The sequence below is a fragment of the Musca vetustissima genome, unplaced genomic scaffold (genome assembly GCF_032173495.1).
Source record: "Musca vetustissima isolate MV318-11 ecotype Yass unplaced genomic scaffold, APGP_CSIRO_Mvet_v1 utg20448, whole genome shotgun sequence".
NCBI lineage: Eukaryota > Metazoa > Arthropoda > Insecta > Diptera > Muscidae > Musca > Musca vetustissima.
The window spans coordinates 26,548-98,636 of NW_026872523.1; the positions used below are offsets into that span (position 1 = coordinate 26,548).

General features: G+C 34.0%; 1 protein-coding gene and 1 long non-coding RNA gene across 2 annotated transcripts; one reads left to right on the forward strand and one right to left on the reverse strand.

Moving 5' to 3' along the window:
* Nucleotides 1-1,575: 1,575 nt before the first annotated feature.
* Nucleotides 1,576-41,136, reverse strand: LOC133327135 (alpha-N-acetylglucosaminidase). The gene is made up of 3 exons (XM_061535738.1): nt 41,056-41,136; nt 39,918-40,315; nt 1,576-3,175 (listed from the first exon to the last, which is right to left on the reverse strand). The coding sequence occupies exons 1-3, from the start codon at nt 41,134-41,136 to the stop codon at nt 1,576-1,578; spliced, it is 2,079 nt and encodes a 692-aa protein (XP_061391722.1).
* On the forward strand, nt 14,500-14,701 carry LOC133327062 (uncharacterized). The gene is made up of 2 exons (XR_009754215.1): nt 14,500-14,595; nt 14,650-14,701. It is a non-coding gene; the product is annotated as an uncharacterized LOC133327062 (long non-coding RNA).
* Nucleotides 41,137-72,089: the final 30,953 nt, after the last annotated feature.

The window sequence follows — 72,089 nt, forward strand, 5'->3', positions numbered from 1 at the left end:
AGCCATACATACATTTTTATCTCCCTTCGATTTTGTTCGTGAGATATTTTGAGAGGAAAACCCCAAATCTAACTTTCTTATGATGCCTACTTTTTCTCTTTCTCCATTTAATTCCGCGCGGAATTTTCTTTACGATTGGGAAAGGAATTATTTTTGACGATTAGGCTGAATAAGAACTAAGAAGGGACCTAATTATAGTATTAAATGAATATTGCAGACAAACATCCATGAATGCCATGCTGGATTTGTTTTACACCCCAAATTGTCCCAACATTAAGTTCCGAAAGCAAAAGTAATATTTTAAACGGATTACGAATTAACAAACGATCATCATATGTGACTTTCAACGCGTTCCATGCCAGAGCAAAACTGCGGTTCGTTAAATTTAAAAACAATTTGCCGAGCTCCACCTACAGTTTTTCGCAACAAATTAAGAAATACTCAATATCATCGATTTAAATTTTTAATATACAACGCGCTAAAAAGAAATCTAAGCTTGGTAACATAAGAAAATCGCCTCGAAGACATCTGTATCAATTGTAGAATTCGGAGAATCAACAATGAAACTAGAATTACATCTATGATTCCCAATACCTGCCATTGGGGGCTATCAGCCTGATTACCTACATTCCTAGCAGTGTGAGTAGACGTTGGCGCAAAAACAATACTCATTAGAATACCAAAACGAAAGTTCAATGTTGTAACATTAAGGAGAGTGCAGTTTTCTAATGAGTATGCAAATCAGTGGCAATGAACATGTCCGTTCAAAGAATGCATTTCCTAATAATACATATAAAAGCGACTCATATCTACACAACGGTTCTATTGTCAGAAATTGATTACAATGGGGCATCACATAATATAATAATTTTTTCAACCACCAATATCAAAACTGCAGCTCCTGTTTTTTCATACAAAATAAGATGAGCGTGCAAAAACTTCCGCTTGTTAAATCATTCGCTTGCGAATGTCCAAAATAAGGATGATAGATTGCTTGTGCATCTACCTTATTAGATGTAACATGCCACAAATATAAAACAAAAAAAAAAACAAAAAATATTGTCGCATTATTTTTAAAATTATTTGAAAATGAATTAAAAAATACAATGGACAGATTGTATGTATATTGGTGTTTTTATTATTTTGTTCAGATGGATAAATTAATGATTACAAATTAGTATAATGAAAGTCGTTACAATTCGTCAAATTTGTAGTGAATAATTGTTACAAATAAATAAATTAAATTATTGAATTTCTCAATATTCATAAGAATTTAACTTGCAGGAAATTAAGTAGAAAACAATTCAATATACCATAAACAGGGTTTCTAAAAATAAAATGTTTGCTTGGATTTTTTAACATAGTAAGGGAAAAATCTATTACAAAGTTTGTCGTAAATTTCATATAATACCGACCAAAAACTACTGCTTGTTATTTCAGTTTCGACACTTATTTCAGCTACGAGAAACGATTGATAGTTTTTGTCAGACATTTCGATGAAGCTCGATACCTGTCTGTCAACATTTTTCCCAACGTGTGTGATCTTGAACGACATGTCAAATAACATAGAATTTATTACCACTTCATAAAAATTTGTTTCGATGCTTGATAGGCATCTCCTCGCGAATCCGTTGGATACATTTTGCGCTGATAATTGAATGGGATTTCAACCAAATTATATATATCGTTGGTAATAATATTTGAGTTGAATGTTTGGTTTTTATATAGGCAGTAACTTAAGTAATCCAAAAACAATTTCCATCGAGGATAAAATAAATCTTGGATTACACCCGACCATTGCTTGGTTGCGTAATCTACTATTTCTCCATGTGGGCCCCATAGAGTTATTTGGTTGCGAGCGTTAAATTCCAGTATATGTTTTTCTTTTGCATTAACTGACCAACTATGAGAACCCTCAATCCACTTTCCGAGTAAAAAAGCTTTATTTGTTGATAAAATATGTTCCACATCCAATAAGATTGATATCATGAGTTTTTTTAAAATGTCAAACGTATCATACTCTTTTCTTTTAAATGCATTTATCATATTGATATATATTTGGGCAAACTTCACCTGAAGAAATTGCCTGGTAATATCGACTAAATCATGTTCATATTCATAGCGATAACCACAAGGAATTGAATAACTGGATTGAAGTAAGTTTGACCATGCATTGTAAATATCTGAAACGTTGTACCACATAGGATCAATAAGATGTAGAGATGGACGCCTAGCAATTAAATATTTGCCATGAAGTTTTTTCTTGCCATTATAGGAGTACACCGAAGTTCTTAAAAGCTGCCATGCTCTTCGCAGATTTTTATTTGCAACGCCATACCTTACATCAGAATAAAGAGTAAACCATGTTGTTAGGTTAAATTCATTCTTTTCCCAAGCTCTTTCCAAAGCGAGAGCGTACATAACATAATTTTGGTTAATGCCCTCTGGTGTTATGCCCACCCCGACCATATTTCCGTTTGCTTCTAAGCGAGCTATACCAATGTTCTTGTTTACTTTTTCAGATGAACCATGCATCCCCAAAGTTCCTCCAAAATTGTGTAACATGCACCAGATAAAAGAGTGTCCATAAAAAAATTCCGTTCTTTCATACTGTGGAAACTGTTCACTTTGTAAGTCCAATACTAGCATACCACCTTTTGGCACTGCCGTTAAAAATGCCTTTGTTTGTGATTTTTCCCAAAATGTATAATTAAGGAACATCCAACTTTGTAGTAGCCAAACCGCACGGCGATCAACAGCACGCATTGAATTGTATATAAATTTAGCTGTCATTTTTAAATAGGCCGGGTCGGAACTTTCGGGCTGCATTTCATTAAATGGGTCGGCAAAATAAATGTGGTCCGTGCCGTAAACAGATATAGTTTTTTTTAAAAATAAATCTGAAATTTTGCGAAATAAAGGATCAAACGATTTAACAAATAAAGAGCAACAGTAATCATTTTTAAACTTATTCCAAGGCGCAGCTCTAACAAACGAAGCATTTGGAAAAATTCGTTTCATTGCTTCAGGAACGTAGCCGGAAAAAGCAGGTATTGCTACTTTCATTCCAAACGCCCTCTGTCTTCTAATAATATTTTGTTGTAAATACATTTGCATTTTGCGGAAGTACGATGGCATTGGTCCTGCCCATCCGTGGATATTACCCATTCGTAACCTAGAAATAAATCGGTTTAAGGATGTAAATATAATTAGATTTTTTACAGATGTAATATATGACAATACACCTAAGTCTGTTTTTACACGGTCTTTTTGTACACGGTTTTGATATAACACGGTTTGAAAATTAAATATATTTTTTAAACGATTTTATTCCATTTAGCACGATTTGAAATTTTATGTACTTAATTTTTTTGTCAAATTTAATTTTGCGAAGTATGTTCATATCACAAAAAAGTATTTATGAAAGAAAAAAGTCTGAAACCATCGATAGTTTGCGAACACTAGCTTAAAGATTTAAGTGAATTCCCCTTTAGCGCGTACAAACAATTTTTACTGGTCAAAGCAAATGTGAATAGCACTAATTTAGGGGAATTCCCTTTATGTATAAGATCAATGTCTTTTTTACACGGCTTCTTCTGGAACCAATCTACCGTGTAAAAACAGACTTAGGTGTATATACTAAACTTCAATTTAATGAATTATTCAAGCGTTTTTATATGTAGAACGATGGGAAATGCTACATGGCTATCACAGCAAGGAACATACGTTCAATCAAATCCAGAATACGAATAAGTGAAAAAACATAGCCCCCATTGTGTGCAAAAAGGTAATGCTTTGAAAACACCTTTTTTGGCGAGGTGAAATCACTATTTTTAAAATGTGCAATAATAGCGAAAGGCATTCCTCTAGAAGAGCGAAAATCATTCCTCAAAACTTGTATTTTAAATCGTCGGCATTCCTTTCCAAAGAATTTATTGAATAAGTGAGTTGTCTAGAAAATGCTAAACGCATATTAACACATATTCATAATTCTGTGAATTTTATTAGTTTTTTGTTTGATGTGCAACAGGCGTTGCATTTTAATACATGCCAGTGCAGGTCTCTGCCAAAAGCAACCACAAAGTGCACTTGCCACTGTCGTCATCATTGACTTTTAATTGACTTTAATTTCACCGACATTGCAACCAACACTGATCCTCGTTTTCCTGAGTACCACCACCGTTGTAGACAGCTTTTGGTGATCGTGGAATAACCACCAGTTGAACACGAACATGTATTTGTTGATGACATATGTGAGAGGTTAAACTTCTACATAGGTGATCTTGTTAATTTCATCCATCTGAAGAATATGAAAATATCCGCCACAAAATCAACAGCCACACTGTTCATCACATGGACGGCCGAAATGAAGCGTCCACTGAACATAATGGTCGATGGAAAACTAATTGCGACCACCAACTACCCCAAGATACTGGGAGTACGCCTTTTCAAGTCGTCTGCCCAAGCCACTGCTTTATGCGATAAGCTGAGAAGTAGGAACAAGGTCATCAAGTCGCAACCCGGCAGAACTTGGGGCGCTGACAAAGAAACCTTGTTGACCTCTTATAAAGCAATAGGCCGGTAAGTGGTAAGCTATGCGGCGCCAGTGTGGTCCAGATCTTCCAGAATGCTGCCCTGAGGACTGCAACAGGGTTTCTCCTCATGACTCCTATGGACCATCTTCATGAGAAACGAAGATCTTACCCGTCCATCGACACAATTACATGTCGATTCAGAGCCTGCTTGGTTGCTATCGTCGGGAACACCCCTGCCATAATCTCATGGACAGAATTCCCCCGCTCAGGTACGTCAGGAAATATCTAGAGAGGGGTCCAAAGGTTTAAGCGTAAACCCCTATATCAAGAAACCTATAAAGCAGGTCTGAATGGTATTCACACGGACGCAGTCGCTCAGGCAGTAGATCAATATCGCGTGAATACCACAATCGGAGACTACCCCATCCATCGTAGCAGAGGAGAAACAACTGCAAAGACAAACACGAGTAGTCTTAGCTATAAGTATGTTAAAAGTAGTTATTCCAGAATTTTACCAATTATAGTAATTTTAAAAATCTTTTAAGAATTAATTGCTATTATTACCCATATAAAATATTGGTATTGGGAACTAATATTTAAGTATTTTTTTATTAATAATTTAAAACGACGAAAATAATGTTCGGCCCAGCCGAGCTTTTTATACCCTCCACAATGAAGATGACATTCAAAATATGTGAAATTAATGTGGCCCCTAAAAGAAAACTGTGATGATAGGACATTGCATATAACGGAAAAGACGTGAGAAAAATATGATTACCTAATAGTGAAATTTGGCTAATGAGAATACAATTACAGCCAATACTGTTGTAAAACGTTTTAAAATTTTCTAAAATGCCGACTTGGGTCAAGTCAAAGATGCGGGGTACCGTTCAATGTGGTTACCAGTGTTGCCAATTTAACACTTTTAGTGCTAGATTTAGCACTTTCCGAACTCATTTAGCACCAGAAAAATCCTTCTAGCATCTAGCACTTTTTTAGATTTTTATTTTTTGCTGGAATTTTTTACAAGTTTCGATATTACATCAACAAAAATTCAGCGAAGTATACAACTCCTAGTGTGATAACAACACTACCAAACTCTGTGGACATTTTAGTATAACTCCTATGCACTAGCAATTTTCCCGCATTAAACATATAATTCATGAAATAACATATTCGCCATCCAGTGTGGTAATAGAAATACTAACAGAGTTTAATTTAGATTTGTATAAAAATAATACTTTTTATTGACCCCTGTTGTGATCTTTAATTATTAGTTAAAATGTATGTGCTACGGTTTATTGCAACCTTGGGTTAGCGCTTTTGACGTTTTAAGCATCAAGGAGTACCATACTGTCATTCGGATAGCCAACACGCATATCGTTGCGCACAGGCATATCGTTGCCAAAGGTAATATTGTTTACCACCAATCAACTAACAATAAACCATTGAATATTACATTGGAAAGTATTGTGTTTTATTATCTTCTTTTATTTTCCGGCACACGGCTTACGTACACCCCCTCCCCTACAGTCCACTGCTCGACGCATTCGGCGTACCGACTCCCATCGGCGGAGCCACTCTGAGCTAAAAAACAGTATTAGATTTTTATTAAATTTTTATGTATAGCTTCACACCGAATACACGTATCAATATGTTTAGTATTCTGAATACACTGTCATCATCTCCGGTCTAAGTTCCTCTGCATTAAATACATATTTTGTTCATAAATGGGACCTCTAGAGTGACTAGAAAATAAAAATAAATGTTTTAAGAAGATTTAAATTTTATCCGATATTTACCAAAATATAGGTGCCTTCGCTGGTCAGAACAGTAGTTTTTCGACAAAATTCTTAAGGGTTGGTCCATAATGTGGCCTGTACTTTGTTTACAAATTTTTAAAATTTTTTGAAACAAAATCTAGCATTTTGGCTCCATACGGTTTTGACAACATTGGTGGCTACACTAAAACTTGGTTCAATACAAATAATTTTTAACAAAAAGATGTGCTATACAATGAGAACCCAAAATACCACACTACAGGCAATTCGGTTGAAAAACATGTCCAAAATTACCTAAATACCGAATATTGGGTAGAACCGTTATATGGAACCGCACTAGCAAATATGAGCAAAATTTCAGAGCTCTATCTTAAATATATTATATAATTTTATTCTGATCAAGAATATATACGGAATGATAAATTTACTATACACTCCACGTTACAATAATTACTGAAATAACTTATTATTAAAATTTAATAATCGATCGAATAAATTACTTTAGTTTTTTTAGAAATTGATTATTATAATAAATAGAATATAATCTATAAAAAAAAATAATTCTGAAATTCTGATAATTTTCAATAATAATTGACATTGATAATTATTAATAAAAAAAACTTTATACCCAAATTTTCTTGTAACAAATCGAAGTACTTAGCTATCCAACTCAGCTATTTATAGCTTCTTTATATAATAAACCCTTTATGCCCAATTTGTTTGCCTATTTCACTCAAACTAATTTTCTTTTATTCCCTTTTGTGCTATTTTCATTTGTTTTCTATTTTGTTCATATTATTGCATAGAAATTTCAAATTCATGTAATTTAGTTGTCTATGTACCTTCAAATAATCTTGTTGATCTAACAACTATCGTTTTATTTTTCGCAACTGTCTGCAAATACTTTCGCAGGCTCAAACAATAACTTAAAATCGATTTTTAATCAAATGAAAAATAATAATTGATACTTATCAAAAATTACAGATTTATTATCAATTATTAAAATGATAGCCGAAAAATTAACTGTCAAAATTGATAACTAAAGTATTATATATATTTTATCCTTGTATAAAAATTATCTTGAGTCCTTGAAAAATATTTTTAGAATTTCAATAAACAAATCTAACGGAATGTTAGTATGTTATTTGATTGTGTCCCATTTGTCCTTTATATTGTTCATTGCCAAATTCAGTCTTTCATCATGGTCAATATGTTGGTTGTTTTTTCTGGATTTAAAATCCACCGCGTAGTTTTAAATATTGTGGATATATATTTCGATAATTCATAAGTTGGTGAATTTATAAGGAAACATATAGGCCGCAATGGTGTTCATTCTTTATGAATTTTTGGTAGTCCGTAAATTTTAGGGGGTACAGACGTTTTATTTGTCATCTTGTTTTTTGAAAGTCAGTAATAATAAGTGCATATAGTTTCAAAATTAATTTCTTCCATTTTTCTTGTATTTTTGATGTTGGGTCCTTGTTTATTCTTTTTAAGATTCACACATCCAAAAGATTTGCATTCATTTTATATTCAAAGTCACATTTTTCTATAGCTATTGTCTTTCCGCCCTTATCAGAATTGAGTATTAAAATGTTTTTATTTTCCCTTAGAAACTATGTTGTTTGTCTCACTGTATTTTATATAAAACGATTTCACTTTCCTGCTTTACTGCTTCTCATGTGATCATTTATGAGAGTAACTAAATTTTCTCTTTCATTTTCCTGTTGTTCCTTATTACCTAATGTCTGGATCAGTGGTCGGCAACATATGCATTTGTTTGGTCACCCAGACACAAAGTGTGCGAGAGTAACTTTCGCTCTCTAGACAAACTTCGTCTGCAATAATATATTACTACGATCAATATCAGAAAAACAAGCGACGGCACAACCACCTTCATCAACAGCTCAAACGAGAATGATTGGTGGTGGTTTACGCTCGAGTTACGTTGGCCACCAACCCCACAGGCTGACACAACATGATTTGAGTCACGTCACTAGCACTTTTTGAGTACTTTGGAGTCTATACGTTTATTTGTCTATGATATATTGTTCACACGCGTTTCACTCAGACATGCTGACACAACACTCTCATACACAACAATTACCGTTCACACGCGTTTCACTCAGACATGCTGACACTACACTTCACACTCATACACAACAATTACCGATCATACGCTGACACAACATAATTGACACACGCCACACCAAAACTATATCTTATTACACAAATCAATAACGTAATTAAAATAACTGTTTGTCTTTTGCATAAAAACATATTTTGTAAATTAATTTTAAGAATTCTGACAATAAACTGAAAAGAGGACAGAAGTCCCAACAAATCAATTTTTTTTAATTAATGTAAACGAACCTTTAACTGGCGCAGTCGGTAGTCCTGCCTAACGCGTATAGGACTCGATAAAAAAGGAAAAGTTATAAAGAAAAAATAAAAACAAAATTAACATTTTGATAAAAAATAAATGAAGAAGTGAAAAAGGATAATTCAAAATCGACAAGACAACCCCCCTCCCCAAATGATTTTTTTTACAGTAAATTTATGTTTGCAACAGCGAATTTTTCCATTTTGTACTACCGTTTTCAACTCTTTGCGTATACCCGACTCTATTAAAGACCTTCCACGATTCGATGGAAATCATCGGCTTCTATATGAATTCATTAATAATGTCGAAGAAATTTTATTACACCTTAGGGATATTGATGGCACACCTTGTGCTAAAATTTTGTTAAGAGCTATAAGAAATAAAATATAAGGAAGAAGCAAACGAAGTACTTAATATGTACGGAACACAATTAGTCTGGGATGAAATAAAAGAACATTTGATCTTACATTATTCGGATAAGAGAACAACTTCTCTTATTAAGGACTTGCATAATCTAAAACAATTCGCGAATGTTGAAAAAATTTACAGTCAAATTGTAGAAATACAATCAACACTCCACAACAATGTATTGATTCATGAAAAAGATAAAAGCAAAAAAAGATGGTGAAATATGTTTGAACACATTCTTCACCGGATTAAAAAAAACATTAGGAGCAACAATTAGAGCAATGAGACCCGACTCATTGCCCTCAGCTTTGGCACTTTGTCTAAAAGAACAAAATATTTTCTATCAAAAAAGAAACAATTTTGGGCGTAGATTCAGGAAAACAGATAATCGTCAACAACCCTATAATAATGGATATTTTAAACAACAAAGGTACTCTTACCCAAATCAAAATTCCAATAATCCAGGAGCTAACTTCCGAAATTATAGACCAAATAATAATTATAATAATATCAATAATTATCAAAATTCAGATTCAAACTCTAGAATGAGTAGATTTTCACATTCAAGTAGACCTGAACCAATGGATGTCGATTCGGGACACACTAACTTCAAAATCCAAAATTCTCTCAGCCGAAAACAAAGAAATACAGGGTAACAATGAAGATATGATAGACGACTCACAAAAATTTTTACATTATCCTCCCAAAATCCCCCGGATACGTAGAAATAAACGAACATGGAAACGCATTACCATATATTAATATACATATCATCTCCGTATGGGAAATCACTAAAATTTTTAATTGATACTGGTGCGTCAGCATCTTTTATAAATCCGGAATATACGGAACAGAAATCATTAATCGATTGCCAACCAATCACTATTACTACAGTTCTAAACAAATATAAAATAACCAAAAAACTATTATTCCCATATTCTAGGAATTTAAAAAATCTGGGAACTTAACGTTTCTAGTATTTAGGTTCCATAATTATTTTGACATACTACTTGCTTTAATACAACTAAAAGCTTACCTAGATTTACACATCTTAACCTTAACAACACCGGAGAATATCTTAGTTCTAAAAATAAAACCTAATTTTACTTCAGACAAACAAATAATTCATCCTAGTTCAAAAGTCATTATTAAACTCCCCGTAGATATCCAAGACGGTGACATATACATAAACTGTACAATGTTAACACCACTCTACTTGTTTCCGAAGGCCTTTATACTTCCAAAAACTGGTTTGGCGAAGTAGAAATCCAAAATAATTCAAACACAGAACAGATATTATTCCTAGACCAACCCACTAAAGTAGCACAATATAAATCGGACGACTTTGTTGAAATAAATAATTGGAATTTGGAGAGTCCTCGAATAAACCAATTAAATTCAGAAGAAGAAAAAATATGAAATTATGCAAACAATATAACGATATTTTTTCAAAGAAGGCCAAACACTATCTTTTACAAATGAAATAAAAAATAGTATCACAACTACAGACAACATACCTATATATACGAAATCCTATAGATATCCGTACGTCCATAAAGAGGAGGTACAAAGTCAAACACAAAAAAATTTGGAAAAATTGCTTCGTCTATCCCGACTATATAATCATTTATTCAACATCTCTCCAAAAACACCTTAATAACTTAAAAGAAATATTCCAAAGATAAGATATGAAATACCAGAAACACCCAAAAAAACACTTGACATAATACACATTGATCTTTATTCTATAAACAATTACCATGTTAAATAAGTTTTCCAAATTTGCCGTCGCATACTCGATTCCAAATAGAACAAGTTTAACAGTAACAAAATCATTACAAACATTCCTCAGACAAAACGGAATTTCTAAAAAAATAATTTATGACCAAGGATCAGAGGTTTCTAGCAGCATCTTTAAGGATTTTTGTAGACAATACAATATAGTATTGCACTCGACTTCTTTTCAACAAACAAGTAGCAATGGCCCAGTTGAAAGACTGCATTCTACTATAACAGAAATATATCGTATAATTAAGTCTAAACGAAGAGAACTTAGACTAGAACAAGATCACGAAGAAACATTATCGGAAGCGTTGATTACATAAAACAACACTTTTCACTCTGCAACTAATCTTACACCTTACGAGCTTTTTCATGGACGAACTTATAAATTTGACAGGGATGCTCAATTCAATAACAAACATGACTACTTACGTAAACTTAACGAGTTTCAGGAAACACTTTACCCTTATATTAAAGAAAAACTAACAATCCTTACTCCTTCAAAAGAACGAAGGACTTATTAATGGACTAGGTACTGTCATAAAATTTATAACCGGAAACATGGAGGCTCAGGACGCACAAGAACTAAATAAACAAATACGGAAATTAGAAACAAATAAAAAAAACATCAAAACCATCATTGAAAACCAGCATAACCTAAATACGCAAATGATTGAACGGTTTCAAAATTTGACATTCAATATTAATACAGAACAAAGAAAAATCGAATCATATTTAGCAAATTTATCACAAGAGACTTCGAACAAAATTCGTAAAGAAGAAATCATCCTACACAAAATGCAATATTTAGAAGAAATAAATTACAATATCGATTTGCTTAGCGACCATTTAACTAACCTAGCCGAAGCTATAGTTTTAGCCAAATTAAATGTCATTTCTAAATTGATTCTTGACAAAAATGAAATAAAATTCATTTACGTAAATACATCGTAAATGCAGTCTATTGAGATTATCTCAGACGAACATGTCTATGAACTACTTGGGCTTCAAGCTTATTACAATCATAGCAGCATAATATTCAACGTTAGAATACCTGTCCTTTCGGAAATGACATACCAATTCAGTCATATTATTCCTTTAGCAATTAACTTTACCAAAATAATCGTAACACAACCATACATAGCCCACAACGAAAAGAGTGTTCAATACTTTACAAAAACCTGTCCCAGGATTGAAAGCACCTTTTATTGTCGCTCTCCGCTGTATAAAGAAGACGTAAACAACTCATCTTGTGTTGGAAACGATGTGGATACATTATATACTTTTTATTAATATTAAACATGCACTAATAAAATCTACTTGTAGTAAAAACCCCCATGAAGTAAAAGGAATCGCACTCCTGCGATACAAGTCCTGCGAAGTCGTCATCAATGGAACTCCTTACTCGGACAACTATAGTATGTTCCGGGAACACACCCACATAGCACCTCCAACATACTCCCAAATTGAAGAAGAGGGGACAATAGAAACCTTAAACTTGAAGAAGCTGGAAGAATTTTATGTCGAAAATAAGGAAGCTCTCCTAACTCTGGAAAACGAAACGGAAGACACTATGAAATTTACCCACTTGGCCCTATTAATCCAGGCAGTCATGATAATAATTCTATTCTTCTCAAGGAGAACAACACAAGCAACACCGAATGTCATCGTTCCGGCCATACCAACCTCCAGTCCTTTATGGCCATCACTCTACTCTAAGGGGGGAAAAGTTACATTGGCCACCAACCCCACACGCTTTTCACTCAGACATGCTGACACTACACTTCACACTCATACACAGCAATTATGCGCCCAAACGAAAAAAATCTAAGAGAACAAATGAGAAACCGCCATATCAAATGACTTACTAAAAGAGAACGCAGAGAACGAACTTTTTTATACATGTAAACAAGGGCACCAGTTCCCATGGTTGAACAGGGCTAGTCTGGATACACTCTTTTTGTTGTTGGTAGAGCAAATTTTAGCCAAGCGAGAGCAACCATTCTATGTTAGTTGGTATGTCCGTCTCGGTTTTGTATACAAACCACTCTTTGTTGTGTTGTATGTTAAGCTCTGATCGTTGTTCGCGCTTAAGTTTGTTCAATTTATTGATGTGTGTCTCTTTTTGTTTATTACTCTCTGTTCGGAGAATAACATTGTCAATCTCCATGAGTAAGTTTAGATCTTCACTATCTAAGAGATTGCTTAGTCGATTATTTATACTGATCAGCATCTATTTTTTCTTTTTTGTTTGTGTTTTTCTTGTATTAGTTGCTTTAAGATTTTTACGTGGAAATTGTATATGAGTGTGTCTAGTGACGTCCGCTTTTTAATTTGTTGAGGGTATTTTTGGTGGTGTTAGAAATAAAGTTTGCTATTGTACCTGTTTGCTTATATTTTATGAGAAGTGTTGTCGTGACGTTAATTAATTAAGGGCTCAAGTATCCATGTATCATCTGGGGTACCCTCAACAACAACCTTGGACATCTCTATACTATTTGTGTCACTTGTATGTTTTTTTATTTTTAATTGTACATGGGCAAGTGTGGACGACAAAAACAATCGCAACAACAGCTGAGTATGGCAAAACTTAATAATTCACACCCGCCGGTCGATGTAACAAAATGGCGCCCAAGGTAGAATCAAATTTTGAATTTTATTGTCATCGGATTAATTTTTGAGACCAGAGGTATAATTTTTCTGGAATTTGAGTTTAGACGTTACTAACACAGAGTCATTAGTGGCTGATATGTATGTCGAGCTACTAATGCCCGTTATTAGATATGTGTTCGTGGTATTTTAATACAAACAGAATTAGTTATGCAAACATTTTATCATTATATAAGTTAAGAACATAAATGTTTAATTATTGTTCTCACAACATATTCACTTGCAACACGAGCAAATCAACCCAATACCATAACAGCAGATCCAGTTACAACACGAGCAAACCAACATAACATGCGCAACTCGAAATAATAACACTTTTCTACAATCATCAAATATCAGTGGCGTGATCGTGGGAATTAGAAACTCAGCATAAAAAATAATAATTCCGTAGGTGACATTTAGAGATAAGTTAGTTAAGTTAATTAGTTACAAATTTGATTTCATGATAAACAAGCGGTGTAACAACCGCTCCGGCCTTTTTAAAAAATAAAATTTATTAAATAATTGTTTAATTGGCGCCCAACCTGGGACTCCCTCTTAAATTGTAAAGGATAAGACCCCACAATAAAAAGATCGGGATTTGTATACTAAAATAAAAAAATCCAAGGAAACGTCGCGCACAAGTAGCATTATAGCAGCAGCTTTGGTACGCGAATTCGAATTTAGTTTTAGAAATAAATTAAAAAAGATATAAATAAGTGGAAATAATAAGTGGAAAAAATAAATTGAAATAAATATTGAAAAAAAGGAAATGAAATAATTTGAGTTCATAATTAATAAGAAAATAAAAAATAGAAATTAAAGTGAAATTAAATGAAAAGCAATGAAAAAAATAAACTGGAAATGAATAAATTGAAATAAATTTTAAAAGAAAAAGAAAAAATAATATTGACAATAAATAAAGAAAATAAAAGGAACCAAGTTAAAATTTAAGTTAAATTTCGATGAATAGTTATGAAACAAAAAAATACATGAAATATACATTTAGAATAAATGGACAAATAAAATATTATTGAACTGTGACGATCAATTAAAGGTAATGAAATAAAATTCAGTGTAAATTAAAAATATTAATTAAAGATCGTTTAAGGAAAAAATTGTATGTGAACATTAATTAAATACAAAAAGTGTAAAAGAAAAAATCATGAATAATGAAACTATTATCAAAATAAAAACTGAGGAACTATAGACATTTACAAACAAGTCTACAAAACTTAACATAATATAAAGCTGCATACGGCGAATAATCATCAACAGAACGAGCCAGCATACACCGAAGCAAAACGAAATGAATATGTTAACGTTATTAAAGTAAGCTTATACAGTATTTTTAGGTTAATTGCACATCAAAATTTGCACAAATTTTCTTTCAATTAACCGAGGAACCAATTATCCGAACACGCTTAATTGAATAGTTTGTTCAAATTCAGTAATCACGTATAATTGGAACTACTAATGATTTAAACAAAATCCAATACAAATTACTCTTTCTCGAAGTTTTTCCTTAGCAATAAACATATTTTTTGAATTAATAGAGATGCCACCTAGTCTTTTTCACAAATTATGTTAAATATGTATGTAAACAAATGGCAGATAATTTTTTAATTATTATTATGCAATTAAACGGGAAAAGTAAAGGAAAATTTATTTTTGATGACATGAATTTTGAACCAAATAAGCGGGAAAATCAAATAACAGGGTTTAATTATCCGAGAAAATTTACATGTATTTTCCTATGAAATATTTTTTGCTCCATCATTTGGTTCAATTAAGCATGGAAACCAATTAACCGTAGGGTCAATTAACCGAAAAATACTGTAGTATAATATTGCTGTTAAATTTTAGTACTTATTAAAATTAAATTTATTTCAACAACTAATCCCCTCATTCCTACTAACATCCATATTAAATCTACCAAAATGACGGAAGTAGACAACATAGCCGAAAGATTAAGAAAAGGGTTAGACTTAGGAACGTCTTCAACTTGTTTAAGATTAACTCAAACACAAAAAGATGATGTGATTAAAATTATGAAAAGTTTCTTTCCACTAGACAGCACAGAGGAAATTGGCGATCAACATATAACACAAGTCAATATTAAGGAATTGGACTCGATTCCAGATATAGTTAAAAGCTTGAGAGAATTCAGTGGTAGAACAGGAGAGTTTAATTCATAACGTAAGTCAGTCGACAGAATATTAGAACTTTTTAATTCTATAAAAGGTATTAGTAGGTATTTTGCCATCATACATACCATTAAATCGAAAGTTATTGGTGACGCTGATACCGCACTGGAATCTTACAGAACTCCTTTAAACTGGGAAAAAATCAAAAAGTGTCTCATGATGCATTATTCCGATAGGCGAGACATAGGTACACTAGAATTCCAAATGAGTTTCTTGAGACAAAACAGTATGACGGTTACTGAGTTTTATCGTGCTGTGTACCAGCACCTTTCTTTAATACTAGACAAAATAGCATGCCTAGATAATGACGACAAAAGTCTTGCAAATATGACGAAGGCATACAGAGATAAAGCTTTAAACACATTTGTTAGAGGGCTTAGGGGTGAATTACCAAAATTATTAACAATTTCCGCTTCCAATTCACTGCCTCAAGCATTGAATGTCTGCCTCAAATTGGATAATATGAACATATGAACCAACCATGTCTTTGGTCAGAGGAGAATGGCTACTAATTTCGGAAACTATGCAACACCTAAACAAGGATTCTATCCAGAACTTGTTAATTTTGAGGGACAGAACAAATTCCAAGCGAGACCTCCACTTCCGCCTCGGACTCAAAAACCATCATGGTTTAAGCACCACAAGCCTCCAATAATAATCATGCTTTTAGACAACATTTTAATAATAATCGTTCTCAATTAAATCCGGTTCAACATTACCAATATGATACAACATATAATAAGCCTCAACCCATGGGAGTAGATCAATCCATGCAAACGAGACACGTTAGCTATGCAAATAGACCCCAAATTAAAAATTTTCCATTCAAAAGGCCAGCAACCGCAAGCTTTCAAACACCAGTCAATAAAGTTCAACTCAACTTTCACTTAAAGACAACGGATACACCAAATTCAGTAAATACAGAGGTTAAGATTAATCTGGTAACTCTCGTAGTGAATAGACGTGATTTTCTTACTGCTTTCAATCAGTGAAATTAATTATTAAATTTACTACAGTTCTAGTGTTTATTTTAAAAATATTTTACTCTGTTGTGAAATCGTGAAAAAATGCAAGTGTGAATTGTGAAATCTCTGATTAAACAGTAAAATAAAGATAGGTAAAAATTTGTAAAACTTTTGTTTATTTACTTGAGTTTCTTTCTATTTTTTCTATTTTTGACGTTTTGTGTTGTTATTTCTTTTTCCGTTTTCTTATAGTGTTTCTACGTACACTTATCTAAATCAAATTCCTAGCATACTTTTAGGCAGTACCAATTAACTGTAACGTATTACTTTGAAAATTAATAATGGCATGTTTATACGATGTTTATGTTGTACTATCACAAACACAAATGAGCGTCTTATAACTTGCTGGTTATGTGATAAGCATGCCCATTTCAAGTGTGCTGGTTTTAATGGTAGACATTTTGACAAAGTTACTGATCGTAACAATGGTTTGCGCTGGGCATGCGTTGAGTGTAGAACCTTAGAAATTTAAGGAAGCTAAACTTGAAATGGTTGCCTTGAAGAGGGGTGTCGATTCGGTTTACTCACGCCTAGAAAATTTTGAAAAAATGTTTAATAAATTTGAGTTTGCAGATGGTTCACCGAAAAGGAAAAAATCGTTAGTAGTTGCTCAAGGTGATAACTTAATTACACTAAACTCACCAGTTGTGGCTCCGCCACGCATCAATACTAATAAAAATATTTCAGCATGTAATCATCTGGCGCTTCCAGCGCTTCATTCAAATTTATCGCCTTACAAAACCGCACCCAAAAAGTATCATTTAATGAAAACCGTTCCAAAAGTATTAAAGTTTCCTCTGGTGTACCACAAGGCAGTCATTTAGGACCTTTATTGTTTGTTCTGTATCTAAACGACCTTCCATCAGCTATAGAGCGACCAAAGTACTGATGTTTGCTGACGATGTCAAACTTTTTGTAAATTTAAATTCTATAAATCAATGTAAATATTTGCAAAACGATCTGTACTCCCTTGCAAATTGGTGTAGCATTACTGGTATGACACTGAATCTTAAGAAATTCAAAAAATTATCATTTTTCAGAACCAAACATATTCCCTGTGATTATTCTATAGGGACTTATAAAGCAGAAAATGTTGACTCGTTTGTCGATTTGGTTGTTATCCTAGATAATTGACTACATTTTCATTTACATATTGATTCTTGTGTTAATAAAGCTAAATCATTGCTGGGCTTTTTAAAACGGTGGTCAAAAGGGTTTGATGATCCTAACGTGACCAAACGGTTCTTTGTCACTCTAGTTAGACCTACTTTGGAATATGGTTGTGTACTTTGGAGCCCGTTCTATAAATGTTATTCCGATAAAATAGAATCTGTTCAATACAATTTCTCCTATTAGCTCTTAGGCGTTTACCATGGAATGTTAACTTAGCACTCCCCCCCTATGAAAATAGATTAAAACTCATAGATTTTCCAACACTCGAGAGAAGACGTTTAATGCTTAGAGCTATATTCATTACAAAGCTGTTAAGGGCCAAATAGACTCAAGTTATTTGGTTGGTGAAATAAAAATAAATGTACCATCGCGTAATACACGGAACTATATTCCACTTAATTTTACGTTAAAAAATCTAATTATGAATTAAGCAATCCATTTCGTTCGATTTGTGATGTCTATAATAAACTGTATAATCATATTCCTTTCGATGAAACTATAGAAATAATAAAAAATATATTTTACATATGTAGTTTGTTACTATTTGTGTATTTTTCGTTATTGTACAAAATGCTTGTTTATAACTGTTGTTTGTCTTTAGAAAGTGTATTTTAGTATTACCGGCTGAATTTATTGTAACCGGTAGTTCCCTACCCTTACAACTCTCCATAGTCCGGACTATGGAGTTTACGTGCTCCTTACGTCAAGAGGAGGTGGCCCCCTCGGTCGGCAGGGGCGGGTAAGAGTGGGGTGGGAACGATCGAAGAAAAAAAAAGGATTTGCCAGAATGTAGTTCATCCACAGCAACATCGGACGCTGCTGACTATAATGAAGATTAAGAAAAAATTGTCAACCAAAACGATGTAGAAGATTATCATAATCCATGCGATTATAGGAATAGGATAGAGGAACATGATAAATCGGAGAGTTATTCCTTACAAGAACTCAATGACGATATGAATTTTTTTGGTTAAATAGTTCCTAGTTGCCATATTTCAATATAAAAACGAGGGACGGAAAAGAACTCAAAATTTGAATAGACACTGGTAGTAATAAGAACTATATTAAATCAGAGCACGTACAAGATCCAAACCGAATCTGGAAATTTTTTCTTCCAATGCAATATCGGGCAATGTTTTAGTCATTCACCATATCCTAGTTGAAGTATTCGGTAAAGAAATTGGAGCAATACAATTTTACATATTGCCAGGCTTACGTACATTTGCCGCTATTTTGGGAAATGACACACTTGTGGAATTATCTGCTGTGATTTACTCATCTAAAAATTACTTTACAATTCACAATCAAGTAAAAATACCCATATACCAATATTTGATTCAAAATGTTAATAACATAGAAATGAGAATGGGACAAATGACTCCAAATCAAAAGGTACAACTTTCACGGATGGTTGATACTTTTAGGAACCATTTTGCTGACCCAGACGAGCGTTTGACTTATACCACTCGAACCGACATACTCCAGAAATTAGCCATATCCAACAGCACTGAAAGGTATAGTAGGATGGAATAATAACACCTTCTCGTTCACCCTATAATTCGCCTATTTGGGTAGTTCCAAAAAAGGAAGATGCATCAGGGCAAAAAAAAAAAATATCGTGTGGTGGTAGACTTTAGGAAGTTTAACTCAATATCAAGTTTTGTCAAAGCTTGGGGGACATAAGTTCTTTTCAGTTATTGACCCTTAAGAGAGGAAGATATCGAGAAAACCGCGTTCTGTCAATAACGGCAAATATGAATTTACAAGGTTGCCATTCGGATTAAAGAATGCGCCCTCCATATTCCAACGGGCACTCGACGATATATTGAGGGATTATATTGGTAAGATCTGCTATGTCTACATCGACGACGTGATTATTTTTAGCGAAGACGAACAGGCGCATTTAAAAAATTTGGAAGAAATCTTTTGGATCATTTTTAGGACTATGTAATTACTATCGACGATTCGTACATGGATTTGCAGATATCGCAAAACCTCTCACATCTATGTTTTGAGGACCTTATGGTAACATACCTAGGGCGGAATCAAGCAAAATAAAAATTGTTCTGGGAGAGAATGAGAAAAAAGCGATAGACAATCTTAAAAATGTCTTGGTATCTAGAGATGTAATGCTATATTACCCCGACTATAAGAAAGAGTTTCATTTGAATACAGACGCTTCCAACAGTGCATTAGGTGCAGTTCTTAGCCAAGAAGATAGACCAATAACATTTATATCCAGAGTACTTTCAGTAACTGAAAAAAGCTATGCTACCAATGAAAGGGAAATGTTGGCAATAATATGGGCTTTAGATACTTTGAGGAATTACAAATATGGAACAGATAAAATAAGTAATTTTTACCGATCACCAACCCCTCACCTATGCATTTAGTAAAAAAAATAACAACCCCAAGATGAAAAGACGCTCTTCTAGGACAAAAACGTCCAATATCAATTCTCTTACAGGAACTGTTCACAGTCACGAAAGATCCGCAGAAAATTTAATTCATAGTACAGAAATTCCAATAAACGTATTTAAGAAACAAATTTGATTCTCTATATATGATGAGCCATCCTACCAATTTAAAATTATATTCCCAGGTTACCACAGGCATATTATTAACGAACGACAATTCACTCAGAAATGGTATAAAAGCACCAGAATGTATTATGGGCAAAATTTAGGAAATATACCCCATTCATTTTCGAAATTACAAAGTTTTATTTTCCCAGAATGTTGTTGGCGATGTTACATCTGAAAATGACAAAGAAAATATTATAATAGACACCCATAAAAGGGCACATCGTAATGCCGAGGAAAATAAAATACAGATGTTAGAAAAATAATACTTCCCCGGAATGCTAGGCAAGACAAAAAGGATTGTGAAATAAATACGAAAGGCACCCTAACAACCCAAAACCTAATGAAACACCTATCCCCACCTATCCAGGACAAATCCTTCATTTGGATATCTTTTCAACGGACAAAAAATTAGTGCGACTACGTTTTAATTTACATATTGATTCTTGTGTTAATAAGGCTAAATCATTGCTGGGCTTTTTAAAACGGTGGTCAAAAGGGTTTGATGATCCTAACGTGACCAAACGGTTCTTTGTCACTCTAGTTAGACCTACTTTGGAATATGGTTGTGTACTTTGGAGCCCGTTCTATAAATGTTATTCCGATAAAATAGAATCTGTTCAAGTACAATTTCTCCTATTAGCTCTTAGGTGTTTACCATGGAATGTTAACTTAGCACTCCCCCCCTATGAAAATAGATTAAAACTCATAGATCTTCCAACACTCGAGAGAAGACGTTTAATGCTTAGAGCTATATTCATTACAAAGCTGTTAAGGGCCAAATAGACTCAAGTTATTTGGTTGGTGAAATAAAAATAAATGTACCATCGCGTAATACACGGAACTATATTCCACTTAAACTTACGTTAAAAATCTAATTATGAATTAAGCAATCCATTTCGTTCGATTTGTGATGTCTATAATAAACTGTATAATCATATTCCTTTCGATGAAACTATAGAAATAATAAAAAATATATTTTACATATGTAGATTGTTACTATTTGTTTATTTTTCGTTATTGTACAAAATGCTTGTTTATAACTGTTGTTTGTCTTTAGAAAGTGTATTTTAGTATTACCGGCTGAATTTATTGTAACCGGTAGTTCCCTACCCTTACAACTCTCCATAGTCCGGACTATGCTGACTATAATGAAGATTACGAAAAAATTGTCAACCAAAACGATGTAGAAGATTATCATAATCCATGCGATTATAGGAATAGGATAGAGGAACATGATAAATCGGAGAGTTATTCCTTACAAGAACTCAATGACGATATGAATTTTTTTGGTTAAATAGTTCCTAGTTGCCATATTTCAATATAAAAACGAGGGACGGAAAAGAACTCAAAATTTGAATAGACACTGGTAGTAATAAGAACTATATAAAATCAGAGCACGTACAAGATCCAAACCGAATCTGGAAATTTTTTCTTCCAATGCAATATCGGGCAATGTTTTAGTCATTCACCATATCCTAGTTGAAGTATTCGGTAAAGAAATTGGAGCAATACAATTTTACATATTGCCAGGCTTACGTACATTTGCCGCTATTGTGGGAAATGACACACTTGTGGAATTATCTGCTGTGATTTACTCATCTAAAAATTACTTTACAATTCACAATCAAGTAAAAATACCCATATACCAATATTTGATTCAAAATGTTAATAACATAGAAATGAGAATGGGACAAATGACTCCAAATCAAAAGGTACAACTTTCACGGATGGTTGATACTTTTAGGAACCATTTTGCTGACCCAGACGAGCGTTTGACTTATACCACTCGAACCGACATACTCCAGAAATTAGCCATATCCAACAGCACTGAAAGGTATAGTAGGATGGAATAATAACACCTTCTCGTTCACCCTATAATTCGCCTATTTGGGTAGTTCCAAAAAAGGAAGATGCATCAGGGCAAAAAAAAAAAAATATCGTGTGGTGGTAGACTTTAGGAAGTTTAACTCAATATCAAGTTTTGTCAAAGCTTGGGGGACATAAGTTCTTTTCAGTTATTGACCCTTAAGAGAGGAAGATATCGAGAAAACCGCGTTCTGTCAATAACGGCAAATATGAATTTACAAGGTTGCCATTCGGATTAAAGAATGCGCCCTCCATATTCCAACGGGCACTCGACGATATATTGAGGGATTATATTGGTAAGATCTGCTATGTCTACATCGACGACGTGATTATTTTTAGCGAAGACGAACAGGCGCATTTAAAAAATTTGGAAGAAATCTTTTGGATCATTTTTAGGACTATGTAATTACTATCGACGATTCGTACATGGATTTGCAGATATCGCAAAACCTCTCACATCTATGTTTTGAGGACCTTATGGTAACATACCTAGGGCGGAATCAAGCAAAATAAAAATTGTTCTGGGAGAGAATGAGAAAAAAGCGATAGACAATCTTAAAAATGTCTTGGTATCTAGAGATGTAATGCTATATCACCCCGACTATAAGAAAGAGTTTCATTTGAATACAGACGCTTCCAACAGTGCATTAGGCGCAGTTCTTAGCCAAGAAGATAGACCAATAACATTTATATCCAGAGTACTTTCAGTAACTGAAAAAAGCTATGCTACCAATGAAAGGGAAATGTTGGCAATAATATGGGCTTTAGATACTTTGAGGAATTACAAATATGGAACAGATAAAATAAGTAATTTTTACCGATCACCAACCCCTCACCTATGCATTTAGTAAAAAAAATAACAACCCCAAGATGAAAAGACGCTCTTCTAGGACAAAAACGTCCAATATCAATTCTCTTACAGGAACTGTTCACAGTCACGAAAGATCCGCAGAAAATTTAATTCATAGTACAGAAATTCCAATAAACGTATTTAAGAAACAAATTTGATTCTCTATATATGATGAGCCATCCTACCAATTTAAAATTATATTCCCAGGTTACCACAGGCATATTATTAACGAACGACAATTCACTCAGAAATGGTATAAAAGCACCAGAATGTATTATGGGCAAAATTTAGGAAATATACCCCATTCATTTTCGAAATTACAATGTTTTATTTTCCCAGAATGTTGTTGGCGATGTTACATCTGAAACTGACAAAGAAAATATTATAATAGACACCCATAAAAGGGCACATCGTAATGCCGAGGAAAATAAAATACAGATGTTAGAAAAATAATACTTCCCCGGAATGCTAGGCAAGACAAAAAGGATTGTGAAATAAATACGAAAGGCACCCTAACAACCCAAAACTTAATGAAACACCTATCCCCACCTATCCAGGACAAATCCTTCATTTGGATATCTTTTCAACGGACAAAAAATTAGTGCGACTACGTTTTAATTTACATATTGATTCTTGTGTTAATAAGGCTAAATCATTGCTGGGCTTTTTAAAACGGTGGTCAAAAGGGTTTGATGATCCTAACGTGACCAAACGGTTCTTTGTCACTCTAGTTAGACCTACTTTGGAATATGGTTGTGTACTTTGGAGCCCGTTCTATAAATGTTATTCCGACAAAATAGAATCTGTTCAAGTACAATTTCTCCTATTTGCTCTTAGGTGTTTACCATGGAATGTTAACTTAGCACTCCCCCCTATGAAAATAGATTAAAACTCATAGATCTTCCAACACTCGAGAGAAGACGTTTAATGCTTAGAGCTATATTCATTACAAAGCTGTTAAGGGCCAAATAGACTCAAGTTATTTGGTTGGTGAAATAAAAATAAATGTACCATCGCGTAATACACGGAACTATATTCCACTTAAACTTACGTTAAAAAACCTAATTATGAATTAAGCAATCCATTTCGTTCGATTTGTGATGTCTATAATAAACTGTATAATCATATTCCTTTCGATGAAACTATAGAAATAATAAAAAATATATTTTACATATGTAGATTGTTACTATTTGTTTATTTTTCGTTATTGTACAAAATGCTTGTTTATAACTGTTGTTTGTCTTTAGAAAGTGTATTTTAGTATTACCGGCTGAATTTATTGTAACCGGTAGTTCCCTACCCTTACAACTCTCCATAGTCCGGACTATGCTGACTATAATGAAGATTACGAAAAAATTGTCAACCAAAACGATGTAGAAGATTATCATAATCCATGCGATTATAGGAATAGGATAGAGGAACATGATAAATCGGAGAGTTATTCCTTACAAGAACTCAATGACGATATGAATTTTTTTGGTTAAATAGTTCCTAGTTGCCATATTTCAATATAAAAACGAGGGACGGAAAAGAACTCAAAATTTGAATAGACACTGGTAGTAATAAGAACTATATTAAATCAGAGCACGTACAAGATCCAAACCGAATCTGGAAATTTTTTCTTCCAATGCAATATCGGGCAATGTTTTAGTCATTCACCATATCCTAGTTGAAGTATTCGGTAAAGAAATTGGAGCAATACAATTTTACATATTGCCAGGCTTACGTACATTTGCCGCTATTTTGGGAAATGACACACTTGTGGAATTATCTGCTGTGATTTACTCATCTAAAAATTACTTTACAATTCACAATCAAGTAAAAATACCCATATACCAATATTTGATTCAAAATGTTAATAACATAGAAATGAGAATGGGACAAATGACTCCAAATCAAAAGGTACAACTTTCACGGATGGTTGATACTTTTAGGAACCATTTTGCTGACCCAGACGAGCGTTTGACTTATACCACTCGAACCGATATACTCCAGAAATTAGCCATATCCAACAGCACTGAAAGGTATAGTAGGATGGAATAATAACACCTTCTCGTTCACCCTATAATTCGCCTATTTGGGTAGTTCCAAAAAAGGAAGATGCATCAGGGCAAAAAAAAAATATGGTGTGGTGGTAGACTTTAGGAAGTTTAACTCAATATCAAGTTTTGTCAAAGCTTGGGGGAAATAAGTTCTTTTCAGTTATTGACCCTTAAGAGAGGAAGATATCGAGAAAACCGCGTTCTGTCAATAACGGCAAATATGAATTTACAAGGTTGCCATTCGGATTAAAGAATGCGCCCTCCATATTCCAACGGGCACTCGACGATATATTGAGGGATTATATTGGTAAGATCTGCTATGTCTACATCGACGACGTGATTATTTTTAGCGAAGACGAACAGGCGCATTTAAAAAATTTGGAAGAAATCTTTTGGATCATTTTTAGGGCTATGTAATTACTATCGACGATTCGTACATGGATTTGCAGATATCGCAAAACCTCTCACATCTATGTTTTGAGGACCTTATTGTAACATACCTAGGGCGGAATCAAGCAAAATAAAAATTGTTCTGGGAGAGAATGAGAAAAAAGCGATAGACAATCTTAAAAATGTCTTGGTATCTAGAGATGTAATGCTATATTACCCCGACTATAAGAAAGAGTTTCATTTGAATACAGACACTTCCAACAGTGCATTAGGTGCAGTTCTTAGCCAAGAAGATAGACCAATAACATTTATATCCAGAGTACTTTCAGTAACTGAAAAAAGCTATGCTACCAATGAAAGGGAAATGTTGGCAATAATATGGGCTTTAGATACTTTGAGGAATTACAAATATGGAACAGCTAAATTAGTAATTTTTACCGATCACCAACCCCTCACCTATGCATTTAGTAAAAAAAATAACAACCCCAAGATGAAAAGACGCTCTTCTAGGACAAAAACGTCCAATATCAATTCTCTTACAGGAACTGTTCACAGTCACGAAAGATCCGCAGAAAATTTAATACATAGTACAGAAATTCCAATAAACGTATTTAAGAAACAAATTTGATTCTCTATATATGATGAGCCATCCTACCAATTTAAAATTATATTCCCAGGTTACCACAGGCATATTATTAACGAACGACAATTCACTCAGAAATGGTATAAAAGCACCAGAATGTATTATGGGCAAAATTTAGGAAATATACCCCATTCATTTTCGAAATTACAAAGTTTTATTTTCCCAGAATGTTGTTGGCGATGTTACATCTGAAACTGACAAAGAAAATATTATAATAGACACCCATAAAAGGGCACATCGTAATGCCGAGGAAAATAAAATACAGATGTTAGAAAAATAATACTTCCCCGGAATGCTAGGCAAGACAAAAAGGATTGTGAAATAAATACGAAAGGCACCCTAACAACCCAAAACTTAATGAAACATTTATCCCCACCTATCCACGACAAATCCTTCATTTGGATATCTTTTCAACGGACAAAAAATTAGTGCTAACATCCATAGACAAATTTTCAAAATATGCTCAAGCCCGTATACTTAAAGGAAAATCTACGGAAGATGTAAGGAGACCTCTTAGAGATCTCTTATTCTTTTATGGGGTACCAAAAACGGTGGTAATAGACAATGAAAGAACGTTGAATTTTTCATCAATAATGTTTATGATGAAAGATAAATTAGGGACTGACGTATTTACTTGCCCACCTTACAGCAGCGAAGTTAATGGACAAATTGAAAGGTTCCACTCAACACTGGCCGAACAATTGAGATGCATTAAGTCTGAAGGAGTATGCCGTGATTTTGAAGAACTTTTAGAAAAGGCCGTTAACGAATAGAACCACTCCATTCATTCAACGATAGGAAAAAACGGTTGATTTTTTTTCGGACGAACTGTAGATTTTTCACCCGGTAGTTACGACCGTACAAGACTCTCAAACGATGACAAACTGCAGAAAAAAACAGGCACATGACATAAGATATCACAACAAAAATAGAACCGATGTTAAGGAATATTTACCAGGCCAAAACATCTACGTTAAGATAAATAAGCGGCTAGGGACAAAATTGTCAGAAAGGCATAAAGAAGAAATAGTAAAGGAAAATAGAAATTCAACCAAGAGTGGACGAGTAGTCCACAAAAACCACATAAAAATTAACTAAATGCACTTAATATATTGCAGAGTACCACTACATTAACTAAATTATGCAGAGCAGATTCCCAAATATTGGACTATTCCAATTCTAAATTAATGACAATATATGCAGGACTAGCAAAAATTGAAACCGGATCATTTAAAATTATTCATAACATCGATTTGCAGAATTATGAAAATATAATACGTACATTTGAAGAAGAAATTTTTATAAACACCAGCCATCATCCCTTAACCACATACATATCCTTCACCTTATCCAAAATAAAATCCCATATTGCTAGAATTAAACCTAGTATAAGATCCAAAAGGTCGCTAGATTTTCTCGGTACAGCATGGAAATGGTTGGCTGGTAGCCCAGACCGCCACGATTTTGAAATAATTTCAAAGAAAATTGAACCCTTTCAGTGTCAAAAAAAATTTTTGTCGGAATATAAAGGCACAGAGTTTAGAAAAAAATAATTTTTATTTTAACCCTCGGACAGTTTTGTCTGTCTTTCAGCAAAAACAAAAACATCAATTGTAACGGTACATGGGATAACCGAAAAATCACAAAGAAAGAGACATTTAGAGATAAGTTAGTTAAGTTAATTAGTTACAAATTTGATTTTATAATAAACAAGCGGTGTAAAAACCGCTCCGGTCTTTAAAAAAAATTATTACATAATTGTTTAATTTATACATAATATTTTATTTCAACATATTAAACTAAAAGGTGTATGGATTTTGAATCATATATTCAAATAAAACATTTTTTTCTATAAATGGTATCAGATTAAAATGGGGCTTGATTATATCGCTATTTGTGGCATGTTTAGAAATTTCCTCAGAAAAGTTAATTCTATGGGAAATTTTAGCAAGTATTGATAATGCTTTGTTGAGTTCACAAAGAGTCATGGATTTTTAGTTTTACATTTTTAAACTCTCCAATTTTCGTATATTATATCGAGCAAGTTTCACTCTTTACTCGAATTCGAGCGAGCATTTCGGAGCTCTGCTCACAGCTGATCTGTACAAAAGTAACAAAATGCAGATATACACACAAACACATATTCAAAGATAACATTTATAAATTTATTTCATCATAGATTTTGTTTTATGATTTAATATTCTGCAATTTGGAGCATACATTTTAGTTAATATTACACTTGTAATATAAATCATTATTGTTTTTCAATTTTATATTTATTAATCTAGATAGCGTTTAGTTAGGGTGATGATTTTCTGAAGTGATAGTTTTTCAGTTTTTTCATTTGTAATTGTTGTAAATTCACAAATCAATTTCAATCATATTTATTTGAAATCGTTATCCAATGTTTTGATTTTTTCATACCTATATTTTAGTGTTTGGTTTTCTAGGCTTTAAAATTATCCGAAACTATAGTAAGCCAGGTAAGACTATAGTTTCGGATCTCCCCTCTGATCCTCATCAGTTCCATGAATTTCCTTAGCAAAGTGACGACACTTATGTAACAGGCATAGGTGATGAGCCATATTTCATCATTAAAAATCGCCAGCTACGAGTTTTAAATTTATTTATACATGCGGGCAATGTCATACCTTTCCCATTAATAAATAGTTGTTTTTATAAAAACAAACAAAGTGAGATTTAGTCTGAATAACTAAAATGTTATATTTTTGTTCAGATGTAAAATATACTGTTAATCTCTCGGCTGTCAAAAAAGCACGAGTCAACATCTTTGTTAGCCAAAAAAATTGTCATTGCAAAAATAATATGCATAAAACATATGTTTTACTTTATTGCAATTATATACTTTTATTTTCATACTTAAGATCATGGACTACCTAAGTATAGCATAATAAGAATGCAATGATCTTGCATTATGAGTGTTTGGTTGGTTTGCTATTACTAGACCTCGGATTTTGCATATTTTTTAATAATGAAGATATCGAAATTCTGATTGGACACAAATTCATTTCAAAGGATTTAAAATTATTTGATGGGTTCATATTAGGTTCATATTATTACCACAAAAACCATCTGGACACTCCGCAACAACAGAACCTGGCATAACTCAGCCTTTTCCTTTTCGCATGGCGAATTATATGCAGACGCGTGAACGTATTTTCAACTAGGAATTAATGGTAAGCCTTTTTGGCAGTATTCTATAGGGGAGCCACAGTGACATACTTGGGGAAAAATTCTATTTCTTTGATTGAAAAACTAAATTTTAAAATTACTCCTGTATACAAGTATAGTGTAGGCACTACTAATGAACAGAATGTCTTTTGTGCTAGAAAAATTAGTTAGACCTTACATTCGATGAAAAGACGAAGACCGTGGATGTATATGTTATTCCCGGTCTCGAAAACTCAATGTACAGGCGTCAATTTCTGAAAGCATTTAATATTGCTCCGAAGCTCATTAGCAGTTTCGAGATCAATCCGAAAGTTGAAGATTCTGATTTGCATTTACTAAGTTTTTCGTGATTTTGACAAAAATGATATAAAAAACCTCATTTAGAGGATCACGTCATCGATACAGGTGATGCGGTTCCGCTTAAACAATCCTTATTATAATTAACCATGTGGAACTGCGTTTTAAGTTCCGGTATACTACATTATAAATTCACTGTCATGCCGTTCGGGATTTGTAGTACAACTCCACAATTATGTCGGTTGATGTACAGAATGAAGTTTGTGTCTGCGGAACAAGGCTTTCGTATACCTTGATGACCTTTTGGTTTGTTTCGCCAGATTTGGATACTTATGTCGATATGTTGCGCAAGGTAGGAGAGATGTTGTCCAGAGCAAACCTGACCATTAACTTGATGAAATCAAAGTTTTGTTGTCGAGGTGCGGTATCTAGCATACATTGTTGCATACTCGGATACAGGATCATGATCTAGGAAATACTAAACTCATATCGACACACATTCACAATTGTGTACATTTTTTAGGTTTTTTTGTTTGAGGTGCAACAAGCGTTGCACTTTAACACTTATCGATAAAAACACCCCCACCGTTGCACTATAGGTCGAACCATTTTACTGGTCAAAGTCGAATTTCCACATTGTCTTATCACTTCTTTTGTGTTAGAATCTAGTAAGGAACACTTGAAAACAAATAAAAATGTAAAGATTATAAGTGGAAATAAAATAAAAGTATAACTATAAGTAAAGAATTATTAAGAAAGTATTCGATATTTTGTTATCATAAAATGTATCTATACGTATGGGTATGTGTAAAAATAGTATTAAACAAGCGTAACTTTAGACTGATCACAGAAAGTTTAAAACGTTGACGTTATGGAAGCATTAAATCTTTTGGCAACGTTTGGCAATTAAAATAAAAATTGATATTTGTTTATTGAACCGCCCTTATTCTGAATAAACTAATTTGGTTTTGCGGATTTGCGCGTTTCTTTCAATTATAAACATTTTTGTATGTTAGACCATTTACCGAAATAATGATTAATTTGAATCTGAAATAACTGGAGTAGACGTAAATCTTATATTCTGCCTCAAAAGTTATTTCCATTAGATTTAAACCTATTTCGAAATTATCATTATTAAAATAAGGTGCTAATTCTTTCGACGCAGATAATGGAACATTTTGTACTTCCATTAGAAGTTCTTGGAGAAGATGCTGTTGAAGCTAAGCATAAATTGCATAAGGCCGACATGTTACATCACGCTCGTAAGATCACCCGAATGAATAACGTCTTAGATATATTTACTAGAACCTTGGATACATCAGACGATTCAATATCATCGATGAGCTTAAGCAAGCGCATGCAGCAGCGAAAAAGTTAAGAGCTTCCACGGAATTGAAATGTTAGAATGTCAAAATCCTATTGATGAATTGGAATCTCGAACACAGTCGAATTTAAATCAAACTATTGAAGATGAAGACAGATCACACGATGAGTTCAATGAAGATGAACTACAAACGTATATAAATACCCTTAATGACATAGATTAAATATTTTGATGTCTCATTCAGCATCTAAAGTGTGCCGCCTGATGCATTTTAATAAGAAAAACACGTAAAATGGATAAATATCACGCAACGTGCATATGATTTTGATGCGCATCCGATTTCAATAATCTCAAATGAAAATACACAAAAGTACACCTATTTTAAAAGAATTGATTACGAACTGCCAATGCGCCTCGCAAACAATTTTGGATAAAATACGCATATTATTCGCGTATCGATGTATTTTTGACCTATTTTCACACAGATTCGCGAATATAATAAGACAAGCATGAATGTATGTAAAATCAATTCGACGGAAATCGCGATTATATACGCGAATATTGCAATATTCCTACATTCAGCCCGGATATAGGGGCTGGGATCATTAGATTCGGCACGTTAAACAACTAAAATCACGCTGTGTTCTACGGCATTTGATGGACCTTTTCTAGACTCAGAAAAATAGGGCTTTTTATAAAAAATTACGCACCAAATTTTTGTCTTTGGAATACAATTGCAAAGAAGCTACGGTTGGCACATTCATGAGATATACACTAAACGTAGCAAAACCACGAGTTTGACAATCCTATAATGATTTTAGCCCATTAACCAGATAATGAAGGGCGTCTTAATTATAAGAAAAATTCAAAAAACACCGAAAATCCGGCTCCAAAATGTTAGCATCCGTTATGGTTTGATACAGTGATTATATCGAAAAAACATACTTTAGAACATGTGCGTTGTGTAGTTTAGCCACAAATCAGGAAAGAACACAAAATACTTGTTGGCTTCAACACATTTTCACCAATTTTTTTACATTACTACCATCACAGCTTCCACGCAACTTATTGCGTATTACCGATATTTAAAGGTTTTGAAAGGAAAACTTCATTATGTAGAAATTCTTTTAATTCCACTCTTGTCGAGTATACTTTTTTTGTTATTATTATTTTTTTGATACCGTTGTTCCATTTGATGTTGTTTGTGTTCTTTGTTTGTTTTGTGATGTTTGGTTTGTAACTTGTCACATGTGTATTGATGTATATGATCTTTCTCCCCACATCACACAAAAGATCAACAACATTAACAGTTTGCTACTACGCACAAACAACCAAAAAATCAAATTTAATTGTCCATTCGATTTCACTCTTAGAGTGAACTCTTTTTCTCTTATTCTTCTATAAGGAGTACTCGCGAGCACTCCCAAACAAAATAAAAGAGTGAAGAGTATACTCCTTAAAAAACTCGTACTCTTCTCGTACTCCCACTCGGGAGTATTTTTCACTCGCGAGTAAAATCGAGCAAATCGGAGCTCTGCCTAGCATTACTAAACACCCTAGGAGTACTAGCAACGTCTGTGGAAAATGTCAGAAGTCTATCTTAAATATTGCGATCTCCATCATGATTTCAACAGACGGGCGGACATGCATAAAACCACATAAAATTTTATTCTGATCAAGAATATATATACATAATGGGGTTTCCGTTGAATATTTCGAGGTGTTGGCAAACGGAATGGCAAATTTAAAAAACATTCTACATTCAGGATATAAAAAAAATAAAAATCTCAACATTCTCTTAAATTGGGATCTGTCTTGTTAACATCATAGCTTCTATTGTCCCTTTATATCATGTATCTATGTACTTCCGAAAAATATTGTAAACAAATGATATTTTTTCTTCCTAAACACAGACAAACAATTGTTTTGTAAATGCAGAAACTCTCGTCACACAGACAAACAATTGTTTTGAAACAAAAACATGTTTTGTAAATACAGAAACTCTAGCCTATCAGGAGTAGATATTAATTCAAATAAAATTTTTTAAATGCAAATTAAGGCTGTCATCTGTCTACGGTATTAGAAAACTTGCTTATACTTTTTTAAAATGTTCGCCATAAGAAAATGAATTACGCACAATAAATTGAAAAAGGCGAAATCATCTTTGAACGCAATTTCAACTAAAAAGAAACCTGTGGGCTTTAACTTGATTTACTTTAGTTACGTGTATTGATTTTACACCTTAGTGTTTTTTGTGCAATCTACATTAAAATATTTATCAAGGCTCAGACAATCAAAAATAAACATATTTATTTTTTTTAATATTTAATTAGGTAATCATTAGTGTAATGGCAACTTTCCTCACACAAAACAAATATGGGTTAAGCGTTATGATTTACGTAGTCTTATCTTCATTGGGATCCTCCTATAATATGTTTGTGTTCTTTCCAGTACCATTTTTGCTCAAACGAATTTTGTGGGTTGTAAAACAGACGTGTTGCACTATAATAGCCTTGCAGTTTTATCAACCGATTTATAGCAAACTTTATATATATATATATTGTCGGAGATATGTCATATATCTTTATTCAAACCGAATGAGTTTTTTGTGTCTTCGTTTTGTTAGCCCCTCTTTCATAATCTGTTGGAATTTCTCGGTAATTATCAAAAAATTGAAATTTGTCGCACAGTGTATTTATAAGAAAAAATTGGTAAAGAATAATACCTGGTTGCAACAATATGCGAGGTAGCGCCCGGAAGTCACAACATCTATCCAGCGGGTCGCAGATTAATTACCATTGGTTGATTCGGACCTTGAATTTGAGGGCGACTCCTCCGAATGAGGTGTGGCACCCGGAGCTGCAAATGGACCCGAATTCGGTTCGCGAATTTGCTATTAGGAGAATATGTGCAGGGACCGGAGCCACAGATTAACCCACAGATATGGATTCGGACTCGGTTTGCATGGGTATAACCGCGAGGGCCGCAGATGAATCCATAAGCAATGGACTCGGACCCAGACGCGACCTAATTTCCATGAAGTCGGAAATCATGATGAACACTACGAGGTCGTCTATAGTAATTTCGTGTTCTGAAAATTTCCACTTATATCTCATGTGTAAGGGTTTTAAATATTCTTATTTCCACCTGAAACTAAAATGGTGGCCCAAGGCCTGAACTTTCCTAAACTGATTAACTGAACTTAACTTTCTCCGTGATGAGAGGTTCAGGTGTAAAGGCCGACATTGGACATAACACGCTTTAATTCTAGCAAAAACGGTCGATAATTTTTTATACGTGAATTTCGAGCTTGCTTTCGAAAATGCATTTTAATGCTCTTGACTCCACCTTGCCATAACTCTCCCATGTGAGGGGCACCAGAAGGAATAAAATGCCACGTAAGGCAATGATATCACAACGAAGGGGTTACTGAATCGACACTTTCTCGTAGGAAAAAAGAAATTAGCAGTCGATAAATATGACACAGCTTCCAAATGGATTGTTTTTGTAGAGAAACAAACATACGAAGCCTTTTGTAATACGACAAGACCGGTCTATATCATTAAAATGTATATTCTACCAAACGTAGAGCAAACGTACTGCGATAGGGAACAGTTATAGGATTTCGATATCAGCGAGAATATCGATGTATCTTTACCTAGCCAACTAGGTCCGTGCCACCATAGCACTGTAGGTCAAATTACCACTTTTTCTGTGCAAAATTCATAGCGGCAAAACTCATTCGTCATGAAATTGGGTCAAGGCGGTTCAGATTTAGATATAGCTCCCATCATATATATGTTCTATCCGATTTCACGTCTAAGTAGCTCCAAACCCATAAAATAAATCCGATCATCGTAAAATGTATGCGATTTATAGGCTTGTAAGTTCCATCCGATTTCACGTTTAAACCACGCCAAAATTACAATATACACCCGATCATAACGAAAATCAAAAATGCCTCTGCCAAGTATGATTCAAATCAGATCTAATTTAGATATATATCTCATATATGCTCTATATTTATATATATATATATATCGTAAATTTATTATTTTGTGGTTTGTGCTCTATTACAAATAATGAAATTAAACCATTAGAATTCAAATAATAACTTGTTTTATTATCTCTATCTCTATATCTCTATATATATATATATATAAAAATTAGGTGTATGTTCGTGATCGCTAAACTCAAAAACTACTGCACCGATTTTTACCAAATTTTATGTACAGGCTCTATTGGGCGTGATGAGTGTTTCTATGTTGTTTGAAGTTCATCCGAAAGATGGCGCAACATTTAGTTTTTTTGCACCGTAACTCAAGAACCACTGCACCGATTTTGACCAAACTTTATGTATATGCTCTATGGGGCGTGAGGAGTGTTTCTGTTTAATTTTAAGTTCGTCCGACAGATTACGCTCTATATAGATTCTTTTCGTTTTGCCCGATTAGAGATTGGGTGTTTAATCGGCGTTAAGTATTCCGACACCAATTCGTGCATAACCTGTTTGTTGAATAGAGCGTGGGGTCAAACGAAAAAAAACTTATCAAATTGAAGTAAAATTAATTTAAATCTACTTATAAAAATTATGTAAAAAACTTAAAGTAACTCATCAATTTGAGAACGGAGGGACCGATTTGACTAAAAATGTCTTTCAGTTATCTTTAATTGAAGTGGAAAGGAATTTATGAAAGAAATTTTTGAGAATAATACGCGAAAATCTTGAAAACACACGGCTTGACCGATTTTCTTACAATTATGTGCGTCATATACTATAAAGTGTTACTAAAACGACAATTTACAGAAAAGTACTAAAAATTTCTTTCAGTTATCTGCTCTAGGTGTCTAACTTATATGATCAAATATATTTTCATTGAGAACGACTGCCCCAATTTGACTCACAGTTTTTTTAATCGAAGAAAATTTTGAATGTTGTGTTATTTACACCTTTTATAATTCAAGAACGCCTGCACCAATTTTGATGATTTCATTGCGATCAAAATAGGAATAGTACGCCATCCATACTAAATTATCTCTTGTGGTAAGAGTAGTTAGATAAAAACTTGACATGAGTAGTTAGATCAAAACTTGACCTTTCATGAATTCGTTAATTTTTACCAAACCTAAATTGATGCAATTCTGATACGGCAAAACAACGTTTGCCGGGTATTATATTGCTATACCTAGTATTATATACAATGTAATTATTAATAGCTTAAATCTAATTATTTTGCAAATTTAAATCAAAAACTTCATCCATTTCATCAATTTCGTCTTGATTGCTAAGATCAAAATTGTCCATAAGCTCGCTGCAACATAACAATTCAAGGGCTTCAAGAGGAAGTGTGGATGGTTTTCGCATTTGTATGCGTCTATTTAAAAATGCTAAGGAAATGGATGAAAAGTATCGATAGCGCTATTCAATATGCCTAATAGCTTATTCATGATTTTTTTCTTTGAAAACTTTCATCTTTCTGTGACATTTTTCCCAATTTTGTACTAATTTTAAGCAAAATAAATGTACTATTTCCTTTAAAAATTTCTCTCTTTCATCGGAAAATGTTTGTCAACATGAATTTTGTTCACTACATGCTTGAAAACAGCACCACATTTTTTCTTTTTGTTACCTTCTTTTCGCCATATTTCAAAAAGGTCGATTTTTTATACGGAGGAACTTGAAATAAATTTAAATTAACTCATTACTTATCACTTAATTTATGTGCAAAATTTCAATGAGGTCATATTGGGTCATTTTTTTAGTAGCTTACTGAAAGTCAATCTATCAAATTACTTTAACTCTTTAAAGTCTTCATAGGCTAAAAGGGTTATTTTCAAGTATAGTGTCGCAAACATAAAAATTTTTTGATTTAATATAAATATCCATACTTGTATCTATATTTTCCATTTTACACTAATTAATTATTGTAAACACAATCGAAATAATACACACTCAAATTTGACTAAGCACCATAGAAATATATGTATATTTTTAGAATAAATTGTATTGAGCGACTTGCACGGCCAGATGTGTAACGGTACTTTATATTTAGCACTAATAAATATCACGCGTCTCTATTTTAGAGTGTTCTAAATACAAAAACAACAACAACTCGAGAAGAACGACACTTTGATTTTTTCTATTTTGCACAGAAAAAACGGTCATTTGGCCTATAGTGTATAGGCGTGAGGCAGACAATTCTGGAGATATTCCTCGACCATCTAAGTCGGCGGAATTTTCCTCAGATTTCACATAGTACCAATTATGATTGTCAATGTCTTTCCGACAAACACGATTTGCAACATATGTGGAATCTGTCAAACAATAAATTTTCATGAATTCAATATATATTTCCCGAATTATAGTTTTTAAAAGATGTAAAGCTAAAACTGCTTCACAAAGCTCTGTTACATCTATAGTGGTGGCAAATAACTTAATTGGGGCTCCAGGGACAGGACCCATAACATGCCAAATACAGAAGTTTGAGCAAGTAAAGCTCCAGATAAAATCGGACGACACCCACCGAACTGAATTTGGGGATAGAGATCAGCTCCTAGTAGCAGATCGACCGGACGAGAATTCAAAAAATTAACATCTGCCAATCGAAGATCCGGAATTTGTGAAGACAGAATTGACTACAAACGACGGTAAATTTCCTGAAATACATAACATATCTTTCTAATCCCAAGGAAAGATTGAAGGACGGTTCTGAAATAAACGAAGACTCAGAATACATTCGATTTTTCCGAAGGTCGCTTAACAACATTATTTACCAATAAACAAAGTAAATCAATTTATTCTTTGGCATTTTGTGCAACTATTTTGAAGAAATAAAATCCAAACGATGTGGAGGATATAAGTTTCGAGGGACGAAAAACGGCGGATGAAGCTGACAACGATTTTGAAGAGCTTGACGAAGCCCCTGGAGCTTCAACCGAATTATTTGGTCTTGTAGACTCGCGATGTAATAAGGTGTCATATCGTTGACCACATTTCCAATAACTTATTTTACTAAACAATTTACTAGTTTATGTCCCTTTACTAAAGAATTTAGACAACGATTTTGTCGCTTTAGCAATGCAAATGAATTTGCGGAGGGTAATTCTTTAAATTTGCGTCACAATTTTTTATTTGATGGAGAGCACAATATTTTTGAATTGGGCTTACTACCTGTATTCAGATTTCGATTTATCCAAAATAATGAATGTGTTTCTGTAACTTTCCAAACACACGAGCGTGTTTATGCTTTGCGAAAGAAAGCTGTCTAAATTTTTCACGAAGAAAGAACCGATTTTTTCACACTTTCTTCCCATAATTCCAGAGTAAGTTTCGGCAAACGTTGTTGAAAAACGAATACATAGGATCCCATTGATCCGTTGTAAGTCAACATTGACGATATGCAACTGTTGATTCCGTATCGAATCTCTTTTAAACCAGTGATTGTTTCTTTATCGAAAATCGGAATATTAAATACAATATTGCAGTTTTAGCTTTATACAGTAAAACATGGGTAGAAAAGTAGTTTCTCAACGCCAACAACAACGTTTGAAGAGAATTTCAAGGGAACGATATGTTAAATATGTTTACTTGTTTTATAAAAACCAAACAAACAGAAGAAAAGCAACGATTTTTGCGACAATAATATTTTCGATGTTTGTTTTATTATTATGCTGCCGAATGCAAGCATCCAATTAGAAGCCAACGATAGGCGGGAAACAAACGAAGCCGGGGTTATGCGATGTTACAAAACGACCTTAGAACAAAACAAAACCGAACCTTTGACAATTTGTGAAAGGTTGACTGTATAAATTTGGACTGTATAAATTTGTGATGCGAGTTTTCAATTGATGGATCAATCTGAATCTCGAATTGACCAAAGGTTTAGCTCAATTCGTCACTCGTTGAAATATGAAATATATAAGTAGTTATGGGGTGGCTTAGTGCAGTGGATAGTGTATCAGACTGCAAACCCGGTTTCAAATTCCAGCAGAGGAGAAAATATGCTTACATCCACTCCCGATGATTTGTGATATGGGAAGCATTAACCCTTTCAGTGTCAAAAAAAAATTTTGTCGGAATAAAAATCTAAAATATTGTTTTTAAACTCATATAAAGGCATAGAGTTTAGAAAAAAAAAGCAATTTTCATTTTAACCCTCGGACAATTTTGTCTGTTTTTTCGGCAAAAACAAAAACATCAATGTTAACGGTACATAGGATAACCGAAAAATCGCAAAGAAAGAGAGAATTTTTAAATGTCGAATATATTCGACAAAAACACTGAAAGGGTTAAACAAAAAGGAAGTAACCCAGAAACTAATCTGATTAACAACAAGGGGTGGTGCAGAAAAGGACCTAATGAGGACGCTAAACTGGGAGACAACATAATTTGGGGGAAGCATGTATAAAATTGATTCTGATGTACGGTGGTGAAACAGTGTCTAACACCATCGTGCAGAAGCTGCAGTTATTGTGTACAAGAATACCTCAGGATAATATGCAGATATATCGGGTTCTCCACCTTAAGATAAAATACCCATAGCATAATCAGAATGGCGCTTGAATAGAAATCCAAAGATCACGATATCGAGGTCGACCAAGAAACACCTGGCGCCGAACAATAGCACAAGAACTAAAACATGGGAAGGTGCAAAATGTTTTGTGGAAGCCCTGTGCTCCAAAGAGGAGCAACAGGAAAATATTTGTTTACAGATTGTTTAGTAAATATACAATATATTATATTAATCTGTAATGTGTAAATTTTATTCATTTTTAGTGCACTTACCATGGTAAAAAGGCCGGCCCTGAGAAATGTTTGTTGATCTCGTCTTCAGTCAGTCCCATTTCCATATACGTGTTATACCAAATGTCCTCTTGTATGGGTGCTATTGATAGACTTATGCCCATCATTACCATCCAGTCTATATGTTTTACCCATGTTGTCCAATTCCACCATACATAACTGTAGCCCCATGCACACACATTCTGATAATAAATATACGAACTTTCACATTTTGATGATATGTTGACATTTGGTTTAATTATGAGATTGTTCATTTTTATGGGTTCATTATACCAATATATACTTCTATTTTGCCAGTGTTTAAGGTAATAGTGAAATCCTTTAGCAGCCGATATGCCATCAAATGCTCGAATGTAGACTTTTTGATTCGTTGTTGTGATCTATAAAGATTTTATGGCAAACGGTGTTCAAAAAGGTTAAATATATTAAGCTTTATTTTTATGATAATAAGTCTGTCAGCGTACTCGATATTTTGTAGGAATTTGTATAAAATACATTTAAAAGTTGTCTCTAAAATAGTGTAAATTTTTTTATTACTGAGTATTTAAAGATTCTGCTGTTTTTTATAAGCAGAAACAGTGGATATAAATGTCAGCTAATATTTTTTTAACAAGTTTATAATGTTTTAATAAAAATTATTTTTACGTTTTGTAATTTTATTGTTTGCAGAATATCTTCCTTGCTCTCGCAAAAGAACTTACTGAGTAATTATTACTGGAAAAGTACGCAGACAAACCAAATGTTATATGCTGAAATTGTTATCAATAACCCATTAATTTTCGACAAATTTACTAAAATTTTTATTTTTTTTTATTGCAAAATACTTGGGCGCAATCCCAGTTTGTTGATAACGTAAGTACTTCGATTTGTTTTTTTTTAATATTCTTCCCAGAACAACAAAAACATTTCATACCCAAATGTCACTTGTATCTTTGGGTATGAAATGTTTTTGTTGTTCTGGGAAGAATATTAAAAAAAGAAAAAACTGGGGGAACTGATGATTATCAGTGACGAGATCTGAAACTATAGACTTCACCAGCGTTCGAAAATAAACATTATGGTTCCACAGTGTTCTGTACCGTACCCGGGTGGATAGGTGCACTAAAATAACTTACTGTACCGGTACACAAACACTAAAAATATTTTTAACGTTACTGTTCCGAAAATCGTAGTTTGCTGACTGCGTTACATTAAAAATCATGGTGTTCCACGGGTCGGAACACTAAAAATCTCAGTTTTCCACTTGCAGGAATACTTAAAATCGTGGTGTTCCACTGGTCGGTACACTAAAAGTCGAAGTGTTCCAATGGTCCATTTGACAAAATTATACAGCTATGGATACAATTTTCATTAATTTACACAACTAACATGTTTTCCCCCATAATATTGGGAGATCTCCTTGTAAAATGTTAGTATGAAAAATTTTTTGTTAAAGGGTAAAATGCAGAAATCACAAATAAAAAAAATAAACCTACATCCATCTATGATTCATACCTTTAGGAAATTTTAGCGAAAAATATTCATAATTTGGTGATTGTTACACAATCAACATAATTATTACCTGTTTTTTATGGAAAGAACATATTACGCGGATATGCGAAAAAAAAATTGTTATAAAATTTTGGGATAAATATTACAAAACCACATAAAAAATGGTTTCATATATCCATTATTTGAATATTCTTTCTTTTTATGATTTTTGTACAGGTAGACTTATGCAATACATTTTTCCGATCAGTGCAATCGATTATCAGGCAATGGAATTTTCAGTTACGAGTTGGCATCAGATTGAATTTTCACTAGACGACATTTTTTAGTTATAAAATATTTATTATGTTAAACTGTTGATGCTAATATAATATTACTAATTCTTTATAACATATAAACAAATACAAATTTAAAAAGTGTGTATCTTTTAAAAGTAGGCAATGTCGAACAAAATAATTCATTTTCAGATCCCAAACCATTTTTGTCAGAAAAGTGAAGTAAAAAATAAAAAAATAATAACAAGTTAATTATATTTCTGTAATAATTTTTATACTTATTACTTATATTAAAACTTTATTGAAAAACAATAAAAATATAAAACTAAATAAATAAAATATGGTAATAAATACATCTTTTTGTGTTCCGACCAGTGTTGCCGAAAGTGCCCAAAAGTGGACATAAAAAATGTAAAATTTAGGGCTTGGGCGGATTTTGGGCATTTTTTTCCGGCACAAATACATTTTTTCTATATTTGTTTACTGTACACAACCATGTAGTGAGGAATATTATAGTCCCAAGAGTTAGTAAAACAGCGAAATGTTGCTTCAAGACCACCGATATATTTCGACTAGCTGATACGATTTAGACATTCTTCTCCGCCCGTATGTCCACTATATTTTGTAGTTTTGGACCAATCGCCCTTTGTATGTGAATTCGGTTCTGCCCAAAGTCGACACCTATAGGTTCAAATGGACCTAAAACTTTTTCGAGTTTTGTTTTTTATGCCTTTGTCTGTTATTCTGGTCGCCCTAGGGATCAGAATTATGACCCGAACAAGACTAAATTTTACACGGGGAAGGGTATCTGCTCAGGAAATAGCATGGATGTTTTGATGAATATACTTTAATATTTGCCCTGTTACATTAACTGAGACTTTTGTGTAAAAAATGACAAAATGTACTCCAGAAAAATTTAGATCGCGGAAGGTTACAGTTTATATATGATTAGTGATTGATCTTTAAATTTATACAAAGAATATTGAAGTATATACTGGAATGTGGGAATTAATCTCCAACTTTTTTTCTCGTTATCAAATATCGCGCCAAACGTTACAAAATATTTTATGTTCCTGGTGGAACCTATAGTTTTCTGTATTAATCGGATAATATTTATTGTATAAAATGGACCAACATCTTTGTCTGATTCTAATTGCTCTATAGACCGTATGTATGATCCGAACACGATGTAATTTAACCGGGAAATGGATCTGGACAACGAATAAAATGACATTCTATGGTTGTTGCGGGAGAAAGATATTAGACTGTTGTTCTTGAAAGTCAATTCCATTCTGATTTTATTGTTTAAAATTATTCCTTAAGAACTACCTAAACTAATCTAACTTAGCCTAATACACATAAGAGATAACATTGGCCCTATAGATAAGTGTGTTCATTTGTTTAGATTACCCAAATGGGCACACCAACATCTTTGTCTGTGGGCTGCTATCAATTCTTCGTTGTCAGCTCACACACTCATAAAACCACAATGTGGTGATCTCTATTTACTCACCCGCTGCGCGCATTTGTGTGGAGATATCCTTTATTAGCTATGCGTCTTCAGCAGCGTTGAGTGTTATCATCCCTTATGCGCATATATGCCCACACCGATAGAATTTATGTGAGTTTACATATTATGTCTAACACTTAAGTATTATTTATGACAAGTACCAATGCCCAAAAATCTTAAACTAATACCAGTTTCATGTTCATATTTTTATGAACATTCTCCGGGGCGGCAAAATAACTTATTTAGATATCCTGTCCCCGGGGAAATTGAATTTCTGATATGCCTATCAATTCCACATTTTCCTTCTTCAACTGTTTGATTTATTCATGATGATTGACCAGTACATTTCCTAGTGGTTTTATGCTCTCCTTCTCCGTTGGACTCACTATTTGGTTTCTTAGTTGTTGTCATTTGTTTTTTTGCAATTTTCTTTCTTGATTGCGGTATAGATGTAGCAGTTTTGTGGTAGATTTTGAGTTGATATGTTTTTGAAATTAATTTCCTTTCATCGATTTTTATATGTTTTGCTGTTTTCCGGTCACCGTTTGTTGTTGTTACAAAGTGTTGCAATTATTTAGCCATATGTTTTATGCGCTGCTTGCGCATTGGTTAACGTTATGCTGTTGATTGTTTTGTCCTACGCCGTTGTTGGGTTTTCTGTTATTTGGACGACCTGAACGATTCTTGCGTCGGGGACCTATTTGTCCACCTTGGCCTTGACCATCGCCATGGTGTATTGCGATTGCGACGCTGTTTATCGGCAGCAAATTGGCTACCACGTACAGGTTCGCCGAAGAGGCCGGTTACATTTGCAGCCTCACTGCCCTTTTCGCCGATGACAACGTCGAATTCGACAATTTCGCCATCGCCAACTGAGCGTACGGCTTTTTTGGGATTATTTTTGATGATAGCACTCTGATGGACAAACACATCTTCTTTAGTGTCGTCCCGAATGATAAAACCATAGCCGCGTTTGACATTGAACCATTTAACGGTACCGGTCACCTTGGTAGCAATAACTTTCGTTAGAAGCGACGGCTGTCTTTGTTGTTGAGCAGCATCACTTTGTGGCGAGTCGTGAGGCTCTACTTCTATTCTTCCTCCAACATGAGGATCTGCCGGCGGGATTATATACGCATATTTGCTAGTAGTCCCAGGCTTCATTGTGTTCTGCCCCACGATCGTTTCCTCATGCCGAACTCCCTTTTCCAATATTTGTGGGAATATGTCAGCCCCAATTACCAGATATATTCTTTCTGAATTGTTGAAATTTGGATCGGCCAGATTTACGTTCCTCCATCGTTGAATGTTGTACTGGAAGCTGTTATCAGGATAAGCTGATGGTAATTTCGGCAGAACTAGGGCTTCGGCTACAATTTTTATGTCACTTACAAATCTTGGCCGAATTTCTATCGCCACTTTTGCTTTTGCCACACCAACTACCGTCTCACCTAGGCCTTGTAACATGATTTCGGTTTTCTTCTTTGGTAATTGCAACAGTTGAGCCACATCCTCTGATATTGAAGTTATTTGTGACCCTTGATCTATTAGTGCTCTTACTGTCACAAATTCTCCTTGCAATGATTTTACTCGTACTTGTGCCGTTGCCAGTAGAACATTGGCTGCTGCATTGGTATTCATTACTTTCGTGTTGCCCTTTTTCTCTCTATGCATTAATGTGTTGTGGTTTCCTCCACATTTTTGACATGTGCTTCCATTATAACATTTCATGTCTCTTCCATGTTCGAGACATTTAACACATACCTGCGCTGACCCAATCGTCCCTTTCTTGCAGAGGAAATGACGAAAATTTTCTGCAATATGGAACATTGCATTGCCTTCTCTCCGCTCCTGCTGGTTTTTCCGTTTGCCTGCTTGCACCCTTGTTAAAATTTGTTCTTCCTGCTGAAGCTTCTAAGGCCTGATATTGTTGCTCCAAGAAATTCATCACATCTGCTAGTTTCTGTATGTCTTTTGATTTCTTCACGTTCTGCTCGTAGAGAATAAGGCCGTCTCTATCAAGTTTCCGTATAATTATTCTTGCTATTATCGGGTCCGCTTGCTCACTTTCGTTGACGTTATCCAACAAATTCCTTATATTTGGTGCTGAATGGCTGCTAATATTTGGATGGTCCGGAATTCTATCGACCAATTTTGTGAATAGAACTCTTTTGTTGCCATATCTATTCTCCAACAATTCCCAGGCAGCTTTATAATTTGCTTCCGTTATTTGCGGATGTTGTACTATACGAAACGTTTCTCCTCTTAGATTCGTTTTGAGGTAATATAGCTTTTGTAACTCCGATAGCTTGGAGTTCCCATCAATCATTTCTTTAAATAGGTTCTGGAAGGAACTTCATTCTTCGACTTTTCCACCGAAGCATGGGACCTGAATTGATTTCAATTCTACTGGCATCGTTTCTTCTTTACTTCGCCCATTCTCATTATAATTTCGTACATCCTTGCTTCATATTTTTCTTCGATTTCTTCCAAATCCATTTCTGTATCTTCGCTGCCATGTACCATTGAGAGCTCTAGTTTTTGAATTTCATCAAATTGTTTCTCCAGTGATGAATTCATGTGCTCCAGCGCGTATTTGTTAACTGCCATCAATTCGCCCTCAACTGCTTCATTGAGCTTATTAATCTTCCTTCTGTATTGGGATAAGGTTAACCGATATCTGTTGGTTTCTGTTTGCTCTAGTTTTTCTGCTTGTTCGAGTGGTTTAGCTTTGTCTCGTAAATTCGTCTCTGTTTCATTTTCATTCCTCTCGGATGTTGACGGTAATTGATTCGATTGCTCTTTACTTGATCTTAGCATTTCCTCCTGACATTCTTGCATTGCTTGCATTTGTTTTAGGACGATCTTAAATTGATGGCCCGATAAGCTCCCAGGCTGTTCGGGCTCCAACTCTTCCAGTTTAAGATCTTCCGTCATTTGTGCGCTCTCTTGTTGTCTTTCCTATTCCTGCATTTTTAGGACAGTTTCTGTCTCTGCCATTACACCTTCTACTGCCTTCTTAGCTCTCTCGTATTGAGCCTGTATATGTTCCCACACCTTATCTTGGAAATAGAAATCGTTGTTTACACCATGTGCGATTAACTTCTGGTGGTTCGCTATAGCTTCCTGTATTTTATTTTCCAGGGAACGCAATGTTTCGTCCACAGCTGCCCTTCTCACAAAGCCTACTTGCACCTTATCACAAATCCCCATTACTTCTCTAAGGATTTGGTTCTGTGTCTTATATAGATTCAGTCTGGACGCCATCCTTTTTCCTACGTTACTCTTGTTTCTTGTCCAAAAGGTCTTTATTTTTTTTTAATGTTGCCCAAAGGGTCTTTTCTAATAATATTATTGTTGTTTTTTTTAATATTGCCCAAGGGTCTTTTCTAATAATATTATTGTTGTTTTTTTTTAATATTGCCCAAAGGGTCTTTTCTAATAATATTATTATTTTTTTAATATTGCCCAAAGGGTCTTTAATTTTTTGCCACTGGGGTCTTTAGTTTTTTTTTTCCACAAGGGTCTTTAAATTGCCGCTGGGGTCTTTAAATTGTAAACTTGCCGCAGTGGTCTTTAAATTGCCGCTGGGGTCTTTAAACATTTTTTTATTTTAAATATTTATTGAAAATATATATATTTTTTCCGGCCGATGATTCGTTTTATCGAAGGACCATTGTTGCGGGAGAAAGATATTAGACTGTTGCTCTTGAAAGTCAATTCTATTCTGATGGTATTGTTTAAAATTATTCCTTAAGAACTAACTAAACTAATCTAACTTAGCCTAATACACATAAGAGAAAACATTGTCCCTATAGATAAGTGTGTTCATTTGTTTACATTACCCAAATGGGCACACCAACATCTTTGTGTGTGGGCTGCTATCAATTCTTTGTAGTCAGCTCACACACTCATAAAACCAAAATGTGGTGATCTCTATTTACTCACCCGCTACGCGCATTTGTGTGGAGATATCCTTTATTAGCTATGCGTCTTCAGCAGCGTTGAGTATTATCATCCCTTATGCGCATATATGCCCACACCGATAGAATTTATGTGAGTTTACATATTATGTCTAACAATTAAGTATTATTTATGACAAGTACCAATGCCCAAAAATCTTAAACTAATACCAGTTTCATGTTCATATTTTTATGAACAATGGTGGACATGTTTTCTCCACGAAGAGTCTAGAGAATTTGGCAACATATGAAATAAAATCATTTGTATGCGGTCGGATATATTAAAATGTTCATATAAATTATTCTGTATATTCTAATTGCGTTTAGTATTATTAGAGGTGCACATATGGGCAACTGTCAGGAAAAATGTATGTCCAGTCGTATTTGTGTAGGGTATCGTATGTTCAGCCCGTCCGAATATTCTGCTCCGATCACTGGTTTTATTTTAGGTCATTCAGTCGGTTTGCCGGCATATATGTATACCCTCAACCTACGATTAACTGTGGTCTACGGAATTACTCTCGAGTGCCACGGTGGAACTTTGTATTATATTGTGATCGGTAACTGCCCTAAATCTATATTAAGTAAAAGTACTTAGCATTTACCATTCGCTTTATATATGGTATATATTTTTATCAAAAAGTTGACCATTTATTAAGAAGAATACAGGTTTGGTGAAATATTGCGATGTGCAATCAATGTATCAAATTAATATTTACATTTTTTTTAAATGTTGACCCTGAAGGAATGACCCGTGGATTACCATCTTTGAACTTGATCTAGGTATGGGAAAAGTATATGCAAAGCATGAACCAGACATTCCATTCAACTGATATTGGATAAACAAAATTTCAACACTTTGTGGAGATGTACCAGGTGGAGTGGTTCGATATTCTCCATCTCTGAACTTTATTTACGTTTGGAAGAAACATTACGATATGCTAAGTTTGGATAAAATCGGCTACTTCTTTCGAAATGTATCGTGCGCACCAGTCAAACAAATGGTAATTTGTAAATGGACGCCAAATTGTCGAATCGGATTTGGTCCAAAGACACATGGGGCCCAAACGAATATTTCGATGACGGATATTTTGCTGCAGCAATGTAAAATTTAAAAAAAAGGCATTATAAAACTATTTAAAAATAAAAATCAATTTGGTTATTACTTTTCCAACATTTGAAAACATGTAGAAGAAAACTATTTTTGGGCATAAATTGTTGATTTTGGGCACTTTTTATGGGATTTTTTTTTCAAACGGCAACACTGGTTCCGACAAATGGAGCACTACGATTTTTAATGTTCCGCCAAATGGAACACTACGATTTTTAGTGCTGCGACAGGGCTACACTACGATTTTTAGTGCTCCGACAGCGGTACATTACGAATTTTGTTGTGCTCCGGAACAGTAACACTGAAATATTTTTTAATGTTTGTGTATCGAAACACTAATGCTAAACATTTTTTAGTGTTTGTGTTCCTTTTTTTTGTGCGAACACTGCTACTCACAGCAGGATTACAGCAGCGTACAATGTAAGTTCATGAATTGTTATTGTTCTTTCCTTTATAGAACGTTTTGTCTGGGCTTTGGTTGTAAGCCCTTTTTAAATTCTCGTATGTTACTCTTTTTACATAGATAAAATCAGTAGGTTTGTTTGTGATACCATTCGTATTTTTTATTGAGAAATAGTCAGGCGCCATCCCAGTTTGTTGTTTTTATAATGATGCGAGCATATAAAAAACAGGTGCCTAATTTTTTTATTGGGTGGCGTAGGGGATGGGGTCGCGTAGAGGATGATAGATACCAAACAACGGCTCTGATTGGCTTTAAAATTGCGATGTCCAGGCTTATCTTGGTCTCTCTTTCATTTCAATTGTGGACACTGGCATACCTGGGGTACCTATTTTCATCACCCGATGAAATAGTGAGCTAATATGTGCCGCGAGTTCACCCATAAGAACTATAAAAAAATCCAAACTACTATGAAAAAGCAAAGAAAAAGAAAACCAAACCCACCTAATGTTGACGACCCCCGCAAACGTATAAAGTACCATGATCTGCGGATTTACTCTAGAAGTACAAAGCCGATATTATTGCCTCACAGGAAATGCGATGGAAAGGGAATGCCGTAAGTAAATCAGAAGATTACGCCCTGTATTATAGCTGTCATGATACGAGACGCGAATTTGGCTGCGGATTTATGGTTAACAGGAGAAGAGAAGACCTCGTCTCTAGATTCACTCCAGTAGATGAACGAATTGCTATAATCCGTATAAAAGCTAAGTTCTTCTACATCAGTCTCATTTGCGCCCATGCTCCGACCAAAGATAAAGATGAACAGACCAAAGACATATTTTACGAGCGCCTAGAAAAAGCATATGACCGTTGCCCTGGCCATGACATTAAAATTCTGCTAGGAGATTTTAATGCAAAAATAGGTAGGCAAAATATCTTTGGCCCCACCGTCGGAAAATTCAGCCTGCATGAAGAAACATCAGACAACGGCATGAGGTTGATTGACTTCGCGGCAGCAAAAAACATGGTAGTTAGCAGCAACAGATTCAAGCATCTCGATATACACAAGGCCACTTGGATTTCTCCCGATCGAACAACGAGAAATCAAATTGATCATGTGATAGACCGAAGGCATTCATCCAGTGTTTTAGACATCCGATCCATCCGAGGAGCGAATATCGATCAACTCAACTTACCCAACTGCTTGGAGAAAGCACCCTTTGCCCCGATAATAATATAGAAGCGCAGTGGCAGAGAATTGCCCACTCCCTACAAACTACAGCAAAATAAACACTTGGATACCAAAGACCACCATCAAGAAATCCGTGGTGCGATCAGGAGTTCGTAATGCTACTGATATGAAAAACGCCGCGTATAGGGCAACTTTGCGTACAGTTACAACACGTAATACGATGAAGAACTAACTGGAGAAAAGGAGAGAGCATATTGGTTGTACTTCAATTGAAATTCAGTCTTCAGAGACTCATGTTCCATAAACTACTAAAAGTGCAGCCAATAGTCCCTCCATCTATAATAGTCACTGAAACTTCTCCTCCTTTTATTTTATTTATTTTAAGACTTCATTGTACTACTACAGTGGAGAATATTATTAATTACATACAATATAAAAAACCAAAATATAAGTAATACTGACTATAAAACTTTTACGTGGAATATTCTCTTTTAAAATGGTTAAAGATTTATTAAATAGATAACTTTGGCCTGATTGTGTATTGGCAAAAGAATTAGTATGTAGGGAACGACATAACCCTGTAAATCTAGAGGCTATTTTCCCTGTGTCGTCTATCTCAAACAAACTAATTAAACCTTTATCTATACTCTACCAAAGTGTTAGAGGTCTTAACACTAAGCTTAAAATGTTTACCTGAAGTATTTTGGTTGTGATTACAAAATTCTTGTTTTCACTGAAACCTGGCTAAAACCAAATATTGGTGATGCAGAAATGACTGATTAAATAAGGTGAAGGAGTTCTTATTGTTATACGCAACTCCATTTCCTCATTGTTATAGACAATTGCAACATAGGATTTGTTTGAGTTAAATAAAATTGCTTATTAAATAACCTAATTTTAACATGTTCACATATTGCTCCAAATTCTGATATAGACATTTATTTAATACTTTCTGCATTGCGTTCATACAACACTATTCTTAATTCATGTCATTAAAGTTTTTTTATTTCAAACTTTTTATTTCTAGTTTTACACCAAAATGTTAACATATTTGCGTGAATCACATATATTTCTCCTGACTATAGTATGAACCTTTATCTATTTACTTTTAATTCATGTTTTCCATTTTTTCCGAAAATATTGCTGCTATGAATAAATTTTTATATTTTCTCCATTCAAATGTAACATATAAAAAATTGGAGAATTTTTGTTTGGGTTTCCCAACATTTGTTTCTCGTTTTGTACGCTAATTAGAACAAAAGGGAAAGAAATGCATATTGCATTATGTAGATTACAAAATTTACTTCCTTCTGCATATATAAAAACTAGACAATTTGTTACTTTTCATTCATCTTTTTCAATTTTACTAAAAAAGTTTCAAAATTTCATAAATATTTTCAAACTGTCAAAATTCATTTATTTTCGATAAATACTCTCAAATGTTAGGGATGGGACAAAATTCTTGGTTATTCAGAGAGTGATTCGAATTGAACAACGTACAAAAGTCGGTGTTCGCTCAGAAAATTTTGTATGGGGAACAAGTAATTACTTCATAATTAGGGGTCGAACAACGAATGAGGGAGCGAACGACGCTCGTCTGAACATGGCATTATCCCGATTAGTTATTAGGTCAAACTATTTGCCGTTATAACCAGCACATTTGAAATATGCATATTTTTCACATAGACAACAAGTTATAAGACGTTCAGTTAGTTTTGTAACATTACTACAAAACTTACTTTAAAAAAATAAACGTAACGCATTTTGCGAAGCGAAAACGATCCGCCATTTCACTAACACTTGCATATTTTTTCATATAAAAATAAGAAAAAATTAATTCTGTGTAAAACGCTTCGCAAAAGTGCCGTGCGTAATGGAAACTCGAAAGCAGGTAGTTTACGTGCCGCTTTTGCGTCACGAAAACGAACTGATTTTTCATAATGGGTGCGGACTGCATAACTGGTTTTTCTTATTGGGACGCCATGATAAAACTTGAATTGTTTTTGTTTATTATCTTTGAAGAGTGCTTGTTTACAGAAAATCAGCTTTTAAAAATTAAACATCTTAATACAATTTCTAAGTTAAAAAGGGACAAAGAATGAATGATACGAAGGCTATTTGCACCAGCAACGGCAAAAGCTAGGTCCAACTTTTCCTTCATATTCCACTATCTACAGCAGAGTCTTTTCTAGAACGGGAGGGACAAGCCAAGATAGAAGACAGTGAAAATGCTTTGGTATTAAAATGTCAGAATCAGAAGACCAAGCTGATGGTATCAACGCGCAAGACGTCCAGTAGACTCGGACCAACTGTGGAATTTGGGAACTACAGCTTCGAGGTAGTCAAAGATTTTATATACCTTGGTACCCCCATAAACAAAACGAATGACATCAGTTTTGAAATTCGGAGAAGGATAGTGATGGCCAATAATGCTACTATTGTCTGAGCAAACAACTCAAAAGCAAGACCACCTCCCGCTAGACCGAACTCACACTCTACAAAAACTGATTTTTCATAATGGGTGCGGACTGCATAACTGGTTTTTCTTATTGGGACGCCATGATAAAACTTGAATTGATTTTGTTTATTATCTTTGAAGTGTGCTTGTTTTCGCAAAATCAGCTTTTAAAAATTAAACATCTTAATACAATTTCTAAGTTAAAAAGGGACAAAGAAAGAATGATACGAAGGCTATTTGCACCAGCAACGGCAAAATCTAGGTCTAACTTTTCCATCATATTCCACTATCTACAGCAGAGTCTTTTCTAGAACGGGAGGAACAAGCCAAGATAGAAGGCTTTGGTATTAAAATACCAGAATCTTTTAAGAGTCAAAACAACAAATTGTCTTAACTTATATTATTTATCGGACACATCCTTAGAAAAATATTATAAATAGATGTCCACTTTTTACGGTAGCCCCAATAGAACGGTACCTCCTAATATTCAGTATTTTGGGAGTTTTAATCGTATTTTTCCACCGAATTGGCTGTATGAAGGAATTGAGATAGGGTGCTGAAATTTTGCACAGGTTTGTCTGTTGTCTGCAGGCAGATCAAGTTCGAAGATGGGGTTTGGGGTTTTCATTAACCGGCTTGGAGAATTATCGGTATGGGTTCACTTTTTGGTATGTTCCCTATATTTTCATTTCAAGTAGCTGTCAGTATACCTATGATGTCAGTATACCTATCCAAAGTTCGGCCCGGCCGAACTTAACGCTTTCTCGCTAGGTTGAAGTAAAATTCTGCCATTTTTTTAGTTTTTAAGTTTACAACACATATGCTAAATACAATCCCTGATATAATGAAATAATCAATTTAAAATTTCTTACTATAATTATGTCATTATTGAAATAATATTACTTATTTGCTTAAAAAACATCTAACTATTACAAGTGCAACCTTATCGTGATATACGTACCTATCTCTTCTTTTTAATAGTCAAAGAATTCTTTGACAATAAATGTAACAATAACCACACTCAGAAAACCATCCTACTATGAAAAAGCAACGACGAAAGCACTCCTTCTTCCAGTAATAGTATAGAAGCACAATGGCAATCCTGCAGACAGTAGCAACAAGTAATGCGCTGGAGATTTATCGGGAGAAAAGGAGAGAGGAGAAACGTATTTTCAGAAAAAATAAGTCAGAAAATTTTAGTGCAGGCTTTCGGCACATTCCATCTATTTGTCGACTATAAAGCCACATTCGACAGCCCTATCCGTTCAGCCATGTCTACGTTTGGCATTCCTGCAAAATGAATACGGGTATGCAAGATAACTTTAACTGGTACAAGGTCAACAGTTAATGTCGGAAAGGACCTCTCGGGACCCTTCAATACCGCACATATGCTTATTATATACTAAATACAATCTCTGATAGAATGAAATAATCAATTTAAAATTTCTTTCTATAATTATGTCATTATTGAAATAATATTAATTATTTATAAGCTTAAAAAACATCAAACTATTTACAAGTGCAACCTTATCGTGATATACGTACCTATCTCTTCTTTTTAATAGTCAAAGAATTCTTTGACAATAAATGTAATAATAATAATTCAGTATAAAAAAGTTTATTGGGTGACCACACTCGGAAAACCCTCCTACTATGAAAAAGCAACGACGAAAGCACTCAATCTCCCAATAATAGTATGGCAAAGAATTGCTCACTCCCTACAAACTGCAGCAAAAGCAACACTTGGGTACCAAGTGTCCTTATGCTACTAAGGCGAAAAACGCAGGGCAATCCTGCAGACAGTAGCAACAAGTAATATGCTGGAGATTTATCGGGAGAAAAGGAGAGAGGAGAAACGTATTTTCAGAAAAAAATAAGTCAGAAAATTTTACCAACGAGTAAAACACCAAACCGAAGGCTTTGGTGCAGGCTTTCAGCACATTCCATCTATTTGTCGACTATAAAGCCACATTCGGCAGCCCTATTCGTTCAGTCATGTCTGCGTTTGTCATTCCTGCAAAATGAATACGGGTATGCAAGATAACTTTAACTGGTACAAGGCCAACAGTTAATGTCGGAAAAGACCTCTCGGAGCCCTTCAATACCGAACGAGGATTGAGACAAGGTGACAGTTTGTCGTGTAACCTGCTTAAAATCCTCCTGGAAAAGGTCATACGAGATGGAAATGTGAACAGAAATGGCACTCTGTACACCAAACAGCATATTGCGAGCGGTAACAGCCGCCTTTGAACGAATTGAGAAGGAGTCTGCCAAAGTGGATCAAGTAGAAGACAACATCTCGGAAAATGGTCCTTTAAACTGGATGAGATGCGCACAAGATCGACGCGCTTGAAAACCTTTTTTAAGCTCGAACTGTGGAACAACCTTTCTGTAAGCCAGCTGAGTAAGTATAAACGTTTATATTATTTCAATAGGAAAATTCAGAACAAAAACTGCACGTTTTGGTGATACAAAAACGTACCGCGATACGTATATGTTAGGTCAACGCATATTTGTCGTCATTGCATTTAATTTATACTTAATTTATTAATTCATATTATTAAAATCGTCAATATTATTACTATTTACATTTTTGCATGTTTATCGCTATCCTCTGTATCTTTTTTCGCTTTATTAATATTTCTTTCGGTGCTTTCGTTGACCGTAAGCATAACTAAGTGAATAATCGAAAACGAATATTTATATTGAGTTACTTTGCTGTTCTTTCTAATGATAGTTAGAAATACAATCAGTATATACATTTCACTATTGCAAATACATACATTATTGTATGTTGATGCATTTGTTTGTATTCTTCTTTACCCCTTTGTAATTATGTTAAGCGTATCTGTCCAGTTTTTAGAAATAATAACAAACACAGAAAAAGAGTTGGAGCTGCGCATTTTTTAATTTTTTGATATACTAGGAATAACCCTCAGCATAAAGGTTCATTTTTTAGGTTGAAAATTAAATTTATGCTACTCCAGGAAAACGCTCCTGGATTAAAGATTGGCGAATGTGACAAGACAGTGTACATCTATCGTTCGTTAGTAAACCACTGATTTGCCGCGCTTTTCGTACATACCATTACATATCGCAACATTGTCGTTGTTAATCATAACTTTGGAAGAACTAAAACAACTGTGCACAATAATCAAGAAAAATATTTCTCGCATAAAAACGGTAATTGATGCCAGTGTCAAGAGAGAAAATCCCGTTTCTTCTGCTGATTTGAAGTGTCGTCTTGGAATTCTGGATTCATACTTAAACAAGTTGTATCTATTCAAAGTAAAATTAAAAATTTGGATCCAGAAGATAATGGTCGTGCAGATATTGGAGACTCATACTGCTACCTCAATTCCCAATTTCAACAACTTGCAGAAGATGGACATAATGCAACCATTACCGACATTATTTGACGAATATAAAATCTCAGCTAACCGATTTTGAAGCCCAATTTTTATTTTGTATTTCACAAAACATTTCGTACCAACCAGATTCGGAGCTTGATGTTTCATCTTGGAATCTACCTTCCAATACCCACTTGGCTGATGAAACATTTTACAATTCAAATAAAATTGACTTGTTGATTGACACAGAAATGTTCTTCGATATACTGTCCGTTGGTCAAATTAGACTCGGTCCAGACCTTCCGAAGTTACAAAACACATTACTGGGTTGGATAGTTACTGGGAGGTAAAACGCATCAAGATCTACCAGGAACGACTTTGAAAAAATCGAACAATTGGATAAAAATGACAAAAAATGTCGCCGGAACAAATTGAATGTGATAATTTTTTTATAAACAATGTAGCGCGTGAAGCATGTGGTAGAATTGTTGTTAAACTGCCTTTTAAGGAATCCCCTTCATCCCTTGGTCAATCTCGCAATATTGCTCTTCGACGCTTCACTGCTCAAGAACGAGGGTTGGTAAGTAAATCCGAGTATGTAAGTTTTATAATACATAAAAGAACTTAGTATTAAGTGAGTGATTGAGTGACTGACAGATCATCGCCCAGACGAAACGGCTGAAGCTAGGTGTGGGCGTGAGATAAGGCTGGGTTTTTGGAAACTCGAACTAGAAGGGTACGAAAAGTACTAAAACGTACCAAATGTGGTACCCTTTGTATTAGGCGAACGGGAAGAGCTAAATGGAAATAGAGGTTGGGAATTGGTGTTGATGTACGGAATTTGGTTGAAGACATTCGTACTTATATGTATAAAACCTACAAAATGGTAATAAATTTGGTATTATTTGCATTTAGTTGAGTGTATTGGGATGGAATGCTGGAAATAGGAATTGGGATTACCATTGGAGTACATGATTGTTTGGGGTAGAACATCGTACTATGTGTACGAAAAGTACTAAATGGTACTAAATTTGGTGCAAGTTGGATTTAGGTGAACGGATAGAGCTGGAGTCTTCAAATTGAGAATTAAAATGACAGTTGGAGCGTAGGATTGAGATAGTCTAAGAAATTCGTACTTACTGGTACGAAAAGTTCTATATGGTACTAAATTTAGTACAATTTGGATTTTGCTTGAAAGGATAGAGCTGAAAACCTGAAATTTGGAATTAGGATTACTGTTGAAGATTGAGCTATAGACACACCTTTGGAAATTGTGTACAAAAAGTACCAAACGGCACTAAATTTGGTACAATTTGGATTTGGGTGAATGGAGAGATCTGGAAACCTAAAATTTGGAATAATGGTTGCTGTTGGAATATAGAATTGATATACGAAAGCATAGTACTTATGTGTACAAAATGGTAATATATTTGGTACAACTTTATTATGTGTGAACGGATAGAGCTGGACTCCAGAATTATATTTATTACTGTTGGAGTATAGGAAAAAAGTACTAACTGGTACCAAATGAATTACAAATTGTTTTTGTGTGAAAGGATAGGGCTGAGATCCTGAAATTTTGAATTTATATAACAGTTTGAGTGCAGAATTGAGATATGTCGGTAGTTTTGAAAAATCGTAATACGTGTACTAAATGGTACTAAGTTTGGTACAATTTAGATTTGAGGGAACGGATAGATATGGAAAACTTAAATTTGGAATGAATAATTACAGAATTAACGTAGTATTGGAATTACGTACTTATTGATACGAGAAGCACTAAATATGGTACAATTCGTTTTGTGTGAGCGGGAATTAAAATTAAGGATTGGATTGTAGGATGAGACATGGAGTTAGTTTTAAAAATGCGTAATTATGTGTACTAAATGGTACTAAGTTTAGTACAATTTAGATTTGAGTAAAAGGATATAAATGGAAAACGTAGATTTGAAAATAAAATTACTGTTAGAGTACAGGATTGAGACAGTGTTGGAAATTTGAACTCAAAAGTACGAAAAGTACTAAATATGGTACAATTTGGATCTATGTGAACGGATAGGGCAGGGATCCTGAAATTTGTCATTAAAAATAGTTTTGGAGTGTGAAATTGAGAATTTTTAGAAACTCGTACTAACGTCTATGAAAAGTAATATATAGTACTAAATTTGATACAATTTGGATGTAGGTGAACTGATAGAGCTGGGATCCTTAAATGAGCACTTAAGGTTATTATTGGAGTGCATGGCTGAGGTAGTTTTGGGAATTCGCACTTATGGGTACGAAATGCACACAATTTGGTTCAATTTGGACTTTGGTGAACGGTTAGAACTCGAATTCTGAAAGTTGACACTTAGGTTACTGTGGGAGTGTAGGAAAAGTACAGAATGGTACCAAATCTGGTACAATTTGGACAACAGACAGAGCTGAAATTCTTAAATTTGAACTTACAATTGCTATTTGAAATGGTACTAAATTTGGATTTGGTTGAACCCAGAGATTTGGAATTTAGATTATTGTTAAAGTATAGTATTGAGTTATTGTGACAACTTTAGAAAATCAAATTTATGTGTACGAATAGTAAATAGAATAGAAAATGCAGAAAATTTGGATTTGGATAACGGAGAGAGCAGAAAACCTAAAATTTAGAATGTGGGTCACTGACGGAGAGTTAGAAATAAGTACCAAGGGAGTTTTGGAACTGGTACTAATCTTAGTGGTGGTGATGGTATGGAGATAGTCTTAAAAATGTGTACTTATGTGATAAGTGCTAAATGAAACTAAATGTGGAACCTGTACGTATTTGCAAAAACCTGATCTATTGTTAATCTGTGTAACAAGAAGAGCTAGAATTCTGAAATTTGGCATGTGGGTCACTGATGGAAAGATAGAAAGATGTACAAAAGGGTTTTTGGAAATTCGACCTTTAAGTGTACTAAAAGTACTAAACTTTACTAAATTCAGTTCTAATTGTATATAGATATATGTAGTAGAATCTTGAAATTTTATATGGAATACAGGTTGGGAAGTGGTGTTGATGTAAAATTACTGTTGGATTGTAGAATTGGTGTAGTTTAGGAAATTCGTACTTATTGTAACGAAAATTACTAAATGACACTAAATTTAGTACAATTTGGATTTTGCTTGAATTTATAGAGCTGAAAACCTGAAATTTGGAATTAAGATTACTGTTGAAGATTGAGCTATAGAGACATCTATCGAAATTCGTATTTATGTGTACGAAAAGTACTAAACGACACTAGATTTCGTACAATTAGGACTTGAGTAAACGGAGAGAGCTAGAATAATGGTTGATTTTGAAATATAGAATTGAGATATGGAAGCATAGTACTTATGTGTACTAAATGGTACTATATTTGGTACAACTTGATTATGTGTGAATGGATAGAGCTGGACTCCAGAATTTTGGAATTAAAATTACTGTTGGAGTGTATGATTGGCGTAGTTTAGGAAAATCTTAATATATAAAGAAAAAGTATTACATGGCACTAATAGTTTACAAATTATTTTTACGGTATTAAGTTTAGTACAATTTAGATTTGAATGAAGGGTAGAGGTGGAAAATTTATATTTGAAAATAAAATTACTGTTAGAGTACAGGATTGAGACAGTGTTGGAAATTCGAACTCATAAGTACTAAATATGTAGAATTGAGAAATTTTTAAAAACACGTGCTAACGTCTACGAAAAGTTATAACTTGTACTAAATTTGGAAAAATTTTGATGTTTGTGAACGGATAGAGCTGGAACTCTTAAATGTGGACTTAAGGTTATTATTGGACTGCATGAATGAGGTAGTTTTGGAAATTCGTATTTATGGGTACAATAACTCTCACTGACGGAGAGTTAGAAAGAAGTACCAAAGAATTTTGGGTACTAAATTTAGTGGTGGTGGTATGGAGGTAGTCTTGAAAATGTGTACTTATGTGTTCGAAAAGTGTTAAATGGAACTAAATGTGTAACCTGTTCGTAAATTTAGAATTGGAATTTCGACCTATTTTTAATCAGTGTAAGGAAAATAAGAAAGAGATTTCGGAAAATAGTGCTTATGTGTATGAAGAGTACTAAATGGTAATACAAATGATATTATATGTAGGAATAGAGGTGGAAATCAGAACTACAGTACAATAAATTCTACAGTATTCACGACTTCCATATGTTTTTTTATTCCATTTCCGCATTTTACTAGTAAGAGAATATGAGAACTTTGGGGATATGACTCTTGTTAAAATTTGATGAACCTTATTATTATATTCCCCACCACTGTGTGCTCAAACCTAATAGCATATCAACAAAGCTTCGAGTGGTGTTTGACGCCGCATGTGCTACATCTTCTAAAAAATTAATCAACCAAATTTTATTGGTTGGTCCCACAATACAAGAGGAATTTCTTCTGCTGCTACTGTGCTTCGGCAGACATTGTGAAAATGTACAGGCAAGTCTTGATCAGCACAGAAGCACAATATATATATTGATGCAAATGCTATAAAAATGTATTTTTATGTTGATGATTTCCTAGGAGGTGCTGAAACTATTGTAGAGTTAACCGAGCTTAAACACCAAGTGACAGAACTGCTTAAAATGGAGTGTTTCGATCTAGACAAATAACATTCGAATCACGAAAACATTCGAATCACGAAAACGATAATTCTGTAAAAGATTTAAACATATATGTCTCAATAGTCACGAATGCTTAAGAATCTCTTGGGATCAACAGAAGGATCATTTGTTTGTTTTCATTCCCCCCAAAGCAGAAAACGGATATAGTTTCCAAACGCTCCATACTATCATTGTCATCCACACTCTTTGATCCACTTGGACTTGTGTCACCTTTGATTATTGTATAAGTTCGATACATTACTTACGGCAATGTATATGTTTCCCCTTCTACAGCATTAAAATTAACCACTTTAATTGGTCGCTCTTCGGAGCCCAATGGGGAAATCTTCTCTGCATATATTCCAGAAGCCTCATTCTCCTAGTTCGGATTGTAGGGGAGAGTTCGCTCTCTTCTACTATATCTCCTGGAAGCCACATTCGCTTAGTTCGGATGCAGAGAGGCGCTTTCCAATGCTGTGGTCGTAGTTGTTGATCACGGCCTTGATGTAGCTTTCCTGCTGTAAACACTAGTTCTCTCGCTATCGTAGTTAACGCACGCTAAGTAAAGTCTTGTTTCTCACGAAACCCATCTTCTTTACAATAAAGATTGAAAATATTTTCTAAACAATATTTCGTTTTTCTTTTCTCTATTTTTTGGGTTTCACTGGTACTCGGTATCACGCCAACAATTATAAAGGTGAAAATCATTCTTCAATAGCTTTGGATAATAAAGATTGGATGCTTGGCTAGGTTTCCTCGATGATCTTCAAAACTTACATTTATTTAACATTCCTCGTTATTGTTTGTCGCCAAATCCAGCATCAATACAAATACATGGCTTTTGCGATTCATCTATTCGGCCTTATGGTTGTTGCATTTACATCCGAGTTCAATCACGATCTGGTACGGTTTCTACACAACTATTTACATACCAAGGAGTTCAGTGTATCTGTGAACTGACTCCCAAATAGTTTTGCACTGGCTGAAACAACACACTTCCACCCTTTCAATTTTTGTTGGAAACAGAATTTCGGAGATACAAGAATCTATGAACTGCTACGTATGGGAAGACATGTGCCTTCTCATTTAAATCCCGCAGATATTGTATCTAGAGGTTCAACTGTTTCGGAATTGACGTCGTCTAATTGGTTTGGCGGTCCAACCTTTCTCGACCAAAATGAAGATAAGTGGTCTTGCTGATTGACCACTTACCTTCATTTTGAAATGAGTAATGGAATAAGTCCCGAAGAAGTCAATAAAGAAAAACGGAAATCTACACTCCTCCTGGAGATATAACTTTATAGTATAAGTAAAATTTTTGATGGATGCAGTTCGCACATAAGGGTAAATAGAGTTGTTGCATGGATATTTCGTTTTTGGCATTCCTTATCTTCTCCAAAATCTATGCTTTCTAATTATGATTGCCTACAACCCCAAGAATTAGAATACACTCTATTAGCTGTAGTTTGAAACGTGCAACAACAATTCTTCAAAGATGAAATAAAACGTGCAGTCAAGAAAAGGGATTCGCAGGGCCCACATAGGGGCCTTAATCCACTTGCCCATGTTCCTGAAACACAAAAACACCATGTGACAATGCCGAAGGAAAACAACTTTGTTAAATGCTACATTCGATATCTTCATATTAAAAAAATACATGCAGGTCCGAAGGCATGAGACTCTCTTGTGAGAATGTATTTTTGGATAATTAATTTACCAAGTCTTTGTCGCGCGATTGTAGATTTCTGTGGCTCCATAAATACGTATTTGAGAATCAAAGGAAAGGTGCCATACAAAACGTATGTAGCGGTGTTTTCTGCATAGCAACAAAAGCTGTTCGTATCGAAGCTGCGTCGGATTTATCCACCGATCCCTTTAGTGGGGCTCTAAAAAGGTTAATAGGATAACAGGTTGGCAAACCTCTTCGCCAACTGATATTTTCTACGACAATGGTACAACCTTTGTGGATGCGAACACAAACCTCAAATATTTGAAAAGGTTTTTGTTTGATGAAAATAAGAAAACACCATAACTAATATCTGCGCCAATGAGTTTATAAATTTCAATTTTATTCCACCCATAGCACCTCACTTTGGTTGTCTTTGAGAGCCAGCTGTTAAATCAGCTAAGTGTCATCTAACTCGCACATTTATAAATATACGATTTATAAATGTGCGAGTCTTAACTGAAATAGAATCGTTTTGAATTTTTTTCCATTCAGTTTTATTCAATATTTTCATAAACATTAACAATAAGGCCCGCACCAAAATTGAGCCCATTGGAAACACAAGAATTAAAAATCAAAATAATGTAAAATTACTTAGAGGAATATAAATAAAGTGTCAAAGAAGCATTTCCATGTTAGATAATAAATAACCTTTTAAACGACACTTAAAAGTGTTTTAAAAACACAGGTAAACTATTAAATTAGTTTTTTCTAGTCTACATGTAGGAATTTTTAGATTAGAAGAATTTCTGGAATTTGTACTTTCATTGAATGTTATTGCTCTGTTACCTATATTGTTGACTGATTTATATTCATATACTACTAAATGTTTCTTACATAAGCCTCGTATGGGCAATATGCTCTTTCCGTTAACTACACACAACGACAATGTATTATACCGATTTGGTAAATTGTAGACACAGCGCAAAGCTTTGTTTTGTAATTTCTGTAAGGATGTTAATTCACCTGTTACTTAATGCGCGTACACAATAACCAAATGTTCAAGGTGGGAATGAATCAACGCGTTGTAAATCAATAGTCTAGTATCAACATTTAATTTCTTTCTTAGTTTAAATAACATACCAATCGCATAAGTGCTCAAATTGCTCTTCAAGTGTATACCCAAGTACTTAATTTAATTTACCTCCTTAACGAGACTACCTTCCAGAAAAAATCAAAGGCATTATTCATTAAAGGAAGGTGCGGTCTAAATCGTAAAAGTCTTGTTTTGTTTTTATTTAAAACAAGTTTATTAATTCTCGCAAACTCGGCAACAAAAGAAGAATCTCGCTCCAATTGCATCCGCAGCTCTTTTTCATTCAGTATAGGGATACAAAATTGCAAATCGTCGGCAAACATCATAATTAACCCCGAAAGCCCAAAATCATTAATATAATTGTTATACAGCATGAACAACAGCGGTCCCAAAATGCTGCACCTCCCACCTGTACAAATTGTGTTCTGTTGTCAAAGTAACTTCTAATTAGTTCAACCTCTTTATATTTGATACCGTAGTACGATAGTTTATTTAGCAAAACCTCGTGATCAACCAGATCAAACGCCTTACTAAAGTCATAGAATAAACCTGCAACTCCAGTATGTCATTGATCAAGACCTTCACATATTAAATTAATCACCTTAACAATAGCCATGTCAGTACTGTGAACAGTATTTTAAAGATTCTCCTTCTAAATAGTTAATTAACTGTTTATGCATAATTCTTCCTATTATATTGATCAAAATCTTGGGATTATGTGCCTTTGGAATTACAATGACTTTGTGATGTTTTAATATATTCGGATACTTAGATTCTGTGATCATACAGTTAAAGATAAAACATCCACTATGTCTACTTGAAGTTCTTATCAAATTAGGTTTATCACTTGGATACTTTGTTATATTTTCCCTCAAAGTGGTGACTGAAGTAACGAAATATTCATTGAAAGTTTTAGATAAAATATGTTCATCATTACCATCCTCAGTAGTAACACACATAACATTTCCGAACTTTAACCCAAAGTGTTGTTTAGGAATCTCCAACACTTCTTAGTATCACCGCTAAAATTTCCGATATTATCATCATAATAAGAATTAATGCAAACTCTTGTAGACCTTTTCATTATACGACTGATTAGTTTCAAACTTTCTTTAATTGATATATCAATGTGATACATTCTCCTTAATTTTTAAAGCTTATCTTTCGCATTCATTAAACCTCTTAAATTTCTATTTACCCACGGCGAAACATCATGTTTCTTAAGTCGAGTTTCAGAAACTATAGCTCACTCGACATAAGTGACGGATCAGATATTGAGTTTAGTTCTGAAATGCCATTAACAGCCTTTCAACGTTTCTATTGTCACAATATTTCTTTTTTATACTATAAGAAAAATTGTCATGTACACTTTAATTTACAAAATTTATATGATCACTAATATCAACTTCTACAGACTCAATTTCCATACCTACATTAAGATTGGAAAATATATTGTCAATGCTAGTACCACTTTGAGGCTAGTATCACTTTGCGACAACTGTGGTGATCAAATATTTGAAACAATTCCAATATATTAATAGAATAAGGGCCATTTAAATCAATATTTGAATCCCCCAATACAATCGAAGAGCAAGTATCAGTGTCTTCTAACCTTTCTCCTATTATATATAAAAAGTCCAATATATTACACTTTTGGGATCTATAATAAGATAAAACTTGCAGTGGGTTTCCTCCAAACTTGACGTAATGCAATTTTATGTGAGCAATATTATTAAACCCTTCTGCATATCCTCCTTATTCTTTAATTCTGACTTAAATTTTATAAATGCATCTTTTGATTTCTTCTGAGCAAACTTTATGATCAGTGGTTTATTTTCTTTAGCTTTTCCGCTGAGAAATGCATCATCAATATATTTTCCAACGGAAGAACACATAACTTTCGATAACTCAATAGCTATCTATTTTTAATCTGTGTAACAAGAAGAGCTAGAATTCTGAAATTTGGCATGTGGGTCACTGATGGAAAGATAGAAAGATGTACAAAAGGGTTTTTGGAAATTCGACCTTTAAGTGTACTAAAAGTACTAAACTTTACTAAATTCAGTTCTAATTGTATATATATTGAGCATATATATATATATAGTAGAATCTTGAAATTTTATATGGAATACAGGTTGGGAAGTGGTGTCGATGTAAAATTACTGTTGGATTGTAAAATTGGTGTAGTTTAGGAAATTCGTACTTATTGTAACGAAAATTATTAAATTACACTAAATTTAGTACAATTTGGACTTTTCTTGAATTTATAGAGCTGAAAACCTGAAATTTGGAATTAAGATTACTGTTGAAGATTGAGCTATAGAGACATCTATCGAAATTCATATTTATGTGTAAGTTTCTTCATTTCTGTTGCGCGTGCAAGTTCGATGACACTTAAGTATGTGAACAACAAATTTAATACAAAATGCTTAAAGTACATTTGAAACCTTTATTCTTGTGAACAACAAATACAAAATACTTACAGTGCATTTGAGACATTTATTCGTATGAACAACAAATACAAAATGCTTACAGTTTATGAAACATAACTTTAAGAAGTAATAAAAATAAAAGTGCTAACGTTGCATTCAATACATTGTTTAACAAACTTAATTTTAAGAATGAATAAAAATAACGTTTCAGCCCCATTCTGGCACTCGAAAAAGAACCTTGTGTTTAATTGGCGCCCAACTAAAAATTAAAGGACCCAAACGGCTGCAAAGTTAATAAAGGCACCTCATAAAGCTGCAAACTGTTAACTAAAAACATCAAAACCTGTGGAAAAAGGCACCTCATAAAGCTGCGTACTGGTAACTAAAAACATCAAGAACCTGTTGAAGAAGGCACCCTATAAAGGCTGTAAATCAACACTAAATCCTCAAAAGCTGTGGAAAAAAAAACTTGTGGAGTACGAGAGAGTCAACGACATCCAAAATAATAACGGACAGAATAATAATAACAATAATAGCGCAATAAATTCAGCAAACATGGAGCAAACTATTGCCAGAATCTGTGCACAGCAATGCCAAATTGCCATAGCCCAATTTTTAAGACCTAGTTCAGACATAGCAGGCGAAGACGAAACTATCGACGTCTGATATAGAAAAACTTGACAGATTTAGATAAAGTACCCGACGTAGTGAGAAGTTTGAGAGAATTTTCAGGAAAAGCATCGGAATTCAGCTTTTGGAAAAAGAGTGTCGAAAGGATCCTTAAGTTATACGAATCTACAAAAGGTACTCCAAAATACTTTGCCATCCTTAACACCATAAGGAATAAAATCATCGGTAGGAATAAAATCATCGGTGCAGCCTTAGAGTCTTATAATACACCCCTTAATTGGAGTAGTATTTCAAAGTGTCTGACGCTTCACTACGCAGATAAGCGTGATCTTACGACACTAGAATATCAAATGACAACCTTAATACAAGGTAACAACAGTATCCAAGATTTTTATCAAGAAGTGTATTCTCACCTTACGCTTATTATGAATAAATTGTCATGTCTCGATGTAGGTAAAGAAGCTCTAGATATCCTAGCCCAAACTTATAGGGATAAAGCTTTAGACATTTTCATAAGAGGACTAAAAGGACAAATGTCAATTCATCTTGTCATGAAAGAGTTGACGAACCTCCCACAAGCACTACAATTATGTCTCAAAATGGAAAATCAATTCGCTAGAGCACAATTTGCTAACTCACATATTCCAACAGTTAAAAATAATAGACCAAATTTTCAGAGACCCATCCAAAAAATCATTTTCAAAATACGAATCAGATGCCATTTTATCCACAATTGGCATATTTACCACAACATTCTGGTGTTCGACAAAATTATTCTAATCCTCCTGTTTATCCTCGTAACAATTATAATCAACATAATTACCCCCAAAATCAAAATTTACAACCACCAAGACCAACAGCACCAAAACCTCTGCCCAAGCCTGAGCCGATGGAAATAGATGCTTCCATGCAATCCCGAGCTGTTAACTACATGAATAGGCCAGCACAAAATAATAGATTCTATGGAAAGAAACCATCAGAGCATTCTGACAAATTTAGGAGACCTGATAAGGCACAAAGAAATTTTCATGTAGACACAGATGAATTAGGTCCCACCGCTGAAGAATACGAAACAATGTTAGAGCAGTATGAAAATCAAGAACAATTATCTGATCTCAATGATTACATAAAAAATCAATATCATGTTCTTGACAACCATGACAAAGAAGATACACAAGAATTCGTAGATATTCATTTTTTAGATTAACGAATTCGTCCTTACCTTATTTGAATGTAGGACGAATTCAGGACAAATTCTTAAAATCTTGATTGATACTGGTTCGAATAAAAATTATATCCAACCTGGACTTATAAAAAATCCTTTAGAAAATAAAACCCCATTTTTTGCAAACTCAGTAGGAGGAAAAACAGCAATAACACAACACACTTTTATTAATCTTTTTGACAAAAATTGTTGCCCTCTACAATTCTTCCTTTTACCAACCCTTAAATCTTTTGACGGAATTTTAGAAACGATAGCTTAAAAAAATTATCTGCTGTAATTTATACGTCAAAAAACTATATGCTTATAGACAATAGAAAAAAAGTGAAAGTAAAGCAGAAATTAACTCGATCTGTGAACACTATCGACCTTAGGACAGACCATTTAACTCCACAAGAGAAACAAAAACTAGATCTGGTGATCCAAAAGCATAAATCACTATTTGGGGAACCAAATGAAAAACTTACTTACACTACGACAGTAGTCGCCGATATTCAGACTACCAATGTCGAACCAGTTTATTCAAAATTTTATCCCTACCCTATGCATTTGAAAGGAGAAGTAGAAAAACAGATAAAGGAACTCCTCGATCAGGGTATAATTAGACCTTCACGGTCACCATACATTTCACCCATCTGGATCGTGCCAAAAAAAATCGGATGCATCAGGCAAAGTGAAATACAGAATGGTGATAGACTATAGAAAATTAAATAAGGAGACAATTCGAGATAGATATCCCATCCCAGAAATAAATGAAATCCTACCACAAATAGGAAAAAATAAACTGTTTAGTGTATTAGATTTAAAAAGTGGATTTCATCAAATATTACTTAAAGAAAGTGATAGAGAAAAAGCTGCCTTTTCTATTAATAATGCAAAATACGAATTCACTCGACTTCCATTTAGTTTGAAAACTGCTCCGTCCACATTCCAACGAGCCTTGGACGACATTCTCAGGGAGCACATTGGCAAAATATGTTTCATCTATATGGATGATATAATAATATTCGCAGAGGATGAAGATTCACATCTCGAGAATATTTCAACCATATTCGAGACATTAAAAAAAGCCAATATAAAGGTACAACTCGACAAATGCGAATTTTTGAAAAAAGAAGTTGAATTCCTAGGTTTCATAATATCCGATTCCGATAAAAACAAACCCAAAAAGAGTTGAAGCAATAGAAAAATGTCCACTTCCGGTAACACTAAAAGACTTAAGATCATTTTTAGGACTTTGCACTTTCTACAGACGCTTTATTAGAGATTATGCCAAAATTTCTAAACCTCTGACAATATATTTAAGGGGGAGGCAGGACGTGCGTCCAAATACGTTTCCAATAAAATGGCCATAGATCTCGATCAAGAAGCAGTAGAAGCTTTTAATATATTGAAGAGAATATTGTCATCGGAAGATGTAATATTGGCATACCCCGATTTTAATAAAGAATTTGAACTTAAAACTGACGCTTCGCACTATGCAATGGGCGCAGTGCTTTCACAAGATAGTAAACCAATTGTATTTTTGTCTAAAACTTTCAAAAAGGAAGAGGAACATTATGCAACAAACGAAAAAGAGATGCTTGCAATTACCTGGGCTCTCAAATCCCGCAGAAACTACCTTTACGGTTCTGCCAAACTTAAAATTTATACCGATCTTAAAATACCAAACTTAAAATTATACCTTCCACTGGCATATGCATTGAATAATAAAACAGCTAATTTCAAGCTAAGAAGATGGAAAGCCTAAAGAACCAGCAGAGATAAATGCTCTGACTTCGACCCAACACAGTCACGAAAGCTCATCTTATAATATAATACAATACACTGACGCTCCGATAAACGCATTTAAAAATCAATTACTCATCTTTTCAGAAGATGATGAACCATCTTATAAATTTGAAATTGTCTTTCCAACTTATCACAGACATACTATAAATGAACGAAAAATTACACCAGAATTTCTCAGAGACATTTTGAAAAAATATTTAAACCCATCGATAACAAACTGTTTAAAGACTAATGACGAAATCTTGGGAGTATTGCAAGAAGTGTTCCGTGATAATTTCACACAATACAAAGTCAAATATTCAAGACAAATGGTAACCGACTTGAAAAATTATGAAGACCAAGAAAACAAGATTATTGCTGAACATAATAGAGCACACCGAAATAGCGTAGAAAATAAAACGCAGTTATTGACAAAGTACTACTTTCCCAGAATGCAAGCTAAAATTAAGAAAATAGTCGATCAATGTAAAGTTTGCAAAGAAAACAAATACGATAGACATCCTAGTAAGATAGGCCTACAGGAAACACCTATCCCACAAAGTCCTGGACAGATTGTTCACATAGACATCTACATAACCGAAAAGATATCCGTATTGACGGCTATAGACAAGTTTTCTAAATACGCTCAAGCAAAAATCCTGAAATCGAGATCAGCAGATGACATTAAAGAACCACTTAGGGAATTAGTCATATCCTTAGGAATTCCTGAAATAATAATTATCGACAACGAAAGATCTTTTAATTCCAAAGCAATAGTTTTCATGTTAGAAAATCAGTACAACATCAAATTGTTCAAAATCCCGCCGTACAGTAGTACTATAAATGGGCAAATTGAGCGGTTCCACTCTACACTGTCAGAGATAATGCGATGTCTAAAAGCACAGAACTTACACAAATCCTTCTCAGCGCTTTTACATAGATCCATTTACGAATATAATAACACAATACACTCAAGCATTCAAAAGAGACCAGTTGAAGCATTTCTTGGAAAAAGGGCAAACATGAGTCAGGATGATATAGAGAAAGAAAGATCCGAAATTGTCCAAAGGCTTAAAGAAAAACAAGCAGAAGATATTAACTATCACAATAAGAAAAGGACTCCACCAATAACCTATACGCAGGAGAAATCATATTCGTAAAAGAGAATAGGAGACTTGGGACTTAAGTAAAGCATACAGACAAGAAATAGTAAAAGAAAACCAGAATACGACTGTTATTACAGAGTCAGGAAAACCCGTACACAAAAACAATATCAGAAATTAAGAAATCTAATATTTTCAGATTTTTATTCGCCACGGCGACCACCTATGTCAAGATTCTGGACTATACAAACTTTCAAATTGTTGCGTTTGATTCCGGTTTGCCAAAAATTCAGGATAATTCATATCATTGACATCGACAAATATCAAGAAACAATAAATTCCCTACAAAACATCCTTTCCCAGAACATAACCAAACACCATTTCCTTCATTAAAATTCGAAAATGTACTAATGTGCAAACAAGATTTAAAATTATACGGAATCAAGAGAGAATGCATGAAATACAATAAGATAAGTATCTGTAATAGCATAAACTTAGAAGCTATAGAAAATAACACCTGTATTTCTAATTTGTTAAATAGCAAGACATCGAACTGCATGGTAACTGACAACTACCAACAGTTGAAGAAATTTCTCCAGGGGTAATCCTGTTAAATAATTTCAATGAAACAATTTTAATAAATAATGTTGCACAAAAACTTATTGGATCATATGTCATCCAATATAGCAACACAACATTAAATATTTCCGACAAATCATATTCCTTCTTTGAAATAAGCCATATTCAACCGGCGATTCTGCATCCTAAGGAATCTATTCTCAATATAGAAGAGACGCTCTCTTTAGAGTCAATTAAAGAAATTCAAATTAGTAAAACAAAAGCCATAAATTTATTGGGAGGCAAGTACGAGTGGGGTCAAACCACAAATTTTGATCTTACCTCCTTGGCGATAATATTGATAATCTTTTTTATTATTAAGTCCAAGATCTGCAAAAGGGGAAAAGAAATTATACTCACCCCGTCTATAGCAGATGCATATCCGTATGAGGCACGTAATCGTGTTTCTATGGCGGAAGTAGCGGAATTGCCGGGAATACGAAGAATTTCTCATATTCCATATTTTTGACCGATCGAGGACGCTCGGTTTAAAGAGGGGAGGAGTTAACGTTAATTTCTTCATTTCTTTTGCGCGTGCATGTTCGATAACACTTAAGTATGTGAACAACAAATTTAATACAAAATGCTTACAGTACATTTGAAACCTTTATTCTTGTGAACAACAAATACAAAATGCTTACAGTGTATTTTAGACATTTATTCGTATGAACAACAAATACAAAATGCTTACAGTTTAAGAAACTTAACTTTAAGAAGTAATAAAAATAAAAGTGCTAACGTTGCATTCAATACATTGTTTAACAAACTTAATTTTAAAATAAAAAAAAATAAAGTTTCAGCCCCATTCTGGCACTCGAAAAAGAACCTTGTGTTTAATTTGTACGAAAAGTACTAAACGACACTAGATTTAGTACAATTAGGACTTGGGTAAACGGAGAGAGCTGGAATAATGGTTGATTTTGAAATATAGAATTGAGATATGGAAGTGTACTAAATGGTACTATATTTGGTACTACTTGATTATGTGTGAATGGATAGAGCTGGACTCCAGAATTTTGGAATTAAAATTACTGTTGGAGTGTATGATTGGCGTAGTTTAGGAAAATCTTAATATATAAACAAAAAGTATTACATGGTACTAAATAGTTTACAAATTATTTTTATGGTGTTAAGTTTAGTACAATTTAGATTTGAATGAAGGGTAGAGGTGGAAAATTTATATTTGAAAATAAAATTACTGTTAGAGTACAGGATTGAGACAGTGTTGGAAATTCGAACTCATAAGTACTA

Coding starts and splice junctions, on each gene's coding strand:
- LOC133327135 (XM_061535738.1), bottom strand. CDS start 41,136: ATGATTTTTAATGTAACGCAGTCAGCAAACTACGATTTTCGGAACAGT. Junction 40,316..41,055: donor TTTTTAGTGTTTGTGTACCG/GTACAGTAAGTT, acceptor AAATCTTTATAG/ATCACAACAACGAATCAAAA. Junction 3,176..39,917: donor GGGCCGGCCTTTTTACCATG/GTAAGTGCACTA, acceptor ATTTATTTCTAG/GTTACGAATGGGTAATATCC.